General features: G+C 41.4%; 3 protein-coding genes across 3 annotated transcripts; all 3 read left to right on the forward strand.

The window, feature by feature from the left end:
- Window positions 1–6,320: 6,320 nt before the first annotated feature.
- LOC145412117 (endoplasmic reticulum-Golgi intermediate compartment protein 1-like) lies at window positions 6,321–13,132 on the forward strand. The gene is made up of 8 exons (XM_080282039.1): window positions 6,321–6,401; window positions 7,244–7,378; window positions 8,233–8,324; window positions 8,513–8,641; window positions 9,205–9,363; window positions 9,566–9,666; window positions 10,216–10,338; window positions 11,110–13,132. Exons 1-8 carry the CDS (start codon window positions 6,373–6,375, stop codon window positions 11,215–11,217), a joined length of 876 nt encoding a protein of 291 aa, XP_080138165.1. The 5' UTR covers window positions 6,321–6,372; the 3' UTR covers window positions 11,218–13,132.
- Window positions 13,133–17,707: 4,575 nt separating this feature from the next.
- Window positions 17,708–28,854, forward strand: LOC145411129 (kinetochore protein NDC80 homolog). The gene is made up of 12 exons (XM_080281180.1): window positions 17,708–17,787; window positions 18,890–19,069; window positions 19,313–19,508; window positions 20,342–20,462; window positions 21,691–21,893; window positions 22,617–22,766; window positions 23,612–23,737; window positions 23,997–24,143; window positions 24,923–25,171; window positions 27,821–27,928; window positions 28,285–28,400; window positions 28,647–28,854. The coding sequence occupies exons 1-12, from the start codon at window positions 17,708–17,710 to the stop codon at window positions 28,852–28,854; spliced, it is 1,884 nt and encodes a 627-aa protein (XP_080137306.1).
- Window positions 28,855–36,272: 7,418 nt separating this feature from the next.
- LOC145412125 (uncharacterized) lies at window positions 36,273–49,657 on the forward strand. The gene is made up of 15 exons (XM_080282051.1): window positions 36,273–36,383; window positions 39,126–39,258; window positions 39,483–39,667; window positions 40,176–40,249; window positions 40,700–40,883; window positions 41,533–41,624; window positions 42,311–42,392; window positions 42,692–42,849; window positions 43,281–43,426; window positions 43,764–43,906; window positions 45,969–46,145; window positions 46,709–46,870; window positions 47,252–47,417; window positions 48,438–48,533; window positions 49,407–49,657. Exons 2-15 carry the CDS (start codon window positions 39,144–39,146, stop codon window positions 49,655–49,657), a joined length of 2,031 nt encoding a protein of 676 aa, XP_080138177.1. The 5' UTR covers window positions 36,273–36,383; window positions 39,126–39,143.
- The last annotated feature ends 22,432 nt before the right edge of the window (window positions 49,658–72,089 follow it).

Here is a 72,089-nt window from a genome sequence, read left to right on the forward strand (position 1 = left end):
AGAATGAGATAAGGACAGCAAAGAAGAAGGCTCTCCCCCGCCCTCCAAACCCTCCAGCCGAAGCCGGCAGGAAAAAGTCAGAAAGAACACCACGCCGTATAGAAAAACTGGCGTGGACATTTTACAGGAAAGTGTGAAAGGAGAATAGAGACTATCATAGTGTAACCTGAAAAGAAAAATTTTTTGAATTAGTATTGGTTATAATATTTTCTTTATTCTATATCCACCCCTTATTTGTCATATGCTTATCTAGCCTATGCTTGAAACTCTCAATGGAAGAGGCAGCAACTACTTTACTAGGTAGCTTATTCCATTCGTCTACTACTCTATTACCAAACCAATTTCTACCGATTTCCTTTCTGAAACGGAATTTTTCTAGTTTGAAACCATTATTTCTAGTTCTATCCTGTATGCTCACTTTAAGTACCTTGCTAATATCTCCCTTATTTATACCATTCATCCACTTAAACACCTTAATTAAGTCTCCCCTTACTCTACGCCTCTCTAGCGAATGCAGACTTAGTCTTTTCAGTCTGTCTTCATATGACAGGTTCCGGACGTCATGTATCATTTTAGTAAATAATTTAGGTTGTAGCAGAGAATCTTACATGCTCATTGGAGCCGCAAAAATTCAGGAACAATAAATAAAATGGCTGTATATGCCTGATATCCTTACACTGAACCCCTAATGGCTCTAAGATATACTGGTCTATACCTGTCAAAACTGTTACCTGAATTAGCATTCCTATTTCTCCCATCTTTCCTGTCACTTCTTATTGCTTTTCTTTCCTTTAAAGGTGGCTTTACATTGAGTGACAAGCCAAATGGTTTCCTGTAAGCCAAGAAACCATTTACAATGCTGGGTGGTAACCATATAACCAAAACCATACGTGCTCCCTACGCGTCAATAAGTGGGTTGGTGGAGGGTTAGTGCCCCTCCCTGTAAAAACAAATAACTCAAAGTCAAATGGCCACTCCTTACGGGATTATGGCGTCTGGCAATAGACAGATAGATAGATAGATAGCATTCCCTGAACACAACTACCTCCAAAATCGCATTCATGTACTGTGCGTATATAAACACTTCCATAATCGCAAAAATATGGTGGCAAAACACTCATTATAAGTTAGAGTTCACGTTACGACCACCAGTTTACGTCATAGGTAAGAGATATGTTAGGAAGCATCAGAAATACACCAAAAGCAATATAATAACAGCCACTGGCATGCTAAGTCACTGATGATTCTTGAGTGCCACCTCCCACCTTCAGTACCTCTTCAGTATTGCCACCGTAAACCAAGAAACTACTGAAGGCCTACCTAAATCACGTGTGTGTGTGTGTGTGTGTGTGTGTGTGTAGAAAGTGTAATGGGAAGAATAACTTACACATGGTACACACAAAATAATTACTTTTTATTTTTTCATAGTCATGCACACAAGTACCACTCTGAGTAAGTGGTATGATGAATTGATCTGTGAAGTGAAATATGGAATAGTGTGTAAACAAATCGTATGGATATGGAAATGAGAGCATGTCAAATGGATGCGTGGCTAAATGGATCAGCAGCTATAAAAGTGAGCATATCAGATGGATAACTGGATAAAGGTAAATGGATAAAGTGGACATTTGTAAGTGGCCAAAAAAGTGAGTGAATTGTGATAAAATCTTTCCTGTTTCCATGCTAAGTATAATTACTAAGAAGCACATAGTGTTAGGGTTATAGAAGTGGTATTTATCCGTGTGGGTGAAGTGGATGTGGCGGTGCGTGAAGGGCTGGGACTGACGCCAGAGTGTGAGGATGGGGGCGGGGGAGGCTGGTGGTCAGAAGCGACAACGTTCACAGATAGTGTGTGTGTGTGTGTGTGTGTGTGTGTGTGTGTGTGTGTGTGTGTGTGTGTGTGTGTGTGTGTGTGTGTGTCAGAAAAATCGTCTGGACACAACTGCCTGATTTAAAAAAAAAAAAAAAAAGTCATGAGGAATGCTGAATTGCAGCAAGAAAATACACTAGAATATGGCAATAATAATAATAATAATAATAATAATAATAATAATAATAAACCACGAAATAATCCACGCACATACCTCCAACTCTCTCTCTCTCTCTCTCTCTCTCTCTCTCTCTCTCTCTCTCTCTCTCTCCATTGTGCACCCTCCAAGTACTGATGAATTTAGAAACAGTGTGGCAAATGACACGCACAGCCAGGCCGGATACCCTATCTCGAGAGCCCCTGAAATTCTTATAAAATATAAATTGTTGCTCCTGTACGCTAAAGTTTACTGTGACAAGTTAATTGTGGTCTCTCTCTCTCTCTCTCTCTCTCTCTCTCTCTCTCTCTCTCTCTCTCTCTCTCTCTCTCTCTCTCATCACAACATCTTACTTTTCTCCCATATGTCATATAATTCCTTCACAGGCGCCTCGTCCCCTCCTCACCCATTATTCCTGCTGCACCTTTTTCAATCCCTCCCTTCCTTTTCCTGTTCTTTCTCACGGGATCAGTTCCCAGTCACCAACTGCACAAAGAAACTCACGACATTGATCTTCCCTGATCCTAGTGTACATTCTTTTGCACTGTGTAACTGTACCAGCATGTCGGTACGATTGCACGACAATGCTGATCAACAGTCCATGTAGTCATTTCTGTGCTGCTGCAGTTTATTTTGTATGAACATGTGTGTGATAGCAAACTACGTAATTTGTAATCTGTATGTTAACCTATTCATTCATGTATATATCGTGTGTATGTGTGTGCATGTAGCCCCATGCTTGGATGCACCCATCTGTGTGTGCATGTATTTGTGTATGTATAAAGTCAAACATATTTCAGCTATGTCTGTATAAATGTACTGTGTACTGTACGTGTATAATTATTATATAATTATGATGGATGTACATATGTACTGTACTTCTATGTTCATGCATATGTATACATATGTATGGAACTGTAAGTTAGTTTACTGTACATGTATGTGTATTTTTGCGTGAGTGTAATATGAGCATGCATGTATGCATGCGGGTGTGCATGTGCATATATATGTGTAGGTAACATGTCCGTATTTTTGCAAGTGCAGATCTCTGTAACCACTACGAATGTATACCATATTGGTCCATGGAATAATTATGAATACTTATGCTGCTAAGATATAAGCGGTAGTGTAATGCAGCGTACTTACAGAAACGAGGCGTACCAACTATTTGACCTGTATACAGTATACTGCAAGCATACTGTTGTTTTCTCACAGCATGGGGGACACTGCTCAGTAAATCTCTCTCTCTCTCTCTCTCTCTCTCTCTCTCTCTCTCTCTCTCTCTCTCTCTCTCTCTCTCTCTCTCTCTCTCTCAGCCAGATAAGTCCACAGTGTCTCCACTCGTTCTCTTACCCCCTACGGGCCCTACCCTTCCCTGAGCCGCGGTTATCACCTCATTGTCAATGTCTTAACAGGCGCCTCCCTCTGACCCGCTCTCATTTGAGGTATGAGTTTCTGACCCGCCTCTTACTACAGTACACACACACACACACACACACACACACACACACACACACACACACACACACACACACACAGAGATCAGTAATCTGGAATCTTCATCTCAAAAAAACACATAGATAAGATTGAAAAAGCACAAAGGTCAGCTTCGTGATGGGTACCAAGCTTAAAGGGATCTAATCTACGAAGAAAGACTAGAAAAACTTAGAGAAGGAAAAGAGGAGACATGATTATGCTATATATATGCATCTCAAGGAAAGAGAAAATAGAAATAAATGAATATATATACTATGAGGATGCATCAGGAAGAGGTCACTGGAAAAAACATTTAAAAAAAAAAGGCGTTAAAGACTTAAGGAAATTCTGTTTCCCAAATAGGGCAGTTGATCAGTGGAATGCACTACCGAATTAAATAGTGTGTGCCAAAACTATTCATAAATTTAAGGATATGTATGATAAAAATGGTTTAATACACGGGACAGTACGAGCTTGACTCATTCCTGTAAAGATACAATTAGGTAAAAACAATTAAGAACACACACACACACACACACACACACACACACACACACACACACGGTAACAGGCAGATCAGGTGGAGGTGCTTATCAGCTTTGGCTTCACATTGCCTTGGGGGAGTGGGAGGGTGAGGAATACTGGGCCATACACCAGCCATACGCCATGTATTTTTGCTGTTTTATATGAATACCTTATCCAAAACAAAAAATCGCCCAATACACCTCCAATCATCATCACAATCGCCCCCAAAAGTTCAAATTTAAGCGCAGTGTCTTCCAAAGTCGCCCAGGCTGGCGCAAAACGGGCGTACATACGTGGAGAGAGAACACGACTTTTCCATTTACTTATATAGGAAGAGACAGGAGGGGGGCGTGGAAAGGAAGAGGGGGGGAGGGTGAGGGGAGGAGGGAGGGAAGAGGGGATGTTAGAAGAGTGAGGAAGGAAAGAAGGGAGACGATGTGAGAGGAGAAGGCGGTGGGAAAGAGAGAGGAAGGAAGAGGGGATGGAAGAGAGAGAGAGAAAGAAGGAAGGATGTGAGAGGAAAAAGAAAAGGGAAAGAGAGGAGGAAGAAGAGGAGGAGGGGATGAAATAGGGAGAGAGAAGGAAGGATGTGAGAGGAAAAGGAAGAGGGAAAGAGAGGAGGAAGAAGAGAAGGAGGAGGGTATGTTGAGCGATGGAGAAAGGGAAGGAGAGCCAGGGAGAAAATAGGTGTGGGATGGAGAGAGAGAGGGGTTGTAGGAGGGGGAGACTGACGTAAATAAGCGTAATATTAAGTCGTTATATTGACGAGAATCTTACATGAATTTCGTCACATCCCGCCCTCTCAACTCCCACATCCTTTCCCTTCCTTCCTTCCTTCCTCCTCACTTTTCTCAACATCTTTCTCTCTCTTTCCTTCCTCCCTCCCTCTCTCCTTCCCTCCTTCCTTCCTCTCTCTCTCCTTCCCTCTTCCTTTCTCCACATAACACATTTCTTTCTATTTATCTGTGGCCTCGAAATCCTCCATCGGCCGGAAAATATTACCGCAGCGACACAAAATGATCGCAGCCTTTTAGAAGCCAGACAGATCATTAATATACCAGTAAAATTTGACGCGGACATTTCTCAACTCCCATTGATTTAAAAGCATTAATTTGCATGGATTTATGTTAACACCGCAGGGAGATTATTGGTGTTAAGAGGCTAAAAGTTAACATTGGTTATATTCCGTGGCTTTTGAGACGTCGTAAATACTCATTATTAGCGATATATTCCGCACATAACAGCTTAGAATCATGAATGTTTTTGCTGCATGCTATCAGTATTAAAAAGATAGCCTGTGCATAGGAGGGAATGTTAAAGTGGATTACGGTATGCAAAACGAATAGCTAAAGTAGGTGTAAGAGGCCTTATATATTACCGAAAATACAGGTTAATATCAACACCCCCGAGAGAGTGATGTTACTCTTCGATATCATCACGTATGTTATTGATGCAGATTATGTCGACATATAAGCAATAGTGCAAGAGAAGCAGGGCAGCAAGAAGGATAATAAATCGCTCGAGAAAATGAGCTACGAAGCCTAGAAAGATCCTCATTGTGCGGAAATAGTTACCATTATCATTCTAGTTCTTTCCCACGACCAACAAATAGTGAGGCTAATAATATGCATGGAAATTATCAGTGGCCTTGTTAGAATCACACCAGGTGCAACAATAACTTACTGATAAGCGTTACCTTTTATCTTACCAAAACGAAAAATATGGAAGTAGGCTACCCGAGGGAGGTGGTGATGTTTGGGGAAAAGTTACCATTTAGCAAAAGAAGTTATTGTCTTACTGATTATGGCTCAGCATGAAGGCTTATTATGCTTGGAAACATGTTAATAATACTGTTTTGTGAACCATTTCCTGAAGGTACCATGTTTTTCGCTCCAGTTTTGCCCCAGCAGCAAATAGAAATATGTTAATACTCGTAGAAATATAGGTATATGGAGGCAAAAGTTACCATTTAACGATAAGAGTTACGAAAAACTTACCATACAGTAAAAAGAGTTTTATTTATCGCTCTATAGTTCTGCCCCAATGACATCAGCCAATAGGAAGGCGCCGTGACAAAAGTTTGGTTTGTTTGAACACTCCATTTTAATTCAGAGTACTTAAAACACGCTAATTTTCATATATCACAATTAAACCACACGTTTCACCACTATTTAAGCTAATATCGTAGTTTTTGAAAGATATTGGTTGTATTATGAATGTATTTGGGTGTATATTAAACTTATTATTATGTAAACAATAGGGCGCGTGCATGAGTCGGGACACGTGGTGGCCGCGGGAGTGTTGCCGTGGCAGGGGAAGTAAATACAGCTGACAGCCCTTCATCATGGGTTTTTTTAATTTTGACGTCAGGAGGTGAGTCTTGAGGATATAATTTGGTCTGAGAGAGAGTAAGGTGAAGATAAAGACGTGAGGAGGCTGTGAGCTTTGTTAAAATAATTACATCCTTTTACCGGTGTTCCATATAGTGGGACTTTGACAGGTGGTTTCTCAGCATCCTTCATCATGGGATTCTTAGCTTTTGACGTCAGGCGGTGAGTCAGGTGAGTGTATTTTAGCAGAAGATATTTTAGAATGAAGGGGAAAATCTAGGATGGCAGTGGGAGGTGTTTAAATATTGTTCTTCCTTCTACCGGTATGGGATAGGACTCGAAGATAGATTTCTGGCACCTTTCGGTATGGGTTTTTTTCCAGTTTTGATGTTAGGAGGTGAGGTTTAGTGGATATGTTATAGATAAATATACTTTGTGATGAAGATAGGTGTGTATGTACGCTGAATTAGCAGTTAAAGATAGTGTACTTCTTTGTACTGGTGTTTTGTAGGGTCGGGCTCAGCGATATGTTTTTTTTTTCAGGCATTCGACATCTTCAACTTTGACGTGCGAAAGTGAGTAAGGAAGTTATTAAACTGGGTATAGGAGAGAAGAGTCACAATTTCTTTTCAGGTTACACTATGATAGTCTCTTTTCTCCTTTTGCACTTTCCTATCAAATGTCCATGCAAGTTTTTCTATACTGCATGGTGTCCCTTCTTACTTTTTCCTGCCGGCTTTGGCTGGAGGTTTTGGAGGGCAGGGGAGAGCCAACTTCTTTATTATCCTTATCTCCTTCTAATAGGTACAGTACTGGTATTATGCGATAAAGTCAGGATAATAAATAGCACCACAAACAATAAACTGTTACTAATTTCATCCCCAGGTTCGACATCTATAGAAAAGTGCCAAAGGACCTAACCCAGCCCACACTAACAGGCGCCATCATCAGCATCGTCTGTGTGTTGTTTATGCTGCTACTCTTCACATCAGAGCTCATCCACTTCCTCTCTGGCGATGTGTTAGTATAGTTGTATTATTATTATTATTATTATTATTTATTGTTCTTGTTATGTAATAGTACAGTATTTAGTGTATTGAAGGGAGGACACTTCCTGTGGTGGCATCAATACAACAGTGGTACTCCATCACTCATTTATATATCTGCCCCTCATTTCCCATCCCATGAAAGGTGGATGGTAGACAAAGGGGGAATGGCAGCTTCAACCAGCAGTTCACTAGGTATTATTACATTATTATTATTATTATTATTATTATTTATTATTATTAGCTGCTGTCATCTGTTGGGGTGAGTTAACAGTTTCCTCTAAAAGATCACTCAGAGCTCCCCCAGTAGCCATTGGTAGAAGCCAAGGAAAACCACCTGGTGTTATGAGAAGAAGAATACTGTACGGTATTTTTCGAGAATATTAAATTATGGGAATGTCGTGGTTTTAACTCGTCAGTAGGTTTACAAGGTACATACTGTGAGCAGCCGAAGTAGTAGTAGTGGTGGTAGCACAGTAGTTGTAGCCCAAGATTAATCTGAAATGTTAACCCAGTGATCTCTTGGCAACATTTACCTTGTGCAGTCCATCATTCTCCTTTTGGGGGATAGGTAGGGAGTTGAGGGACGTTTGTATAACCGGGTAGTGAAGTCACCTGGTTGTCAGTGTCACCACATGAAGGCATCCCTCTCCAGCTATAAAAAGAGGAAATATTGATTGTTTCAGATGTACCAGTACCAGCATGTGATCAGTTTCATATAAAAAATTTGCACTAACTGCCATATACATTATCATTTTCACTCCTCTACTGAAGTGAACAGATTGGATTAACGGTACACTGTAGTCTAATTTTTTATGTACCTTTCAGTGTGTCGGAGTTGTATGTGGACAACCCTGGGGAATCATCGGAGAGAATTCCAGTGTACATCAAAATAACTCTGCCTCGCATCAAATGTGAATGTAAGTCTTGTGAGAGAGAAAGAGAGGGTGTTTGTAGGAGAAAGGGGGAGGGAGGAGTCAGGGTGATGATGATGATGATAATGATCTCAGATTGTAGTTTGGATGATAATGGTGATGATGATGATGATTATTATTACCATAATTATTTATTTATTTATTATGTATATATTTATTTATACCTTGCACAGATGTTGGGCTGGATATACAGGACGATCTAGGGCGTCACGAGGTGGGCTTTGTGGAGAACACAGTCAAAAATCCCATTGGTGAGGAGGGATGCCTTTTTGAAGCCAACTTCCTTATTAACAAAGTACCAGGTGTGTTCAGAGTTTTGTGTTTTATGTTTTGAATATTTTAAAATGTGGTAGTTGGGGCAGCTGCCATCCACTCAATTAATGTAGTGCTACTGAGTTGTAAGCCAGATAGCGTATTTTAACCTAGGAAGCCATTTACTACGTTGGTTGTTATCCATATGACCAAATGGATGTCTGGTGTTTTAATAGGTCAAGACATTCAAACCAGTTGTGACTCATGGTGGTTAGTTGGGGTTTATTGCTTATATGATGCCATTCAAGGGAGAGTAGCTGATCACCCATGCCATAACTCATGGAGTGCAAGCCACAATCCTGCCACATTCACGAGGAAATGCAAGTCACAGTTCAGGCCGTGCCTATGACAACTGTACGTCATATTTCCCCCTCCACAGCCAAGAGAAATACACACTGGTATCTCATGACAGCAGCTGTCCTCTCATCTCACTGCCAACCAAGTGTAATTTCCGAACTAGGTACCAGTAGCATAGCTGTGACCACTTGTGCTTAGAGGCAGTGCACAGTTGAATCCCGGATGAATAATAAATCACTGCTGTATATATTTTCAGGAAACTTCCATGTATCAACCCATTCAGCAGAGAAACAGCCAGCCAGCATTGACTTTGCCCACATCATCCATGAGGTGCGCTTTGGCAGCAAAATTGATAACCCCGCAGTTCCTGGAACGTTCAACCCTCTGCACGGGCATTCCAAACTGGATGGCAATGGTAAGATGAGTCACCCTCCCTTCTCTCTACTGCCAGGCATCATAGAAGTCACTCTATAGACCTTGTGGAATTACCTATCTGTTCTATCTATCTATCTATTGCCAGACGCCATAATCCCGTACGGTTAGGGCTTTATTTTTGCTTCATATTCGGATTTGGTATGTTATTTTATTTGGTTTTATTATATTTATTATTTTTTCAGCTATGGACTCGCATGACTATGTGATGAAAGTGGTACCAACGGTGTATGAAGAGCGCAGTGGGAAGCAGCTCTTGTCATACCAGTATACCTATGCGTACAGAGTAAGTGATACACAATAAAATGCTCTGAAAAGAATTTTAGCTTACCACATAGTTTCATATTTTTAAAAAATCTCAGGACATGTACTGTACAGTATGAGTTGACACTAGTATTTCTTTATTTCCAGGAATAAATATCAGGTTTTATCACAGGATCAAGGAAAGTTCTGTTAAGTACAGGTAGTATTTAGTTATTTACTTACCAAAATTGTTTGTACATAGCGAAAGCTTAGAATATATGAATTCCTAACCCGTTGACCTTGGGAGGTTTTCTATAAGAGGGTAAAAATGTCTTCTGTTTAGTCTCGGTAAAGTAGACAAGTATTCCCTGAAGTTTATTGGTTTAATGTGTACGAATCTATAGGGTGGGAATTTCATTATCCAGATGTTCTTTGCTCAGCTATATCCCTTTGTGGTAATGTGAATAAATTGGATGTGATGATGTCTATCCATCCATCCATCCATTATCCAGTCCTTTATTGCCACTGTAGGTGCATTGAGGGCCAGGGCTATAATAATCAGTCCAGACTTTAACTTGACATTTCTGCACAGAGCTACATGTCATTCGGTCATGGTGGGCGAGTGATTCCAGCGCTGTGGTTCCGGTATGATCTGACACCCATCACAGTGAAGTACCACGAGAAACGACCCCCCTTCTATACCTTCATCACGACTGTAAGTATCCTGGGCATGTATTTTCATCAGGTAAGAAGACCCCCAAACACCTCTTCCTTAGCTGTTTACATTCCAGACTACCGATTAACATTCTCCTTTTTCTTCTTATATCATATTATTATTGACAGTAATAGACTAGAATCAGAAATAAACTGGTAAGGAAGAGGTGTTTGAAAGCTTCCTAACCACATAAGAATACAGCCCTTTCTGTACTGCCAGTCAATATATCATCACCATTTTTTTTGGGGGGATGTTTGCTATTAACTTTTCAACATAAGGATATCAATTTTGCTTTATCCTTGCCACAGCCAGTTAACCTTGCCTTATTGGAACTTTATTTTACCAGATAATAAACTCTTTGACTGTGTTGATGCCATTTTTAGTGTGTTATTGCAGTCTAGAGATCCTGTCCCTGTCTCGAATTTGGCTCTCTGTTATTTTGTTTTTATTTTTTCTTGGAGGGAGCAATCATATGGGCTTCTGGTCTTTAGTTCCTTCTTCCTGCATTAAAAAAGAAAAAGGTACATGTGTATTTATTATTAACCAGCATGTGAAGGTCCTTTCAACCAGTGGCAGTTTTCCAAGAAGGGGTTACACAGCAACAAGTGGACATAATATTAGTATGTCTTCCACCTTCATGTTTTCTGTGCCACCTAACCCCATTGGTAGGTACAAATAAGGGTCAGGATGATGATGATGGATTATACGTCACCTCATCTCAGAAATTAAGGTTGAGAGGATGAGGATGATTTTTCTTGATATTTCTTCCAGGTGTGCGCCATTGTGGGAGGAACATTCACCGTTGCTGGGATTGTTGACTCATTCATCTTCACAGCTTCAGAATTATTCAAGAAATTTGAGCTGGGAAAACAGAGCTGAGAGATTAGTATAACCTAGATTTTTTTTTTCTTTGACTTGAATGCTTTTAGAATTGTGTGATATGATTTTTAAAAAGATAATTTAATTTTCTACTGTTGCTGTTTTTATTGAGTTTTTCAGAATAACTTAGGCTAGGCTTTTTATATTGTTATTTGCTTTTAATGAAATGTAAAATGTTATTAAGGTGTTTTTACCGTATGCAAGTTTGGTAGTAGTCTCTTGAGAATTTTACATAAAGTACTGTTGATCTATTTCTGTGCTGTCGAGAATTTTAGATAGTGTACATACTATTGATCTTATTTTCCTTTTGCTGTCACTTCCTCAGATATGTCTAATACTGCCTTAATTCCCTTTCCCACTTTACATTTTCACACGCTGAAGAGGGATGCTTTCATGTAGTGGCACTGATATAACCAGGGTCTCCATTGCCTAGCTATACAAACATCCCACAGCTTCATCTCTGTTTGCTGAAAGGATGCTGGTGGCATGCAGTAGAGGGACATTTTCATCCTGCAGTCCACCAGGTTCACAGTCAGATGAGCCTAGGGCCACAAAAGCAACAACACCAACAAACTTTCCTTTCCTCGCCACGCTTACCATACACTTTCTCTCATATTTCACATCTGTCATGCTTTTACATAAGCTTACATACTTGTCACATGCTCCATGCTTGTCATACACTCCCTGGCCTGTCCAACCCTTCTAGACACTTCCCTCTCTCTCTTGTTTCTCCACTTTCAGTCTCCGCCACCTGCCATCCATTATTACACTTTCCCCATACACTCCATACACTTTCTATGCTGTCCCACTCATTTTATATTTTCTTACAGTCCTCATACTTGCCTTACTGTAGCATGTACACTCTTCCACACTCTCCCATTTCCAACACTTATACACATTGATAATCATGCTTGGGATACTTTGGAAACTTGATACTGATTGAACATTCTTACTAAGTGGGCCAAGGAAGAAGTAATTATATATTTAGGGATATAGAACATTACAAGTATTATACAGAATATTAGACAAAATCTCAGTGTTGTGACTTAGGGTATGTTCAGTTTACCCGGTACTGAAAGATAGTATTGGGATAAGTAATGATACAATGGTCTCAAGAAACTATGATCTAAATTCATCATCATTACATTATATAAAATAGAGTAGCATTACAGCAGCAACCAAAGAGATTATTTAGTGTTGCATAGAGGCCTTAATATTTTAGTTACCCTAGAAGATTACTCATCTTAAGTGGTGTTTCAGGTTTCCTGAAGTTTTGAAATTTATATATTCATAAATGAGTTAGGTTAATAGTTGTTTATAAAGATTTACTGTATGTTGGTCACATTATAAAATCAGTCCATACAAAGGTGCCTCTTTGGTACAGTGGTAAAACACTCAGACAAGAGAAAAGCATCTACTAATGCACCATGGTTCAAATTAAGAGGTGGCAGGAAGTTTTTCATCATGAAATGCTGCCAGGGCCCTGGGCCCCCTGACACCACCAAAAGAACATTTACAGTATGAGGGATTGGCTGTTACCATTTTCTACATTTTCTTGCAAGAGTGATGCTTGCATCCCTAATTAAGATTAACATAAAGCAAAACTTCTTAATTTTATTCTGGTCAGGCATTCCATTAAAATGTCTTTCTTGCTATGCTGGTCTTTTGCGAAATGAAATGCCACTTTTTTTCATTCCCCAGTGGTTCTCCTTCCACTTTGGTCTTGTAATATGTTGTCTGCTTTTGTGTCCTCCTGGTTGCGTCTTACCTCATGCATTATTATTTATTAACCATTTGTCAGTTTCATTAGCTAATCAAAGTTGTGTAACTTGGTGTAGAAGATATTTTTTTACACTTGTTGCTCTCAGATATTGTAGTGGATCTGTGAAATGATTATTAAAGTGATGTTCATAGATCTGGAACCATCTTAACCTAGCACACTGATTTCTGGTTGAAAGATCTGGGGCTGTTCCCTTGATGACAGGCTACCATAGTATGTTGGCTGGGGGAATACAGTACTGTACCTGCTGTAGAGGAGCCTACATTTGGTGGAACTGTGCACCCTGGGTGGAGCAGCTGTGGTGTACACATGGGAGCCACACCTCATCATATTTTACTGTTTCTCAATATTGGGAAGGACCTGGATCCAACCCTGGTTAGGTGCTGTGTGCCACAGAGGGGTGCTGATTCTTTGCACAGTGTGTGCACCGTACTGCACCTGTAGGATGGTCCTACAGAAGCAGTTGCTTACATATGGTTGATGGGTCTGCTCAGCCAGACAGAGTGGGGTTAAGCAACAACTTGTAAGTAAGGCCTTGCCTTCCACAAGGTTAAGTCTTCAGTCCAGTGGCATTTGTCATTTCATTCATGCTGTCTTCAAACTAATTAATTCAGCATTGGAGAGAGATTTTGAAGTGGATAGGTTAGATGTAGGCTTCATTTACTATGAGAAATCTACAAAACCTGAATCATACCATCTGTAGATAGCAAAAATAAAACAAACACATCACAGGATTGAAGAGGTTAACAGTTTTTAGAGGATGGGAATTGTCGTACAGCTGAAGAAAACCATCTGACAGTAACCAGAAAATACCTAAGTGAGACTCTGTCCTCAGTGAATAACTTTCACCCCAAGCATGTCTTTTTTTTTTTTTTTTTTTTTTTTTTTTTTTTTTTAGGTGGGAAAAATGATGTTGGTGATGGTAGTGATATTTGTGTTAAAGCCAAATAAATGGCTGTTGGTGTTATAGGAGGTGAGATCAGTATAAGTAGGGACAGAAATAACTATGGGGTTCTTTGTCCTTTGTATATTTGAGTTTGATAGCAGGAACTAATAAGTTTATTTGCACAAGTATCTTACTAAACTTGCCTTCCATGGAACTCTTGGCTAAACAGAATCATCAGGCATGTATTGAAGTTATTCTGACTGTCAAAGGGCTAAGGATGGCCGCCTAATAGAATATCTTAGCCGGTCTTATACAACTCTCTCTTTGCTGAATCAGAATGTCTTGCATTTGCATGAATATGAGAGTTATCCTGACCCTGAGAAGGTTAGTGGTAATAGTATCATCCCTGTCTCTAATGAATATAACTGTCTGGGATTAACTGGAGTAAAATACTGGAGAATATGCAACTGTGAGAGTATTACCCATTTATAATGGATAATGGTTAATTTAAATGGTATTATAAAGAAATTTGAAATTTTTATATTGCAGCCATTATTTTTTCTTTGATGGGTTGAATAATAAATGGTAAAATTCAGTCATTCACACCAGTTAGAAGTAAGTCATATGCATCATAATAAAATCAGTTGGTAGACCGAGGATGAGGTGTAGGGATGGAGTTGAGAGGTATATGAGGGAGGGAGGGTAGTCAAATGGTGGGTGACAGAGCGACTTGGAGGCGTTTTGTCTGTGGCCACCCTTTGTGGGATTAGGGCGTCGGGCTATAGATAGATAGATAGTTGGTATCAGAGGTAGATTATAAGGAGAGGGATGCTTTCATGTAGTGGGCACCGATATGACCGTCAGGTGGAGCTACCAGTTGTACTAAAGTCCCTCAGCTCCTTCCCTGTCCCCCAGAAGGACAGTGGACTGCAGAATGAGGACAACTTAAGCCTGCAGTCCATTGGGTTCATGTTCAAATGTGATGATCCGTCACTGCTAATAGAATAAGTAGAATCAACCAGAGTAATGCACAAGGTTCTTAGTCTCAGCCAAAATTCAGAGTAGTTGAGAAAAAAAACATTAGGCTTCCACACATTTGTGTATGTTACAATGCATATTTTTTTTATTTAATTAACGGGTTTTGGAATATAGTTAAGAAAATCTGCAGCATCGTTTGATACACCGTACTTGTAACTTTATGCCAGTTCAATAAACTGAACTTTGATAGAATATATTTTATTTGTTTATTTAATATACTTTTTGCTCTCTGGCTTGGGTCCTTTGGCCTCTCTGGGACAGGTCTCTGATGTATGAGGGGAGATATCAGGGTAGACTTTTATGCTGTGTATTGGTATAGTGAATTAGCTTTATTCTCCCTTCACACAGTTTTTAAGGTGCCAGGGGTTAGTGAATTAAGGTGCTTCAACCAGGTGTGACCATTAATTTTTTGCTTCTTGGTCAAACTATGTGCTATTTTCTCTGACTTGGCCCAAAACTGCCCTCCCCACATTAAATGCAGAGTTGTAACAATAGATCAAAGTTGAAATATGACAGGCCTACTAGTCATGAAGAGGTGCAATGGAAATGATGTAGTGCCATATTATTGTCTTACTATGCCACTGAGCTAAAGGAAATAACTGCAGAAGGACGAAAATATAGGCCAGTTTAGAGTAAAAACAGTATAGTCACACTCACTTTACACATCTAGAGCTGAGTAGCATAGCCCCAGATTCCAATGCATTTAGTGGTGTAGTGCTGAATTGGATGATGGATGTGTGTGTGTGTGTGTGTGAGGCAATAATATATGTGAGGGTGGATATAGTTGTGATGTGGAGCGAAGATTTTAAAGATTGGATGATGTGTGAATAATTGTGTTGGTCTTTTCACTTGTCAAGTGGGGTTGGTGAAGGATTAGTGCCCCTACCTGTAAAACAATTAACTCTAAGCCCTTGACCACCCCGTTTGGGATACATGAAGTCTGGCAATAAATGAATGAACTACTTTTCACTTGATGTACTGGCTAATAGTTCTTCTCCTGTGTTTTGTCTTGTTTATGGTTCCTGCTCCACCCTATCTCCTAGGTGGGATTTCATGTTGGGATGATGCTGATGGTGAAGAGGATGATAATTATAATAGTTCTCCCATTCGTGTGTGTGTGTGTGTGTGTGTGTGTGAGAGAGAGAGAGAAAGAGAGCTCTACCTCACCCCATCTCTCATTAAGAGTTAATACTGGAAAAAAAATAAAGTTTTTCTTTTGTGCTGCCTTGTTCTGTTTTAGGATCCTATCTCATTCTCTTCTGTGGGAAATGAAGGTTAAGAAGTTGATGATAGTTCTACATTTGTGCTTTCTTGTTCTGTGATTTCTAGGGTTGGGATGTTGATGATGATAGTTTCTCTCTCTCTCTCTCTCTTATTATCATTATCCCCATCATCATAGCCATCATCTCCCTTATATCTTGGTGTTCAGACATTGCTCATTTTGTATTTGTGTCAGATTTTTGCATAGTTACCGCTAAAATTAATAGAAAACCATTCGTTCAGTTAATCCATAGTGAACCCTCTAAATTAGTATTTCTTGCGAATCACTCAAGTGGATTTTATTTTTCTAAACAACATATTTGAAGATGAAATATGGATAGTCTCATAATAAAAGCTGGTGTAAAATTGCGTCGTTTGTGAACGCTGTTTTCAAACAAACACGGGAGGGAGCGTCAGGGCGGTGGATCCAAGCCAGGTTTGATTATTTTTTAACTTTATGGCGTCCGGAGCAACCCTCTCCCTCAAAATTATACATCTTTATCATCTTTAGATTCTGTAGTTTATGGATATTTAGAAATCTGGGACTTTTGGAATAGGGAAACATTGATTTTAGGCACTTAAAAGTTTGGGATGTTTCGAGTGACATTTGTTTGTAAATACGAGTACAAACATGCTTGTTATTATCCATTATATGGCGTACACAGTAGCCCTCAACCCTGACACTTTACATATATGTCATCGTTACAGTTTCTAGTCCCAGTTGTAGTTTAAGGGAATTCTGGAATTAATAATCATGTAAGTTTAGGGAGATTTGAAGTTGGGATGTTGTGAGCGATTTTTGATGACTACGATACCCAAGATGACTTCAACATTCTCCCTTCTGTTATAAGTAATTGAATATCCTGAAGGTTAACTATGACAGTGTATAGTAATGGCCCAGCAACAGGGTAATTCAGTAATGGGATTAACAGACACCATTAACACAGTCCCATTCTTTGAAGTTTAGATGCCGTATGATGTCAAAGCTTTAAATGCAAACCAGTAACTCTTCTAATAACTCTGCAGACAGTTTCAGCATTTTGGATATCACACCAGACATGTAATAAGCAAATTCCTGCCGTGTGACTGGTTGCTAAAGTGGCAGTTGTAACACCAGGATAATTGAACCTGAACAGGCCTACTCCAGATGTGTTTTACTCCTTTATGAAATTTATGTTCAAGATAGAAAAAATAATAGTAAAAATAATAACTAATAAATTTAAAAAGTACCGTTACCTGTTAGAACTGAATAATAATAATAATTTTGTTTTGTTTTGTTGATAAAGGTTCCAACATACATGCATGCATCACCCTTGGTCATTTTATGATGATTCTCCACACTGCTTGATCTCTGGCAGCCTCCCTATTCAGTCTCTTATCCCTGAGGTCACATCCTGTAACTTTGTCTTGGGTCATTTTTGGTTAGCCTCTCACAGCCTTGCTCTCAATGTACACTCTCTGCACTTTCTGCACCCAAGCATCATCTTCAGTCCTCTCAGCGTGTACCTTGTCTGTTTTCAGCCAGGATGAGGAAGTCAGCTTTTGGCAGCGTGCAGCGGCCAGGGGTGCTGAAGCCAAGGAACAGCGATGCCACACCCGGCGGCAGGTTGGTGCCTGAATAGTGGAAACTATTACTCTGGTTGTCATAGAAATAACTAAATAATACTGTACTTATTTATCATTTAAAGTTGATCTGCTGTTTTGCTTGTGATGGTGTTTGTATAATCTGAATAATTTTGTGATGTTAACTTCTATTCATATATTATCTTTTCTCCATCAATACTCTAGGCTTTTGTACATAAGGATGACCACAAGCAAAATCTCTCTCAGGTAGTAAATTTATCATTATTTTTTTATTACTATTATTATTTTTTTCCTTTATTCATTTGATGAATTAACATCAGGTCTTCATTGAACTTAGCTTTTGACTTATTATAAAGTTGTGTTGAAATCAGAAATAAGTTTGTTTTGTGCTTTGAACGTCACAATGGTGATGGAGGAATACTTCATACTTTGGTATTGATATTTTTGGGGTGTGAGTTGGGAGCAGGGCAGTGAAATGGCGGGGGACAGGGTGACTTGGAGGCGACTTGTTTGTGGCCACCCCAAACGGGATTGAGGCGTCTGGCAATAGATAGATAGATAGACTGCCTCTTGTGGCTATTTATATAAACATCCCTCAACTTCCTCCCTGTTCCCCCTGAAACAAGGATGTTAGGCTGCAGGAGAGCAACTTCAGCCTGCAGTCCACCAGGCACACATTGACATAAGGATGGGGCCACAGCAACATCAGCTTTGTTTGCATAGAAATAAGATCTTCGAATTTATCATGCATTTTTGGTATTCCTTCCCTCCTCTCGTTAGATGATTTATTTTACATTGAGAATATAGGCTATTCCATGATGGAGTTAATATAACAAAACTTTTTCTGTATGATATATGACCTGTTTTTATCTTCATTGGTTGCTGTCAGTTTGATGATAGTTGTATATACTTTATTCTAGAGATTTGGAGAGAATGGAGAATGAGATTGTAAGTAGGAGAGCTTATGTTAGTGAGGTGGAGGGAGAAGGGGAGACTGAGGATAAGGTGGGGGAAAGGGGTGGTGAGTTGGAGGAAGGGTAGCCTGATGGCAGATTGACGTGGAGGTTTGGCAACCTCCTCCAGGCTAGATAGATTGTATTGTCATGTACCTGTTGCATTTTCAGGCAGAGTGGTGGATATTCAGCAAGAAAGCCGTACATGTCCAAGTTACCGCAGTACGATGGTGGCAGGATAAAGCGCTTGAGTTCAGAGAGCCTAAGTCGCCTCTCAGCCTCATCCCTGCGCTACACACCAACACGCAACAATGCACTCCTGCCCAGCACACTTGGTGCTCCTTCTGGCAGGTGAGATTTGGGCTTCAGTCTTTTTATGGTTCTGTAGATGCCGTCATGTTGTGGCACCGATCTGACTGCATGGTGGGGTTGCCTAGTTATATAAATGTCCCTCAGCGCCACCCTTACCCGCAAAGAGGAGGATGGTGGACCGCACGAAAAGGGCAACATTAGTCCTCAGTCCACCAGGTTCGTTTTCATATTTTGCATTCTCACACCGTCATTTGCTGCTTACCCACAACTTCCCATTTTCAGTATGTCCTCCGAGAAGCGCAACTCCAGCTTGGGCACCATCAACAGAAAGGAGATCCGGCCCATCACAGATAGTGCCTTCAAGAGTCGCTGCATTGACAAAATACTGGACTTCCTTATCACAAACCAATATGAACATCAGATCCAACGCCGCACCCTGCTGACACCCTCATCTAAGGATTTTGTTAATATATTTCAGGTGAGAGACTAACTAGGCAAGTGCTTGTGAGTGAGTGAGAGGGAGGGAGACACCAAGGATGAAATGTAGGGGTTGAGCGGAGAGATATATGACTGAAGGGAATGTGAGTTGGAGAATGGGCAGCCTGATGGTAGAGGACAGAGTGCCATAAAGGCAATTTGTTTGTGGCTATCCCCTCGGGAATTATAGCATTTGGGTGTAGATGGAGAGAGAGAGAGATTGAAGAGACCAGCAGACAGACTACAGTATCTTGGCACCTCCTAATCTACCCATTTATATGCTGTCATTTACAAGTGTGTTTGCCTCTTGTGCCACCCTTTCATTGCTGGATTGATGTACCGGTATGTGAATGTGAGATACTGGACAGATGCATATTATTACCCACAGATGAATGATAGTGTGCATCTCAGTCCAGTATGTGATGAATCCAGTGTAGAAATAGAGGCTGGAGAGGCAAATGGACTTTAATATTTGTCATTATACATGTGAGTGAGTTTGGAGGTGAGAGGAGGCAAGGTGGGCCTGTGAGAAGGTGGATGGGTATGGTAAGTGAATTTGTGAGAAATCAGAGTATGGTAGATGATTAAGCTGTATTATTTTAACACAAATCTGGCCAAAAATTGCTACCTCCCATCTTGAACGATGAGTTCTAACAAGGGAATAGCATAATAAATGATGCTAGTCAAGAAGAAGCGCTATGGAAAGGATCTACAGCCATAGCATTGCCTTTATTTTGTTACTGGGTCATGTGAAATAAGTTACAAGAGGATGAAAATCTGTGCCAGGTTATGGTGCAGGAACTGTAGTACAGGTATTATGCTTTGTCTTTACAGTTCATCTACCGCCATTTGGACAGCACCTACATACTTCCTAATAGATTTGAAGAGGAGATTCCAAGGCTACTGAAGATGATCCGTTACCCTGTGCAGATACCTAAATCATCTTTCATTACTGGTGAGTGGATATAGCTACACTTGTCCAGTATAGTGCTGTGTAGTAGTATTAAATCAGAGAGAACAACAGGTAATTATGAAGCTTCGTGTGGAAGGTGTACCTGTGAGTTGGAGCCACACCTGCCAGAGCTTGAGTACTGAGAAGGAGTTTGTGTCCCATTTTGTGGGTCATGCCGTGGATTAGTTCTCCCACTGTCACATTAATATTTTTTTTTTTTCCTTTTCCTCACTTTCCTTCCTTTTTGTTCCTTTTGTGTGCCTGGGAAAAAGAGGTTTAAGTGGGATGATGATGATGCGGTAGACAAACCCTTGATATGTGAGCGTTTACATTATTAGAGCGAGGAACTTTATAGTACAGGCAAAGTCCGCTGCTCTTCCCCCTCAAGTAACTCAAAGACAAATGGTAACCCCTTGTGGGATTATGGTATCTGGCTATAGATAGATAGATATGGTAGTCACATCATAGTTGTGGTAGGTGAACTCATATTTCTCTGTGTCTTATCCCATTCTTGTCCGTGGGTGACTGTGATGATTACACTATATATATATATATATTTTTTTTAAATCTGTTAAATAGGCTTGTACCATCTACCCTGGGAGTTATTGCCATGAGTGATTTGTGCTTACAAGTTGTTTTTACTCATGGCCTAATATTGCCATCTCCTCATCTTGAATGCTGAGCTTTTAACAAATTATGAACACTAAGATATTATGCTAGTCATGGAGGGGTGCTGTGGAAAAGCTGTAGAGCCATAATATTGCCTTTTTCTACCACTTAGCCGTGTAAAACAGTTTGCAAAAGGATGACAATCTGGGCCAAGCCAAGGTGAAAGAACTTCTATATTGTTGCACTCCTGTTTTCTCAACATGTTTTCCCATTCATGTTACGCAATTTCTTTCTGTGTATAGCCAGATTCCTTAATTCCAGAGAGGGTGGCCACAAGCACATTGCCTCCATATCACTGTGTTCCTTTCTTTCAGGCTGCCCTCCTTCCAACTCACACCACTTATTCATATATTTCTCCACTTAATCCTCAGCCCCACCATCCCACTCCACCACCCGCACACACACACATCCACCCACATCTTCATTACTAGCACCATATTCTGTTGCTAAGCAGTTGTTACAGCTCAACAATCAAGATGGAGAGATGGCAGTTTTAGGCCAAGTTAAAATGAGTACAGTATACAGACTCTTGTAATTTCTCATGTTTGATATTTTTCTTCAGTTGGTTCACCTCACACCTGGCCATCTGTGCTGGCCATGTTGGCCTGGTTTGTGGACGTCATCAATATGAAGGATTTTGATGCCTTTGCCGTCGCTTTCCCAGTTGATTTTGAGTCAGAAGCGAATTTGGAAAAGCTGAGGTTTGACGCTGCTTCAAAAATATTCAACTGTGACACTGAAGATGAAATGGAGGAGCAGTATGAGGTGAGTACTGTACCGCTGGTGCTGACTCTGTCACGTGGTGGCACTGATATGACTGGGCGGTGGAGCTCCCCAGTTATGAAAACATCCCACAGTTCCCTCCCTGTCCACTGAAATGAGGTCCGTAGTCAACTAGGTTCACATTCAGATGAGTTTGTGGTTGCAACAACTACTAATACTACTATTGCTATTATTACTACAGCTACTACTGCTACTACCACTACTACTGCTTCTATCTCTTCAGTCTGAGTTACATGTTTACACTATTCTTTATGGTACCAGATTATTTTCTTTAGCTTAGGATAGAGTTTTCAACCTTTAGTGATATTCCATGGTAACCCTCCCTCATTTCTGGGATGTTTAATGAGTTCAGTAAAATCATCAGATATCACCAAGAATAAACTGATAAAGAGAGAGAGAGAGAGACCAGCTGAATTCAGATGGTTAAACTGCTACAGTGTGGGAATACCTACTGACTACAGGTAGTTGTCATTATAAGTCAGTGGGAAAAGAGGTCTTGATATATGATGATGGTGATGATTATAATAATGTTGAGAATGATGATGATGATAATGGTGGTGAGAATAGTGATGAATAATGATGATAATGGTGGTGAGAATGTTGATGATAATGGTGGTGAGGATGATGATGATAATTATGATGGTGGTGGTGGTGATGATAATGGTGATTGTATACTTGTGCCTTTCATGGTAATTCTCTTGACAGACTTACCACCAGTTGTTGGAGAAAGCGTGTAGTGTAAGACCACAGGACATGGTGAAACGTCAGGATGAACTGGAGCTACTTGAGAATGAAGAAATGCTCTTGGAAAATCAGCAAGAGAAGATTGATGAACTGAAACATGTGTATAGTCAGGTATAGTATGAAGTCTGTTTTTGTTCCTTGACCTTCAGGATGTGAGGTATACTCCTTTTACTCTAACTTGGCCTAAAATTGTCATATCTCGATCTTTAATACTCAGTTGATGTTTGGCCTAAAATTGTCATCTCTCCATCGTGAATGCAGGGTTGTTAGGGTAGTTTAACACCAAAATATGATGCTAGTTATGAAAATTGTGCTTGGGAAGGTTGTTGAGCCTCAGGCATTGTCTTATTCTGCTCCTGAACTTCATGAAATAAGCTTCAAAAGGACCAAAATGTGGGCCAAGTTACAGAAGTATACTAGATGAGAGATACCTTGAACCCTGAAAGGTACTGCAGCATACGTGTTCTAAATCTGACAAAGATCCCTAACGTCTTTCAGTTCAGTTGATGGCGAAGTGTACAGTAGTTGGAGTGGATGGATATTTTCTTTGTACTGCAAGTTGGCCTTAAATTCTCACCTCTCCATCTTAAATGCTGAAATGTAAGAATAGATTGATAGTAGAATATGATGCTAGTCATGAATGATTGTAATGGAGGGAACGTAGAGCCATAATATTGCCTTTTTCTGCCACTGAGCTCTGAGAAATATGCTGCAAAAGGACAAAAATTTAGGCCAAGTTAAGGTGAAAATTGTATAGTAACTTTGGAGACTCACTCCTGCCTCACAATTAAGTTACAAGATTTCATGTAACCATAAATTAGTGTTCAGGCGGTGGGGGTAGCTTAGGGCAGTAAGGTGGAAACAGACTGACATTAGCTTGAACAAAATGAAGGAGAAGCACAAGATCAATAAAAAGTAACTCGTGATAAAATGCATATGGTATTTCTTTATTTCAGATTGTGAATGACAACGATAAACTGACCATGTATTGCCAAGATTTACAAAGCTACATCTCCAAGAAAAGGGCTGAGCTAGAGAAAGTACAGCAGACTCTCACTGAAGAAACTACGAAAGTACAGCAGGTAAGGAACTCATTGCCAGACGCCTTAATCCTGTAAGGGGTGGCCACAAACAAATCGTTGCCCTGTCCCTTGCCATTTCATTACATTTCACTACATAAGTATTTCCTTTCATATGATTGTGATTTATTTGGTACCGGTACTTATATGAGTGAAGTTAGACATACACAAGCACTCTATTACACAGGGTAAGTTTAAGAAAAATGTATAAACACGGCCGTATAGATAGACAGATTGTGCCCTAATCATTGACTCCTCTCAGGTCCGTGAAAAAGTGACCCGACTGGAGCGTCTAAAGGCAGAACAAGCTCTCTCAGCCACCGAGTTAGCCCACTTCAAGAACCATGCCAATGATGTGGCTGTCCTCAGTCAGCAAATACAACAACAGTGCAAGGATCTCGATTCAAAGGTACAGCCAAGGACAAAAATTAACAGAAATGAAATATTAAGTAACTTTATATTACTTAATATTTCACTTCTGTATCTTATTTTCTTCCAGTGGCTAATGTTCCTTAGGTGTAAGAGGCGTGGTAGGTTTCCTTACCCCTCCGTACTGTAATTTAAATTCCTGATATTTCACTTTTTCTACTTCCCACTTTTCTTTGGCAGCCATCATCCACACACTTCATGTAGTGCAGCCAGCTTCATCTTTTTCATTCTCTTTCTGAATACCCTCTTCTCTTCTTACTTTTCACATCCTGCCTGCCACTTTTTATTACTCTTCTTTCCTTTTCAAGTGACTCAGCATTGAGTGACAAGCTTAACGTTTTCCAGTGATCCATGAAACCACTTAAAACCATAGGTGGTAACCATATACGGTAACCAAATAACAGGGTGGTGTGGAACCTGCCATGGTGCCCCTGTTAGCTGGGTGGAAAGACACACTCTTCCCTGCTCCTTGCTGTGGTGAAACTGTGTCTGCCACAAGGGAACATTGGTTCACTGCACAGGACATATTCCATAGCTGAGAGGTCCAGTATGTTTCACTGTCCATAGGTGATCCTTTTTTATATAATGCATATGGGAGGAAATGAAGAACACCGCTTGTCTATCAGGTGCATAAGTAATAAGTGGTTGGCTATCATGGTCCTTTATCACCCCAGGTTGGAATAAATTAGGTAGATATGACAGTGGTGATGACTACTAAATTGTCACTCATGCACTCATATATTGTACACACTTTAACAGACTTGGGAGATGGAGATGAACATAGGAAAAACGCGGACGAGTCTAACCGAGAGTGTGGGCACATACAATGGGTTGGTGAGTCAACTGGAACTGCCGTGTGATTATGAAGCCGAGATCATGAGTGGCGACAACAGTGGCACCTGGCAGAAGTCATTGGTCCAGCTGCTGCGGATGAAGAAGAAAGACACCAAACACAATGCTTTCGAAATGCAAACTTTGGTGAGGCAGAAGGAGAACGAAGTGTATATGGTAAGCATTTTTTTTTTTTTTTTCCTCATTGTGATTATATTGGTATGGCATAAGGTGAGAATGGAGGTAGACAGGGTGGTTGTATTTTGTTGCTCCAGGTTCATCTGGATGTGAACCTGTTGGACTGGAAGCTGAAGGGTGAGTAGCTGGTTACCCTTGCTTTAACCCCTACACCGCGGGCTTGTTTACCAATAACTTGCGTGTGCCGCGGGGTTATTTGGGCTCCGACAGACTCTCAAAAAATATTTGCCAAAAATCAGTTATTAGTCCTAGAATAATAAAATTACATATGCTTATGGCACATACCTTCAGCTTTCTCCTGGAATGATTGTTGAGCCTTCGTCGGTTACCGTAGGACTTGTGGAGACCTCTGAAGTAGGGTAACGAAGTCTCCACTTTACACTTCCCGACAACCCGTAATATGATTACCACAACCAGATACAAACACTATAAACACTATTCTACAATTTTCAAGTAGTTTGGGATCCATACTAAAAAAAAAAAACACTGTGAAAGCAATGGAAATTACGAGCGCGTCTGATCGTCGCACTGGCACTAGTTCGCTCATGGTAGCCTGTCATTTATTATTCATAAAACCCCTCACACTTTATATTTCTATTACTATATAACACTTATATATATCTACAGTCTTTATCCATAAGTTTCCTTCAGTAGTATTAGTTTATTGTCACTGTAGGGATTCAATTTCTTTCAGTAAAATACGTAGCATTCACTTTCTCGTCCTGTATACTGGCATTGAGAGTGAATGTCACTTTCATCTTCACTCTCATAACTCATAGCATTCAGACATGCTAGAGTGAAACTTTCACTTTCATTACTCCTAGGGTATATACTCATAATCTTATAATACTACTCATTTACATTTCTATTTACGTTCTGTATTTTATTTACGTTATTTACATTTCTATTTTATTTACACTGTGTTGTGCACTGTCACTTGAAATAACTTATAAAACTATTTTCCATTGTTCACGTATATTTACATTCATTACTTTCACTTGCTGTTTACACATTATTTACACATTATTTACAATTCCACTTGCACTGTTTTACTCAATAGAAAGATCATAGTCACTCTTTTATCAATTGTCAGCCCTTTACCTCTTTCCACACGAGGTTTAGTAGGGGGTAAAGGTCACAGAGCCATTTGCATGGGGGTGAAAAAAAGGCCTTGAAGTCAGCAAGATGAAACGTACGTCCTCTCACTTCGGAAGATGAGAGTACACTGATAACGCAGGGGCAGCCTAGAGGCCTGCTTTAGGGGTTATTCAGAGTTACCAATATTACTTCTTGAAACAGCTAAGTCTAGCACTGATATGATTGGCAGGAAATCTAGACAATACATTATAAATCTGGTAGTTCCAGGTGAATGTAAATATTCTCCCTTCCCTCCTTACATGTATATTTATTACGAAAATAGATTAGAGGCCTACTTAGGAGATATATAATCAGAGCTACCAATGTTAAATCTTGAAACAGCTTTGTGTAGCACTGATATGATTGGCAGGAAATCTAGACAATACATTATAAATTAGGTAGTTCCAGGTGAATGTAAATATCATTTAGGCTTCTCCCTTCTCTCCTTACATGTATATTTATTACGAAAATAGATTATACGGCATATTTCAAGGGGAAAAAAACAGCGAAAATTAGCGAACGAGTGCACGTGAGGTGTTGTCAGGTGATAATTAGCCAATTCCAGGTGTATGGCACTCTCACTTACCTGATTTCTTACTTGTATATATTATTTGGTATAAGAATACGACATAGGGCTTATTTCAATGGATGAAATCAGTGAAAAATTCCAGGGAAGATTTACTTAGCGTAGCATGGCCGGGCAGGCGAGAGCATAGGGTAATGGAGGGGGGGTAGGGAGGGGAGTCAAGAACGGGGAGAAATGGCTAAATTGTCAACAATGGATGGGAGTACAGATGAGATTAGGAGTGCTGACTAGTGTTGGACATTGTCAGTACTGATAGATGATACAAGCCCCCACTGGAAAGCCCGGGTGAATTCAAAATAACACAGAATCACAAAAGCGACGCCCCGCGGTATGATCCCTTGCTCCCAAGCGTCACGAAAGTGACGCCCCGCGGTTAAGGGGTTAAATGTCTGGACTGAGTAGCCAAAGTCTGGTCCCCCTACACTACAGATGAGGCAGTAATGAATGGAATAGTGGATGGTTGGGTGAATGATAGCCAGGCTGACTTGTATTCTCGTCAGTTAAGGTCCCTAATGCCTCTTCCATACTTATTTATTTTTTGAATTCGGCTGGCCTATATCGTTTGGTATTTTGTTAATGGAGAGTATGGCGATAAGTGATTTATGTAATACAGAAGAGAGCAGCATGGTGTAATTGGTGAAATAAATTGTTTGGGAAGAAGTGTTAGGGAGCTTCCATTACTGACAAGGTACCAGCCTTTATCTTTTATGTCTTCGTTTGAAGACAAGCATCCCTCTAGTCCCTCCCTATCCCCCAAAAGGAGAATGGTAGACTGCAGGAGAAGGCTAACTTCACTCTATGGTCTACTGGGTTCCCATCAGATGAGTCTGGAGTTGTATCTACTACCATTACTGTACTACTGTGACTTTGTACTGACATTTTCTGTAATTTTGATGTTTTTTCAGGCAAAGGAGATGCTCCAGGAAAAAAATGTTGCTGTCTCTAAACTGGAGAGCAAACTGCATCGATTGGAGGATGATCTCACTATCAGCAAGAATGAAATAGATGCTGAGGTTTGTTTGCATTGTTCTCTGCAGTATTCCTTTAGTGTGCTTTTTCTAACTTGACAGAAATCTGTAACCCATTTTCAGCCTGGTTGATGGCCAGGTGTTGTCAGATTGGAGGGTAGATTTGAGTAGTAACCAAGGAGACTCATTTCTACCTTATACCTAAAGCTTAATGAATTTCACAGAACAATAGCATAGTGTTCAAGGTGTGGGAGTGGCTCAGTTCTTTTGAATGAATACAAACTACTTGTGATTACAGCAAGTCCTTGTTTTATCCCCCCCCCCCTTTTCTTTCTTTTTTCCAGCCATAGGTGAGAAAGGAAGTTGGGATGTAGATGATGATGATAATATTTAATCCACAGAAAAAAGAGATGCTGCAGGAGAATGAGCGTCTACTGGAGCAAATCAAGGAAGAACGCAAGGCCAGCAAAACTTCCCTCTACCAGAAGCAGTGTGCCATCGACCAGCATAGAGAAGAGTATGTTTTATCCATTTATGTACCGTATTTGGTCATCATGTGCTCTAGTCAAGTATACTTCTTTCACCTTAACTTTGCTCAGATTATCGTCCATTTGTTGCCCATTTCACATATCTCACTGGCAGAAAAAGACAGTATTGTAGCACTCTATCATTCCTATTGTACATACTCATGAATAGCATTATATTCTGGAGGTCAGGATAATGATAACATTTTGGGAACTAACATTGAACTTTTTACCCCCAGGCTCGAGAATACGAAATCCCACGTGAAAGAGCGGGCGAAAAAGGGAGCCGAGTTTCTGGCTAATGTGTGTAATGCTGCCTTGGATCACCTCAACTCCATCACAAAGGAGTGTGTACAGTTTAAGGGTGCGATAGATGAGTTGTGTAAGGATGTAAAGAAGGTAATAGAAGACAAAGGTGAAGATAAAAATGTGTCTGGAGCTGTGTAAAGATGTTGAGAAGTGAAGGTAAAGAAAGAAGAATGTGTTGGTTTGTGTAAGAATGTTGAGCAAGTAACACAAGGGCAAGATGAAGATAACATTGCATCTTGAGTTGTATAATGATGTTAAGAGGTCTGGGTAAAAAACAAATGACATATAAGGATGGTGTGAGAGAACCTTACCATAAGAGCAAGGTATAAGTGTGTAGCGTTGTGTAAAGATGTGAAAAACTGAGTCTGCAACTTAATTGTTTGTCTAAGGATGTTGGAAAAATATTACGAGACTGCTGTGAAGATAAGCACTGGGTAAGAGTTGTACCGTAGGTGGTATTGGAGGCTTTGTTACATGTTTCCTGTTGTGATTTAGTATGCAAATAATACCTTAACATTTTCTCGTATGTTGTAGACGTTGTTTTAACATCGATAGCTGCAGGAATACATAAGAGGATGTCAAAGTTTAGTGGGCTTAATAAACCACTAAGGGAAAGTTGTTATGAAATCTCAACAGTCACTTAGAATATGGTACATTTTGGCTAGAATTTAAATGCTTTTTGGTTCAGATGTTAGAAAGCAGATGACAAAGACTGGTTGGTTGTAAAAATATTAGTACTCTTACTAAGCACTGAAATGACATACTGTATTACATTGCTCCTTTTTTTATTTAAGAAGCTCATTTGCAGGTACTTTGCTGCAGGTTTCTTCATCCTTTCCTTTGTACTTTCAATAGAAATTATATTTCATTTATCACTTTCCTTTACAACAGCATTATTAAGTTTTCCTTCCCTCAGGTTCTGTCTACATTTATCCCCTTCAGAGTTTTTTCTTTCTTTATTCTTGGTACCATCAGATGATTTTATTTTCAAAAGCCATAATAAAAAAAGTCTCTTCTGAAGAGGTGAAAATTTTGTATATAAGTATGATTTTGACCCCCCTCCCCCCCACAAAAAAAACATTCTTGTCTCATTGCCTTAATAAAAGAATTTATGTAGTTTACTAACCATTATTTTTAAGTTTTGTGCAACTGTTGTTATGCAATAGAATTCCATATGTATGACTTCATATATGCCATGTTTTGAATGAAGAAGGATTAACAGATGTATATTATTTTATTGGTATGTCCTGGAGAGGGATACCTTCATGTGGTGGAGCCAACATAGTCAGGTAGATCAGCCCCCAGTTATATAGATGTTCCTCAGCTCCTTCCCTGTCTTGCATAAGGGGGATGGTGGACAAGGGCAGCTTCATCCTGCAGTCAGTCAGGTTCATATTCAAATGATCCTGGGACCACAACAACAGTAATTTGGCATTTACTGCACAGGATAGCTATGTTGCACCGTTAGCATAGTGGGTTTGAGAATGCCAATAGCTCGTTGTCTGCAGTGATTGCTGCTAGATATTTTATTCAGGCAAACACACATGAGTTTGTTCGACTGAAAGAAGACTTATCAGTGTAAGAAGTAAATCTACTGCAATCTGTTATCCTTCTTGCTGCCTTAGGTAACTGGAGGTGGGTAGTGTATGCATGCTAACACCTGGTGATTTTAATTAGTTGAGAGATGTCTTAGCAATTAGTCAACCCTTTCACTACTCTGGAAGGTGCAAGAGGGAGATGCCTTCATGTGATGACACTGATATGCCTTGTTGGCTCAACTGCTTGGTTAAAACAATACAAACTTCCCCCAACTCCCTGCCTTTTCCCCAGGAGGAGGATGGTGTAATGTGGGGCTAGGCAACTTAAGCCTACAGTCCACCAGGTTCACATTGTGATGAACCAGTGGTTGTAACAACAGCTGGTCTGAAAATACCTAGGTAGTATATTCAAGCTAATTAAAGATGTTTTGCTCAGCTGAGAGCATTCCTAGCAGTCTAAATGTTATTAAAAAAATACATATATATATCATTAACATAGCAGTAGCTTGATGCCTCCTTCAGATGCTGTCTATTTTATATTTATCAAGTGATTGAGCATTATATTGAGTCCTTGTTATATGTTGTATGTTTTATATATAGATGTTTTTTGCTATTTAGCTAATAAAATTACAGCAGAATTGCCTATCAAAGTACCATTGTCTGTAAAGGTGATTTCCAAGTTTTCCCCAGTTTACAAGCACAGTGCCTGTTGTATGGAAAATGATGTGGTATTTACATGTCCCCAACATATAACGAGGACTTATGTGTGTTCATTCTATGCCAAAACCTCAACTATGCAGACAGAATGGTTATATTGAATTATCTTTGAATGTGAGATTGTCAGTAATGCTGAAAGACAAAGACAGTATGTACTTTAGAGAAAAAGCTGTGAGATGCGGTAGTGTGTGCTATGGCGGTGTGAGGTGTGGTGAGAGTGTGAGGTAAGTGCTTATGGCAGTGTGAAGTGTAGTGATAGTGTGGTGTGGCAGTTTTATACTTCATCTACATTCTGAACGTCTGTAATAGCCATATTGCACAGTCATTTGAATCCAAAATACGCAGTAAATGAGGTCTGGACAGTTGAGGTTTGCTATATATTTTTGTTTTTATTGTGCAGGTATTATGTTTGCAATGTAGTTATGTAATTGTGGCATGCAGATCTTATAAGGTAAATAACTTTTTATAGTTATATGTTTATATAGACTTGTACCTGTATTGTATATTAAGAAGGTAAGATTTATACAAGGATACATAATAAACCCATGTACTGTAGCTCTTCCAGTACTGTATTATTTGTACTGACCTTGTTACATACTCTCTACCTGGGAAAGAATACATTGTCATCATCGTTATCATATATTTTTCACAAGTGAATGCAGTGAGTTGGGGGAGGGGGAAGCCCCTATATCCATTCATAAACCGAATAAAACTCACCACCCAAAAGGTAATGGGGAAAGAGAGGAAAAAAACTTCAGTAGGAACCTTCTCTGTCATACGTTATTTTGTGAGACAGTCCTCTGATGCACGCAGAGAGGTCAATGGTGGATCTTTGAACTGTGTAGTCTGCTGATGTTATACTGTAACCCTGTTCCCCTTGTAGAATTTTAAAGCATCTGGTGGTCTAGTGAGAAGGTGGACCAACAGGCTGTGGCCAACAAGGATCTACTGTACTTCTGATGGTCGGTTCAGGTTTATAGGTGACAGTGACGCTAAGGGATCACCAACTGGACATTCACCTTAAATATCTAGATTGCTATGCTCTGACTGGGGTAATTAAAGACTGGATAATGGATGGAGAGAAAGTAGTCATTTCATAGTTGCTACTGTATTGGTATTAGGGAGAAGTTACAGTACACCATTTTCACTTTATCATGGCCAAAAACTACCTTCTCCATCTTAAATGCTGAGTTGCAGCAATAGATTAACACTAGAGTGTGATGCTACTGTTGAAGAAATGCTGAGGAAAGGATGTAGAGCTGTAACATTACCTTGCTTTGCCACAGAGTTGTATGAAATAAGCTAGAAAAGGATGAAAGTATGGGCTAAATCAAAGTGGAAGAACTACAGTGTACTTCATGTGAGTTAGCTTTGTTGGTTATATGCTGGAGTTAGGTCACACATAGCTCTGCTACTGGTACCATGTAAACCAGTACTACCTGTTTCATGTCCCCCTGGGGAAGGGGGGAAAGAATACTTCCCCAGTATCCCTGCTTGTCGTAAGAGGCGACTAAAAGGGGCCTTTTTGTCTCCAGTCTTTCTCTCTCTACTGTCCTCTTCTGCTCTTCTATCCTATCTCTCTTCTTGATATTTATGTGTTTCTTCTGGCCTTTATTTACACTCTACTCCTATAGTGCCATAATACCATATTATGGCTTGGTGCTAATTCTTCAGTATTCCTTCCCTCCTACTTGTTTCATGGTCGCATCATCTACGATGGAATTGGCATTCCCATTTTGTTCAGTAAGGAGGATGACTAGACACTAAGAAGGATGAAAACACCACCTGTCAAGGGACTGATGAGCTTCGGAAGCCATTGGCCATGTAGTGCGGTAAGTCATATAATTTATTATTATCAAATTTGTGGAACACTTGTAATTGTTAGGGATGGTTAGCCTGCATCCCACATTATAGGGTGTAGTTAGCAAGTGCAGAAAGATCAGACATGCCATATCATCATATTTGTGGATTACGTGTAATTGTTAATCAGTCTTCATCCCACATTACAGCTTGATTGTGGTGGTGGTGGTAATCCCAGGCTCATCTGGACATGAACCCAGTGGACTGCAGGATGAAGTTGTCCCATTCCTGCAGTCCTTTATCCTTTTTGTGGGTGATAGAGAGGGAGAAAATGGGGCGTTTCTCTCGCTGGGAAGTTCTACAGCACAGTTATGCCAGTGCCACCACATGAAGGCATCCCTCTCCAGCATTACTGAACATCATTGAATTGAAATAGGTGACTCTATTGCTGCAGTTAATAGTCAGGGACAAGAGTTGGCTGACTGTTCCCCTGTTTCACACTTAAGGCATGTTCGTCACTTCCTTCCCTAACATATCAGAGAGGCATCAAAAGGCAGAGAAACATACCAAACCTTTTTCAGCCTAGGATTATTAGGCACCAGAGGAAAGTGGCATTTGGAAGAGGTGAAATATTAGGCGAACTTTTGTCCCTATCTGTACACCAACTAAATTTTGTTCTGATAGTTCTTAGCAGTCTTTGTTTAATGTCTAATTATACATGCTGTCTGTTTATGTCTTTATTTATCTTGTCTAACGATCTGTCAATCACTGGGCATATCTGGTTATGTGATTACCAGTTGCAATAAGTGGTTTCCTGGGCTGCAAGGACCCTTTTAGTCCTTGGCTAAATTAAAATAGCCTCAAAACAGGAACCCAGTGGACAACAAGCTGAAGTTCTGCAGTCCACCATCCTCTTTTGGGAGGAAGCGGGCAGGGTGGCGCAGTGGTAGAGCATTGGACTCAGGACCGGGGGGTTGAGTCTGAGCCACGCCCAGTTGCTGCCATGCTGGGAAGGGTAGCGCCCTCCAGTAACCTAGCAGGGCCGTATGATCTAATAAGGTCTAGCTCTTGGGAACATTTCACATTCCCCTTTCCTAACCTTTCCTTTTGGAGGATAGGGAGGGATTTGAGCGGCGTTTTTATGACCTGGTGAAGCCAACATTTGGGGAACTAATGGCAAATGAATTTATGAACAGTAGTTATAATGCTGATTAGTTCTCTTACCATCCATTCATCCATCATCCAATCCTTCGTTGCCCCATGAGGAGCGTAGGAGCCCGGAGCTAGGCAGTTGGTCCGACATGTAAGATACTTGACCAGAGAGACCGAATAGGAGATGGAAGGCATATGAGTAGGGGAATTGTGAGTCAGAGGGCAGCCTGATGGCGGTCAAAATGACATGGGGCGATTCATTTGTGCCACTCCATCACATCATACATTCAAAATAATTATTTCCCCAGCTTCCCTGTGCTTACGTAGTAATAACCATATTACAGCTTGGTGCCAGTTCGTTATTTCTTCCTTCCACCCCTTCAAGGTGTCTAGACTCACCGAGTGAATAGGACAGCCCTAAAGATTGCTATATTTCCTCAAAAAAATAAATAAATAGATAAATAAAACGAGATTGACGCTGAATACTAAACCCTCCAAGATCTAAAATATCGTCAGTTCTTTGACAAAAATTTAATATATAAATTTAAGAATTACCACTAAATAAAGGCAGCATCTCTACAACTAACGAACTGCTAAATTGGCAACACTATCACCACAATTATTCATCGCTGCAAGTAATGTTTTTGCATTGTTATAGCAAGTAAAGAATACAGCAATAGACGACTTCAATAAAAGCCGATGCTGTTGGTTTTAAGAGATCTAAAGGGTGCTGGAACCTCATATTTGTCTTTATTTACTTTTTGCGGGTTTGATGGAGTGAAGGGTAATGATGGGTGAGATAGGGTAGGACATGAAAGGGTTGGGTAGGTTGGAAACGGTGAAGGTGAGAGAGCGTTGAGTGTGGGGTTTGGATGGATTCAGTGAGGTAATGTCGGGGATGGTTGGAGTAGGGTAATAGTGGGGTTGGGTAATGTGAAGTGAGGTAGGAGGGTATGGCGTGGATGAGAGGGATGGAGTGGGATAATTATTGTGGGATGGAGTGAGGTGGAATAGGGTAATGGCAGGGTTGATTAGGGTGGAGTAGGGTAAAGGTCGAAAGGTAGTGTGGGGTAGGGTAACAGTAGGGTTTGGTGGGGTGGAGATGGGTAAAACTGACAGGTGAGGTTGGGTAGATTATTGCGACATAATTACGGACGGACCCCCACTTGAAATTTCGGATCATTTATCGTCAGAACAATGTGTAGCACTTTACCCCCCAAATTAGAGCTTGACCCCATCTTGTGTGTGTATTTGTGAGGTGGATGCGTCTTGTAGGTCAGTCTGTCTATCTATCTATCCATCTATCTGTCAAACCATAGCCAGACGCCTAAATCTCGCAAGGGGTGGCCACAAACAAATTTCGTCTTCATGTCGCCCCGTCCTCTGCCTTTTCTTTGCCTTGCCCCCAACTCACACATCCTTCTCTTATATACCTGCACCTCTCTGCTTCATCCCTCGTTCTCTCCCTCCCTCTCCCCCCCCCTCCACCTCACTCACACTCTTCTAGTCAGTCTCTCATCCCTCTCTGGAAATACCCCAGCACAGCATGACCCCTTCTCTCTAGTCCACTTTTCACCACCACCCTCAACATGTTTCTCCACCTCCCTAGTCCTCAAACGACATGACTTCAACTCAGTCGTGTGCAGACTGATTTATAACCCTCCCCCCCCCCTTCTTTTAACAGTAGGGTAATAATCTCGATCACAATGCGAAGTTAAATTTGACCTCTTCCCATAACCTTGACGTTTGGCCTATTGCTGTCAAACCTGGAATAGTTTGTCGTGTGCTGTTCAGTTTTGGTGGAAGTCGGAGAAAAGCTCATCGTTTTATGGCCGGGACTACTCTGCTGCTCTCACTGCAAGTGGGAGAAGTGGAAATGAGTTATATGAGAGGAACATGTGGAGTGACGTGGGGAGACACTGACTAATGAGAAGTGAAAGAGCGTTTGGTGTGGCTGTGTATGTCAGAAAACGTTAGGAGAAATATACTGTTGTGGGCTGGCCATGTGGAGAGGATGAAGAGTGAGATTCTAACGAGGAGAGTGTATGTGAGGTAGGTGGAAGGGGGGAGAGGCAAGGGCCGGGAGACCGAAGATGAGATGGAGGGATGGAATAGAGGGGTATATGTGAGGGCGAAATGGCAGGAGACAGGGCAACATGATGGCGAACTGTTTGTGGCCATCTTTGAAAAATGTGGCCAACCCCTTGCGGAATTAGGGCGTCTGGCTATAGACAGGGTTAGTGTTAGTTGGAGATTTTAAAACTTAGCAATATCGTGGCGGTGATTGAGCGCAAGTTTAGCTGTTGTTGTGAATGAAGGCGTTGGCAACCCTGATCCGGCCTGGTGTGTTTACTAAGCTGTGTCCGGATGTACTCGCTGCCACAATCCCTTATCATGAGGCTATACACGAGCTAGAAGTGGCCTGGGGTGCAACATAAGGCTTCCCGTGCAACACTGAAGGTACGTGGGGATAATACGAGGGTTAAATAAGTGTAAATGTAGCTGGGAGAAGTGAGCTGCCTTCCATCTCACCAGCTCCCCAGCCTCGCTTTAACCCTATGTTACTTATTTTAAAATTTCAGATGCTGTTAATAACCTTCCATGGACAGAATCATTAGTTCTTTGACAGAATTTAATACCTGAAAGCGTCCATAGCTGCTAAAAGAAAGTGAATTAGTTTTTAAGAAGTGTTATGAGATGTTTACCAGCTTTTCTCGGAACAATATATTCTTTGCCTTCTCTGTATTAAGACTCAAGTGCATCTTACTAGGAAAGGAATTACACATTACCTCATAGACTTTTGTGTGACTTTGAATCAGGCAAAATGTGTTGTTGGAATAAAGTAGGTTTTTAAGCATAGAGTTACATTGTGTTTCGTTAGAGTTATTGTGGGTAGTATTTTGGATTTACACCCATCTGATGGACATAAATTAATATGTTCCCTAATTAAGTTTATGCAGTTTCAAGCAGTTACTCTTCTTTACACACTTGTCACAAATACACTTTCATTCATACATAGTAAATAAAGAAGGAGGGTGGTGTTGTGTTTCCTAAGACAGCCTATGTGTGTACTGGTTGAATATGAATGTTTAAATATCAGGCCCGTTACTGATCACTAACTGGGCAATATATGCTATTTATCTTTAGCCAGATGCCATAATCTCGTACAAGGTGGCCGTTTGGCTTTGGGTTAGTTATTTTACGGGGAGGGGCATGAACCTTCTGCCAACCCACTTGTTGACACGTAAACAACACGTATGGGTAGGCTATATGGTTACCACCCAGCATTGTAACTGGTTTCCTGACAAAGGAAACCATTATGCTTGTCACTCAATGTAAAGCCACCTGAAAAGGAAAGAAGTTATAGAAAGTGACAGGAAAGATGGGAGAAATAGGAAGAGAGGAGGGAGGCCTAGAAAAAGAATGATAAAGGTGAAAAAAGAATATTGCGACAACGGATAATTGAGAGTTTACTGTATTAATTTTAGTGTCTGTTAGTCGCGTGGGTACAATTTTAACTTATAGGCGTCACCAGAAGAAGATTTTTTTTTTTTTTTTTTTACGAGAAAATTATTTCCTATAATAATTGTACCTGACCATTCTTATCATGGTTTGGCCCTAACCTTTGTAACATGAGAGGAATGAATCTGTTATCTCTCTCTCTCTCTCTCTCTCTCTCTGTTTCTCTCATACTGTACTGTAATGGTGGTGTGAAATTCAGTGAGCTTTAGTCATGAGGCACGATCCAGTCTCCTTGGTTGCTAGTCATTTTATCCTCTAGTATGACTGCATCTGACCATTAACTAAGCTTTAAAGGGGTTATGGGTAGTCAGATGAAAATAGACAAACTTTAATGGCAGGAAGACTAAAGTTTAATAAGGTGTTTAAGAGTGAAGTGAAGATAAGTAATTAGTGTAGTGTTATATAGCCGTGTATGTTGTAATGATCTCATGGCTGATAAGATAAACCCTGACCTTGAATTCACTGATAAATCACCCGAGAATAAGAGAATATCACCTCGTCTTTCTATGTCTCCTGTGCTGGTCAGTTATTGTGGCAGGTTTTAAGATTTCAAGTCATGTTGTGGTGTTTGAGCATGAAGAGTGTTTATTTGTGGTTCCTGATGTGTTTGTCGTTACCCCATGCAGCGAAACGATTTGTTTTGTTGATGGAATTAGCCGATGTTTCTTTATCTGATAACCCAATCCCGGAAGTTGCGAAGGGAAAGTGACAAGCCTTCAGTAAGAGGCGGGCTTGTGTCGTTACCCTTTTACAGTTCCAGGAAACCGGTAAATTATTCAGCATAGCACCAGACTTGGATGTGATAAATGAGTGTTTGGGAAAGTAATGAGTGGAAGGGGACATAGAGGCATTGAAATAGATGGATGAAGTGTGTTTACCCAGATTTATGTAACCTCTTCCCCTCCCCCTTGTTTTTCATATTGTTTTTACCTGACATAGATCCCAAATTCCCTTTCAGCTCCTTGATGGCCTGGCTGGCATATTGGAGGATAAATTTGACTAGTAACCAGGGAGACCCATTTCTACCTCATAACTAAGGCTTATAGAATTTCTTGCAACCATGACTTTATATTGACGTTGTGAGAGTGGCCCAGTTCAGCCAGATGAAAACAAACCAGGTATAGAAATGATTGGTAGAATGACTGGATCCCACTGTTGTATGTGAAGTACCTTTATACTCACGTGAAAGTATCCAGGCTCAAAAAACATCATGCATTTCAAAATATACGTCTGAAGAGTCTGCAAACAGCTCTACTTGTGCATGTATTACTAATGGTTACCACACCTTGCATCATTGTAAAGGTATCTAAGCATTTCTCCATTGTTAGGCACACTGACCGATGAACTGATCTTGAATTTGTCCCTCTGTTGTCTTGTTTTTTGTTTTTTCCTGGAGGGAACAATCATATGGGTTTCTGGCCTCTGGTTCCTTCTTTCTTGCAGGATGTTATGCTCCAATTAAGCTAGTGGCAGATTTCAGTACAAAAACTTTCATACAGCACCGAGAACGTGGGCTTATCGGAGTGGAGCACCTTCATTACACCGAAGATATAAAATATTTGGAGGTGCTTTTGCCTGTGAGATGCAGTCAGGATTTTTGAAGAATTGGATGGAATGTCTGAGTGTGTAGTTCGTTTTTGGGGTGTCATTAAACACAATTTTCCTTGTCATTTTCTTCAGGTTGGTTGGAGCAGCAGGATGCGTGTGGTGGGGTTGGTGTCGGGTGGTAAGGACAGCTGCTACAACCTGCTGCAATGTGTTGCCGCTGGACACCAGATTGTTGCCCTCGCTAACTTGGCACCCAGTCGTGTCGGTCAGTATTACAGAGACAAAGAAGAATCCAGAGAGTGAGAGAGAGAGAGAGCCTACTTAGCCCTTGGACATTTGTACTAGTACTGTATGGCATTGTATTAACACATGTAAGTTAAAGTTGACAGTTTGGATGCTTCCCCTGTTGGTCATGCTTATGTCTTGCTTTGCCATGTGTTGTCATAGTGAAAGGGTTATAGATATTTCTTATTATATGTGTGTTTTCAGATGAACTTGACAGTTACATGTACCAGAGTGTTGGTCACATGGGAGTGTCAGTCTACGCAGAAGCCGTTGGTGTGCCTCTATATCGGCGGGTCATCCAGGGTACCTCACGTAACACCACCATCACATATAAACCCACTGAGGGGGATGAAGTGGAGGACCTATATCTTCTACTTAAGGAAGTTAAGGTGGGTTGGGATCACCCCAGAATAAAGTACTAGTTGTAGCCTAAGGTTCATCAGTGTGAACCTGGTGGACTGCCGGCAGCAGTTGCTCTTGTTGCAGTCCCCCATTTTAGGGGATTGGGAGGGAGCTGAATGATGTTATTACCACTAGGCAGCTGTGCATCATATTTATATCACTGTCACCATGTGAAGGTGTTCTCCAGCACTCAAAATGCAGTAAGCCGTCTTTATTAAGTCTTGATCTTTTATTTTAACATTGGTTGCACTTCAGAATACAATCATGCCCTGTTAAGATTTTTCAGGTTCACCACACATTATAGACAAAAACTGTTATAGTTCCATTGCTACCTATATAGCAAGCTGATTTACCAGTTTCTCCCAATATACTGTACAGTACCAAGCACATGGAAATAAATTGTTTTTTGGAACACATGCCAGACTGTCTTTACTTCCACTTTATTTTTTTTTATTTACTTTATTTAGTACTGATATAACCTACTGTACTTGACAGGAGAAGTGCTGTATTGATGCTGTGAGTGTCGGTGCCATTCTCTCTGACTACCAGAGGATCAGAGTAGAGAATGTGTAAGTTGCTCTTTGGAGATAAAATTGATTGCCTGAGATATGTACTGCATGTAAGATCACATGACAGAGAAGTGGCATATTTTTTTCTAGCTTTTTAGTTGGTGCTTTGATTATATGCTTTTTACCTGAATGCCAAGTTATAACACTAGATTAATACAGTTCTAGAATATGACTATATGATGTTAGGCATGAAGTGCTATGGGACGGATGTAGAGCCATAGCATTGTCTTTTTCTGTAACTGAGCCATGAGAAATAAGTTGCAAAAGACCAAAATGTAGACCAACGTAAGATGAAAAAACAATACCTAGCAGGATTATTGTTTTCTCAACCTGCCCCACCCCATCCTTAGGTGGGGGCATGGGTCAGGATGAAGTACATGAAGTAGGATTATGAAGATGGAAGTTTTCTGTGCATTATGGAAAAATATGTGCGTTTGTGTGCACTTCCAGGTGTAGTCGACTGGAGCTGGTGTGTTTGGCGTACATGTGGCGACGTGATCAGTCAGAGCTGCTTAGAGAAATGGTGGAGTGTGGGCTGGAGGCCATTATAATTAAGGTTGCGTGTATTGGACTTGAGCCAAAGAAACACCTCGGTAAATCCATCTCACAAATGATCTCGTATCTAGAAACAATGGTAAGTTTTCAATTGTTTTATTATTTTTGTTTATTATCATGTATTTTTATTATTTTCCTATGTGTCAATAAATGGGTTGGTGGAGGGTTAGTGTCCCTCCCTATAAAACAACAAATTCAGACGGCCACCCCTTTTGGGATTATGGCAACTGGTTATAGATAGATAGATAGATTATTATTATTATTATTGTTTTCTTATGGAATTGGATGATTACCATTCAAGATGGTGCTTTCTCTTTAGTTTTATCATAATTTCCCACTTTCAGAATCTGTGTACAAACGTGCTTAGTAACCACACAGATAAACAGTAACCATTTTTAGCTGTGATATTATTTTCGCTGAACTGGTGGCCATACAGCACTGTGTGTCAGTAAAACTTCACTATGTTTTTATGAGTGAGAGGCAGTAGGTACTTCCACAATCACATTTTCCTTTGACAGCCTGTATCTTGCTCACCCCTTTGTAACAATCAGTTCTTTGCTATAATATGATGGTGTTGATGATGATGGTGGTGGTGGTGGTGATTATTTTAATGACTAATGATAGTGTTAATGTCAGAAACGAAAATGATGGTGATTGTAATGATAACCAGTGGTAATTATAATGCCATAATTGTATTGATGTTAATTTTGGTGGTTCCTCCATGCCAGAAAGAGAAATACCGAGTGAATGTGTGTGGAGAGGGTGGAGAGTACGAAACCTTTACCCTCGACTGTCCTGTCTTCAGAAAGCGGATTGTTATGTGAGTTGATGGTACTGAGATTTTTCCTTGCCTATTCTTTCTCTTTTCTTTCTTCCTTCCTTCTTTCCTTCCTTCCTTCCTTCTGCCCTTCCATTTTTCTACCTCCCTCCCTTCTTTTTCTTTCTGCAGCCACTCATCCATTTCTTGCCTTCTTTCCAGCTTTCCTTCCTCTCTTATGTTTTCCTTTCCTTCTGTCTGTTTATCCTTTCTCCATATTTGCTTTCCTCCTTCCTCCCTCTCCCTTCTTGTTCATTTCCTCTCCTTTTCTTTACTTTCTTTTCCTTTCCTTTCCTTTTCCCTTACCATTCTTCCTCTTTAGCCTGGATTGGGGAGCTTCAGCAAGTAGACTATTATCAATGATACCGATTTTGTCTTCCTCCTTGTTCCTCTCAGCCCTACCTTCCTCCCTCAGTTTGTCTTTCTTCCTTCTTTTTTTCTATCTATCTTCCCTCCATTCATCCTCCTTCCTTCCTATTATTTCATTCCTCCCTCCAGCCATCCAAACACTTTTATTACTGTATTATCTAACATACAATAGTGTGTGAATAGCATCAACACTAAACATAAACAATTCATTACCAAGTGTGCTATAACCTAATCTTAATTCTCCATTCAGACAGTAATAAGTCATCTTCAGTAGCCATACAATCCGCATATCAGTAAAAAATAAAACATCTATTTTTCAGACGAGAAACCGAACTAGTGGAAACTTCGGGAGATGTTGGCTACTTAAATCTGAACTCTTTAGAACTAGTAGATAAAGAGATTGTAAGTATGACTGGATTTTTATTTTTTGTATGTAATTTATGGTGTACTATGGATTATTATTATTATTTTATTATTGGTGATAGTGGTAGTAGTAGTAGTTAGTATTATGTGGATTTTATTGTACAGTATTTTATTTATTTTTTGATGCACTGTGCAGGATTACTATTATTATTAGTACAAGTATTAGTATTAGTAATAGTTCTTTATTTTATTTTATTTTTTGAAGCACAATGTACTGGTATAATATGCATTTCTTTTTACTGATGATGGTTACTGGTATTGATCTGTTCTTTTCCTAGCCTGAGAATGTGAGTCAGTATGATCTAGTGAAGGCAAGTGGTCTGCGTGGCCCCGAGGACTTCCTCTTGGACCTGAAACTAACGGAGGAGGAGCAACAGGCAGAGGACCAGGCCAAGGAGCTCCACATTGTACATGACTGTGATAACTCACAACACAGGTGAGGGGTGTGTTGGCTGATTCCAAACATATGTATGCATTCCCACTCTTATTCTGCTACTGGAGAGGGACTTAGCTTGTGCCAAATATACCGTAGTACACTAGTCTATTTATCTGTTTCTCTGTCTATGTATTTATAGCCAGATGCCTTAATCCTTTAAGGGGTGGCCACAAACAAATAGCCTCCATGTTGCCCTGTCCCATGCCATTTCGCTGCCCTATCCTCAACTTACACCCCCTTCTTTCATATACCTCTACTCCATCCCTCCATCTCATCCTTAGACTCCCCCTCCCTGTCCCCCCCTCCACCTCACTTATACCGGTACTGTACATGTTGTATTTATGTTCTTCCAAATAAAGTACTGTACAGGTATATCAGAAGCAGGATAGAAATATTTGTGATCTTTCTTTCTTTTTTTTCCCCCTCCGTAGCTGTGGTCCATTTGACGATGATCTAGTGACATCGCCAGAGGTTCCAGATGACCTTCACTGTGGTGTTGTGCGCACTACCACGGGCTTCACCTTTGCTGGCAGCGTGTCCGGCAATACAGCAGATGAAGCTATCGTTAAATTGAAAGGTAAAGATGTATGAGAATTGTGTGATTATTTTCTTTATTATCTTGATATTAAATTTTTGAGTTATTTGAGACTTAGATGTTTATTTTCTAGATGTGTAGATTTATTTTAAACTTTGATATATTCTTGCAATATAGGAGATGAAGCAGTTGTTAAGTTAAAAGATCTGAGATGTGTGAGAATTGTGTGTTTATATTCTTTTGTATCTTGATGCTTCTTTTTATTTCAAACTTGTAATTCTATATATTTTGTGTGTGAGAACTGTAAGTTTATTTTTTAATCCCCATCACTGAGGTGTGAAAGAGAACTGGGTGAACAGTGTCTCTCCCCTTCTTACAGAATACCTCTTGGGTGAAGAGATGGAACTACGCCACTTAGTGTGCGTGAAGATGTACGTACAGGACCTGACTGAGTATGTCCAGCTCAATAACCAGTATATCAAACACTTCTCTGTCAATCCCCCCGTTAGAGTTTGTGTAGAGGTAGGTAGCAGCCACACCCCACCATTTTGTATGCTAGTTCAGCCTTCAGTACAGTAGCAGTAGTAGATGTGACCTCAGGATCATTTGGATGTGAACCGAGGGGACTGCTGGCTGATTTGGCCTTTCTCGTGCATCCACCATCCCCTTTTGGGAGATAGGGGGGGCGCGGTAGCACAGTGGTAGCGCGCCGGACTCGTAATCGGGGGATTGCGAGTTCGAGCCTCGCCCGGGCTGCCGTGCCGGGAGTGGTAGCTCGCTCCTGTAACCCTAGCGGGGCTATATAGTCCAATACAGGGCTTAGCTCGGGGGAACTCCATTTCTCCCATTTTTTGGGAGATAGGATGGGAGTTGAGGGATGTTTGTATAACTTGGCTATATCAGTGCCAGCACATAATGTCCCTTTCCAACACCCTGGTATAAAGTACACACCCTCAGTACTTGTTGTTGTTGTACAGTAAGTCCTCGTTATAAATCACAGATCAGATCGGATATAGCCAATTTGTATCACGTTTCATCTCGGCATTCCCCATAGTCAGATCAGCCATGGTGGAACAGATATTTTCTGTTGTATTGTTTATAAAGACTCCAACATGCTTCCATGCATCAGCCTTTGTCACCTAATGGTGACTCTTGACACTGCTTCATCTCTGGCAGCCTCCCTCTTGAGTCCCTGATCACTGAGGGCACACTCTATCACCTTGTCCAGGGCCTTTTTAAGTCTGCCTCGTGAGGCTTTACCCTCGACGTTCACACTTCTTGCCTGGACTGGATTATTACTTCCCAACAATTGCTGAAAAGTGCTGGGAAAAAATTCATCTGATATGTATACTGTAGTAAGATTTGTAACAACGTATTCCAAATTATCATAACTACAAATGTGGGAAACCAGCATATCAGCTAATAGTAACAGTGGAGCTTTGATATGCAATTTTTCTGAAATATGTGATGTACTTAATAACACAAATAAGGTAAAAAGAAAAATAAAATAAAAATAAAAAGGACTTGCTGTACCATATTGTACCTATTATATTTTTTGCATAGATAATTTTGTGGTCCATATCACTGGGTGGCAGTGTTGATAGTTCACATTTTATATTTTATTTTCCCTCTTGATAGTATCCACCAGTGTGTAAGTCTAATCAGTTTTGTTTTGACATATTGTTGGCGTATGAATGAATTTTGCTGGCTATTCTTGTTACCTCCATTTAGTCTGGGTTTAGTCTGCTTAAAATACTGATTTGCATTGCTGGTAGTGAAAGGATTTATGTCTGCAGTAATAACTAATTTTGGACATTTATATTTAGCAGGTAGTAGGTGGTTGGCTACCATCGACCCTGGGAGGTACTACCATGAGAGTGGTGTGTGGCTGCAAACCTGGTAGCTATCCACACAGTCATCACTCTCAGGCAGGGAACTCAGCCACAAGTACACGAGAGTCAAAGTCCAGGCTGAGACTCTCAGACTAGTACAATTCTTACTAAACGTCTCTTATTTTCTCTTTCCCAATATTTCAACAGCTGTTATGAAGCAGTCACTTGGTTTTGGCACTCAGTAAGAACCCTGAGGTAAAATGATGTCTCTCATCAATGTGAGGCAGATCAACTGTTGTACTGAGAATTGCATAGGTGTACAGTGCATTTATTTTTTCCTTTGTCTTTTCTGAGACGTTCTGTCATGATTTTATTTTGTATAGTGTTTACTGGTTAGTGGTAGGTGAGGGCAGCCATTATCCACTTACTCAGTGTAGTGTTACATACAGGTGACTACAGTGAGAAACAGTCCAGATGATTTCCTATATTCCAGGACACCATTTACATTGGGGGATAGCCATGTAATGAAGAAAGGGGCATCCAGTGGTCTAGTGATGTACTGCATTTGGAAGGGGGATAGTTGAGCTTTATTGCTCACATAATGCCACTTAAGGGTCAGTGACTGGACACCCATGCCTTAGTCTAGATTTAGTAGCCAAGCTGTAGGGTGCAATTCAGATCAAAATAAACAGTAAAGGTTTAGATGATCAATGGATTGATAGTTAATGATTACCTTTGTTCATGTATGTCAGGTTCCACTGCCCAGTGATGTGCGTGTACAGCTTGACGTGTGTGGGTGGAAACAGAGCCACGTGACCACCGAGGATGATAATGACCAGATCCACCCCACCTCACGCACCACCATGCACGTCCAAGGCATCTCTCACTGGGCACCCGCTAATATTGGACCATACAGTCAAGCCGTCAAGGTAGCTACTCTTTCTTAATAGAGGAGACCCCAATTTACACTGGACTGATTTGCACTAAACACCTTTGGATGAAAAGATAAGCCCTGACCTGGCCCAGTAAACATTGGGGGGTGGCGAATTCTGCACATTACTTTTTATAATGTACATCTTCATATTATTTAAATAGATTGCATCAGTAATATACAAGAGGATGTTGTGATGTCTGTGAGAGTGGGGGCAGTGTTGGAAGAGACAGTCCTTATGTGTTATGGAAGAAGAGAGTGGATCAGTGTATTGTTGAAAGAGAAAGGGAGGAGTGTGTGAGAGAGGTGTGTAAGGATTAGGTAGCATGGTGTTTCTGTCATGGCCATCATCTGTATAGGGGTTGCCAGGAAGGAGCAAGAATTTGGAGATGATGTGTGGAAGAAATTAGTAAGCAGATGTTTTAATGTGTCACTTCAAATATGGGTCAGAGTAGATGATCCATTACAACAAGTGAAAATATTGGATGGGAGAGAGCTGTAACCTGTCTCTCTCTCCCACCCAGCATTTCCACATGGCTCAAAGTATATTTCTCACATCAGGTTGGTAGTGTGGTGATGGTGGCAGGTATGATCGGACTGGTGCCTGGTACACTGCAGGTGGTGAGTGGTGGTGTGGAAGTAGAGGCTCGGCTGTCTCTACGGCACGTCTCCAGAGTCATCACAGCAGTGGCGCCATCAGCGGATATCAGGGCAGTTGTGCAGGTGGGTAGGGGTGCCAAGTACGGTACTGCCTCATTCACACACAAACAGCTAATTTTTCCCCACCCACAGGCATTTTCTTTCCTTTTATTTATCTGTTTCATGCATTCATTCAGTGTAAGGAAAAGGTAATACTGTGGCTGCATCCTTTTCATAACACTTCTTTGTGACTATCAGTATATTTTGGTGTTAATTTATTGTTACAGTTCAACATTTGTGATGGAGAGATGCAATTTTAGGCCCTTTCAATAAAAAAGAGTTTAATTTTCTCATAGTTTTTTGTATATTTTCATTGTGATGATGGTGAGGAGAAGGGTGATGAGGATGGTGATGATGAACCAAGTTTGTATCATTTGTATTTGTGATTTAGTGTGATGTGTACAGGGTGTATGTTTTGTGACTCGGCTGTGTGATGTTGGCCTAGCCCGGAGAATGATGGCGCGTTTGAGTGAGTCACAGATCTCCACTTATGTTGTGGTGCCAGCTCTTCCACGAGGTGCCTTGGTGGAGTGGCAGACGTGGGGATGCGTCGAGAACAGTAAATTTGAATGTAAGTATGAGGGTCAAGTTTATATGGCCCCCTGGGATCATTTTGTTTCGTTTATAAAGGTTCCAGTGTGCGTGCATGAGTCTGCCTTGGTCACCTAATGGCGGCTTTCCATGCTACACGATCTCTGGCAGCCTCCCTGTATAGTCCCTTATCCCTGAGGTCACACTCTTTGACCACATCCCAGGTCTTTTTTCTGTTCTACCTCTCGCAACCCTATCAATATTCACACTTCTCACTTTCTGCACCCAGCTGTCATCCCCCATCTTCTCCACATGCTCAGACCATCCCCTTTTTTATCATATTTTTGCAATCTTTTGACATTTATATTCAGCTTTGCCTAGACTTTAAAACTGGAGGGGTTAGATGTAGCCCAAATAATCCTCTTCAGTACCTGTGGAATTTCATAAGTGGAATCAAACTTGGGAATGCATTAAAAACAGTAAATTTGAATGTAAGTATGAGTAAAGGTGGTTGTTTGTTTAAGTAAGGTGTGTTTTACAAATTGTCATTATTATTATTTTTTTTATTTATTTATTTATTTTTTTTCAAATCTTGGTTTGGTACTGAAGAGGGATGCCTTCACCTGGTGGCACTGATATAAATGGGCAGTGGTGCTGCCTGGTTATACAAACATTCATCATCTCTCTCCTTCCCCCTTGAAAGGAGGATAACGGACTGCAAGAAGAGGGTAACTTGAGTGTGCATTCCATTGAACGTTTGTTCAGTCAAGCCTGGGGCAACGACTGCAGTTTCCAGTTAGGTTTATGTCCTAGTAGCGTAGTTTGTATTTGATATAGAAATAATTTTTCCTCTGAAAAGGTAGATTTCTGTTACCGGTACCTTACCAAGATAGTTTAACATGATTATCTCTTAGTCTCTTTGCCCTAAATGCACAGGAATATATTAAGGGAGCAGAATCAGAAATAACCCAGTAAGGAAGAGGTGTCAGTAAGCATCCTAATTGCACAAGAATACTGCTCGAAGACTTAGTTAACCTGTCCCCTCTCTTCTCTGCTTCAGACGAGGAGAAGGGTTACACGAGAGGAAATGTCAGTGTGAGGTTACGACGTCGATGGTACCATGACAATTCCATGGTTGCTGTCAACACCACTGCAAGTGAGTTTGGTGGTTGTCAGTTGAGTTTCTTAGCAGTTCTGTTCATGAGAAGATTAGCCCAGTTCTTAGGTTATTATTACAGCATTTTGTTAGCAATGAAACATTTAAGTCTGGATTTTTATGTCTGGGTGTTGGAGCTGGGATTTAGGGGGCCTGAATGGTGAGTGAATGAAAGTGTCACCTATGTATTTATTTGGGAAGAATTTTGGTTAAGTTCTTCTCAGCTTTCATGCTCACTAGACCATACCTAAACCCATCCTTACATAGGAAAAGAGGTCTGGATTATGATGATGATGATATTTGATTTTTTGTATTAATACGCATTTTATGATCTTCAAAGGTCGCATTTCATCTAGTGACTTGAGTACTTCAGTAATATCTTTATCACTTATCATTTAACAGGTTGTACTTCTTTTGACTAATAGATTTCTCATGTACAGTATATTCTTCATCTTGTTTGTAATTATGTTATCTGTATATGTGGTAGTCTTAAGTTCCTTCATCTAGTTATACAAGTGTAAGATTTGTATTTTTTAGTTTCATTTTATAATTACATTACTTATCCATTGTCTCCTGTCCCACTTTTTTTTTTTTTTTAGGTGGGATTGATTGTTATGATAATGATGTTACCGTACTTAGCTTTCGAGTGAATTGAGTACTTAAATACAACCTTCATATCCCTCATGGTACTGGAGAGGGACTTGAATTAATGCCGTAGGTATAACCAGACAGTTCTGATGCTTGGTCACACAGATGTCCCAAAGGAAGATGGTTGACAACAGGAGAGAGAGGCCAGGTTCAAGTTTTAAATAAGCCCAGGGCCAGACCACATCAACATTTACTTATTAATCAAATGCTTTATCTCCTCTACAGGCTGCGTTTCCTCGGATGACTTGAATTCCGAGATGCTGGAAGAAATACTCCAATACACGTTAACCAAGGCCGACGACACCATGCCCCTTGGCCTTACGTGTTACTACCGTAGTGGAGGCCTTTCGAGGACATTGCTCCACCAGGCCATCTCTCAGGCCATACCGCACCACTTAGCCTCGGTATCCCTGGTTCCCGTCCTTGCCGTCGAAGATAAACAAACGCTCTTGGCGGTCACGGCAACGCGGCATTGATCCTTCACACGCTTAGTAGATTTTTTCATGAAACCATTTTTATTGTGCTAGTGGCCACACCCGGTCTTTTTTAGGGTGTAAGAGTTTATGATGATGATGAACTAGTCCCAGATTTTTGAGGTTGTGATGATGCTGATGGGGTAAGGGATGATGATGGTGATGAGAATTAGGAAAAAGATGGTGATGATGATGATGATGACGATGATGATGATGGTGGTGGTGGTGGTGGTGGCAAAGAAGAACTAGTCCCAGATTTTTGAGATTGTGATGTTGGTGAGATAGGGACAGTGATGGTAATGAGGGTAAGGGATTAGATGATGATTATGATGACCTGCTGTTACTGCAATGGTAGTCTGTTGAGGACTTCGCTTCACCAGGCATTACCGCACCATGTAGCTTCGGTATAACTGGTTCCCGTCCTTGCCGTTGAAGGTAAACAAACTTTCTTCATGATTACGGCAACGCGGCATTGGTTCTTTACACGCTTAGTAGAATTTTTTGCTGAGATTTACTTTCTTGGAACTTTTTACTGCAGCAGTTACCACATATGAGATGAAGACATAGTCCTGTCCTTTTTTTTGGTTTGAATGAGGGTTTTAGTGATGATGGTGGGAGTGAGGGATGGTGATGATGGTGAGAGTGAGGGATGGTGATGATCATGGTGATAATAAGGGGTGGTGATAGGATGATGGTGGTGGTGTTGAGATTATGGGGTGAGATAACAATGATGTTGGTGAGTGAGGGTGATATGATGATGGTGGTGGTGTTGCAAGTACAGGGCAAGATGACAGTAATGATGATGATGAAATAATTGTGTGTTTTTAGGAGAGAATAACAGTTGTGATGATGGTGGTGGTGAGAATAAGAGGCAAAATGATGTTGATAACCTACATATGACCACAGTGAAGGTCTTTTGAGGATTTTGGTACATTAGCCTATCACTCAAACCACACTGCACAAGTTAGCCTCAGTGTCTGGTTCCTGTCTTTGCTGTTGAAGATTAACAAACATTCTTATACTGTTTTTACTCTAACTTGGCCTGGATTCGTGTCCTTTTGCAGCTTATATCGTGCAGGTCATTGGCACAAAAAGGCAATGCTACTGCTCTACTTCCTTTCCATAGCACTTCTTGGTGACTAGCATCATATTCTAGTGTTAATCTCCACTGGCATCATATTCTAGTGTTAATCTCTACTATCATCGTATTCTAATGTTAATCCCTTGTTACAGCCCAGTATTGAAAATGGAATGAGTGCAGTTTTAGGCTTAGTTAGAGTAAAAAGGGTATAGTTGTTATAGCAGTGCAGCTTTGATCATTAGGATGCCTTAGATGACTTTCATTGAGGGTTGTTGTCTTGGAATTTATTAAAACTATTGTCGCCATTGTCTTTTGAGTGGGTATAAGAGATGAACAAATAACATCTCCCCATCTTTGAAGTGGGAATGAGGCTTGGGATGATGATGAATAGTCTTGCATCATCATTTTAGCCACAGGTTAGGGTGTGAACTGATGACCATGAGGAAGAGAGGGTCCCATTTTATAGGTGCAAGTAAGGGTTCTGTGTATAATGATGAAACCAGTCCCAGTATTTTATGTGGGGTAAGCATCATGATGATGATGAGCATCTGATAAGTCTCACCTCATTTTTGTATGTGGGAGTTAGGGGTGGGATGACGAGAATGACGATCATTGTTGCGAGGATGATGAATAGTCAGTCTCAGTGTTATCTCTTGTGAGGTATAAGGCCCTGAGGTTAGGCTGCTGTTGTCCAAAACTTACATGCCAGTTTCATGTGAGGCTTTTGCAGTCATAGTGGCCAGTTTACCAGGGGATCAGAATTCTGTTGTAGTAGTAGTAGATCAGCCCTGGTCTGTCGAGCATCAACCGCAGGCAAGCAATCACCCCTGCAGGGCTAGCTAGTGCCGTTAGCCAATTTTCCCTTGCAGTGGACAGTACCTCACTGTGGTGAAGTGCAGGAAAGATATGGAGGTTTGGTTTACAGATGGACATTGCATTGTGTCTCTCCATCAGTTAGCAGAGGCACCATAGTAGCCTCCACATCACCCCATTATTTGGTTATATGGTTACCACCCAGTGTTGTAAATGGCTTCCTGGATATTCTACACTGAGTGACAAGCCATTAGGCTTGTCACTCAGTGTTGAATATCCTAAGGAAGAAATAGGCAGCATACATCAAGTGAGTGGATGATGGTCACCATCACCTACCACTTCAAAATTCTGGTTTGGCTTTATGTGACTGGAAAACCTCCAGTCACTCATATGGAGTCTATAATCAGTGTGCACAGCATGTAACTGTCACCCTGAATGATGCCTTAGCCCACTAGACCACCAGGTATCCCAAGCATCCATTTACACTGTGTATAAACTCAACACTGCCAGAGGGAGTGTGTGGCTCCCAGACTATTCTTCTGTTTTTGGTTGATCTGGGTGGGTTAGATGTTGCCTTCACTAACCCATTGAATCCTGGTAATGTCCTCATCAGTTTCTCCTGTTACTAGGTGATTTTACTCAGCTTAAGTCTGGCCTCTGTATGGAAGGACTTTTAATAATTCATGGCGTTTGACTTCTCTTGTGTGAGTCGAGTTTTTGACAACATACCGTGAAATTTTTCGTAGTAGCAGAGTAACACGTTTTATAAGATATAAGGCAGTCTGTCTTCTCTCATCTCCACCTGCAAAGTTAAGCCACAAAGAAAGCCATAGTGAGCTTTTACCAAGGCAATATGACCTGAGGAACACTCAGATGTGGCCAGAAATATCAGTTCTTGTACAAAGCAAATGCAAGACTGGCAGCGGCTAAAGGAAGAAGGACACAGATGAAATAGATTATCAGAAGTAATATGTTACACTCAAGTTTTTGTGTATTGGAATAAGGGCAACTCACTCAAGCTTTGACAGGAGTGTAGTTGCCCTTTTCTCACAAACTGGGAAATTAATGGCCACAGTAAATTTATAACTACAGATGATTAAAAAAAAAAAAAAGTCACCAAATTCAAGTTGTTAATGGAAGTGATCTTAATACAGGTCTTTCTTTCATAAATTGTTTGAGAGTTAGTAATATGCTGTAGGGGAAGGGGTGTACATGTGCATGGTATCAGCTGTGCTATACGTTATCCATCCATTCATTATTTATTGTTCCATCAGGAGGGTAGGGGACTGAGGATAGATTACTTATTCTCGGCTTTTGATATGAGAATGACGGTTGTTTAAAATCGGTGTCACTGATTTGTGGTGTATGATGATGATGGCGCAGCTTCAGTATTTAGTAGTTGATAAGGTAGGCTTTTGTAGTGCATTATTATTATTATTTTTTTTATAACAAAGCAGTTACAGTATTTAGTAGTTGATGAGATAGTTGCATTATTATTAATAATAATATTAATAATATTATTATAGGCAGTATTATTATTATTATTATTACAGTATCATTATTATTATTATTATTACTATTATTATTATTATCATTATTATTATTATTATTATTATTATTTTTATTATTATTTCCTACGCTGCTCATTGGGACGACGGGATTGGATGATGATGGATTATTATTATTATAATATATTATTAATATAATTATATTAATTATATATTATTAATATGGAATGATTTTAGAATTCATGCAGTTTTAGTGTTTAGTAGTTGATGAGGTAGTCTGCAGTATTATTATTATTATTATTATTATTATTAGCTTGATTCTTTCCCTAATTTATATACCTGTTGAATCTAGTGATGTTTGTTTGTGCTGACTATTTCCAGATGCCAAATTTTTTTTCTTCTTGTTGTTTCCAGCATAAGAGATACTTTATAAACTGAAAGACTTAAGCACAGCCTTCATTAACCCCTTCATGGCAAAATTTCTCCCTAAGTTTAATTAAATTAATCTAACAGTTGCAGGAATAGTACAGTATAAGAGTAGTAGTAGTAGTGGTGGTGGTGGTGGTAGTAGCACTGTAGTAGCAGTAGTTGTACTCGTAGACACTTGTTCGTCTGTAACTTGAACCTACTATTGCTACTACTACCACTTCACTACTGTTACTACTGCCACTCCGTGTTATGACATTTTTCACTTGATACTACTTACAGACAGTTATATTCAGCATAGGACAGAGTGCTTTTAGTGAAGGCGTTAACGAAGGCTGTATCTAACCTTGCTGATCTGAAAAGTCTGTGTTGAGCTGAGTAAAACCATATCGCAACAGGAAGGAAATGTAAATGACGTTCTCAGATTCACTGTTAATATGAGAGCTGTTCCTTGAGTGGGATAAAGTTGTCTGAAGTTAGGATAAAAACAGATGAGGTACTATGTCAGAAATGGTACCCCCTACACGCCGGGGGTTTTCTGATGTCGCAGGCTCCTCCCTATGGGGGATTTCGTGATTTTGGAAAAAAATACCCTTACTTCAAACCGTAATATCTGCCAAACTATAACAGCTAGAGAAAAAATTAAAGAAAAGACTCACCAACACTTCCACTTTCAAAAGAAATTATCCCCAAGTCTCCAGGTGGTCCCGTCGATGAGTAAGGATAAGTTAAAGTTCAAAAAGGGGTGGGAATACGCTTGTGGCTATACACATCAGCTGGCATTGCTCCGTGCCCAAAATCGTGACAGGTATACATGTCAGTCAGCGCGTTGGGATTAAAGAGAGTAGGCCAGCAGAGTCTTATAAATCTCTTCCTCCAGCTGTCCACACCACACTACATACACACCTTTTGTTTTCATCCCCCTTATTTTTATGAATGGAGGACACCCGTAATTTTGTGTGTGAATTATTTTTTTATATTTATGCTTCCTTCCTAAACTAGGCTCATTTTTTAAAGATAGCTTAACTGAAACTTTGATATTTTTAATCGTATTGGTAGATCATGAGATGATTGGGGAGACTGAGGATGAGGTGGAGGTATGGAGTGCAGAGGTATATGAGGGAAGTGGGTGTGAGTTGGGGGAAGGACAGCATAATGGCAGGGAACAGGGCAACGTGACGCTGATTGTTTGTGGCCACCTCCTACGGGATTAATGCGTCAGGCTGTAGATAAATTGACAGATAGATCATGAATGTGTATGAAAACCCACTGTTGCTGGAGAGTTATTTTGTGAGCATTGAATGTGTATGGAAGTCCTTAATTTTTGAAGAGTATAAGAGTATTTTGTGAGCATTGAGTATGGTTAGAGAGTAGATGGCAGGAGAACAATTAGGATAATGAGGTAATTTGCAGGAGAATACTTAATAGCTTGGTGTGGTGTGAGTTTATAGCTTAACAGAGAAGAATTGAGAATAGTTGACGGCAGTGCAGAGAGTCTTGGGTCTGTAATCTCATAAGCTTAAGAGGCTTTCTGATACATCTTCCTAATTGTACTGTTTATCAAGGCTCCAACATGAGTGCATCTGCCTTGGTCATCTAATGGCGGCTGTCCGTGCAGATTTTACTGTAATTAGCCTAAAATTGCCTTATCCCTCTTGTGAATGCTGAGCTGCAACAATAGATTAACCTCTACGCGCATGGGGTTTTCCGATGTTGTACGCTCCTCCCTACAGGGAATATCCGTGACGGAAAAAATACCCTTACTTCAAACCCAAACATCTGTCAAACTATCACAGCCAGAGAAAAAATAAAAGATACATAAGGCTCACCAACTCTTCTCTTTCAAATGACAGTACTGTATCCCCATGTCTCCAGGTGATCCTGTCGATAAGTAAGGATATGCTAAAGTTCAAAGGGTGACAGGAAGACACTTGCGGCTATGCACGTCAACCGGCATTGCTCCGCTCCCAAAATCGTGATGGTTGTACACGTCAGCTGCCGGTTGGGGGTTAACAGTTGAATATGATCCTAATCATGAAGAAGTGCTGTAGAAAGAATGTAGAGGTGTAGCACTGTCTTTTTCTGCCTCAGAGCTACATGAACTATGCTGCAGTAGGGCAAAGATATAGGCCAAGTTAGAGTAAATGGAGTATAGCACAGTAATGGTAAAGGTTTTGAAGTGTTTGGAAAGCAAAGCAAGTGAAATAGTGTAAATATGCAAACTAACTTGCTGGTGTGGGATGAGTTTCATGCATTTCAGAAGAGAATTTCAAACACCAGATATGTTCATTGACAGGAAGTTGTAGTAGTTAGGAATTGTTTGATAATGAAGTAAAGGAACTGGTGTGGAAATTTGGAGTGGCTCATTGATTTGGACTGAGCTTGAAGCATTTTAGTGGAGAATTTTAAGTAGAAAGAGAGAGAGTATCTTTTGAGTTGCAGTGAATAGCAAAGCAAGAAACTGCCTTGACAGTAAAGCCATTTGGGGTTGTTCTGAATAATATAACAGAACTAGTATGAGTATTGTTACCAGATATTAGTTTAGATTGAATTTATGCATAATAATTAACAGGAAGAGAGTGAGAGACTAATGAGGAGAGTGTATGAGTGAGGTGGAGGAGAGGAGAGGGAGGGAGAGACAGGATGAGATGGAGGGATGGAGTGGAGGGGTATGTGAGGGAGGGGGATGTGAGTGGGGGGAATGGCTGGGGACAGGACAACATCGAGGCGATTTGTTTGTGGCCACCCATTACAGTATTAAGGCATCTGGCTATACATAGATAGATATAACAAAGAGTTGTTTTCAGTGAATGACATGAGAGAACTAGTGTGGAAATAGAGGCTAGTTTGCCCGTGTTAATTAAAGTTAGATATGATAATTGAAAGGAAGGTAGTAGTGACCTGGGGTTGTTTTTAATTCTTGAATTGAGAGAACGAGTGAAAGTTGTTTTTAATTAATGAAAGAGGGAAGAGGGAGGGAGAGACTGAGTATGAGGTGGAGTGGAGAGGTATATGAGAGAGGGAGATGTGAGCTGGGGGGAAGGCAGTGCAATGGCAGGGGACAGGGTGAGAGGCGATTCGTTTGTGGCCACCCCTTATGGGATTAAGGCGTCAGGCCATAGATAGATTGGTAGAATTAGTGCCTGTTGTTTTTAATTAATCAACTGAGAGATCATGCACAGGAGCTGAGGCTAGCTTCTTGGTGGTAATTTAAACATGACAATTAAAATGAGGATTGGATGACTAAGTTGTGTTTTAATTTAATGAAATGACATGACTAACTTGACACAGCTTGTTGGTGTTAATGTGATAATTTAAAGAATAGATTGAGTTTTTATTTATTTATTTTTATAACGAGCTGAGACAACTAGCACAAAAATTGACTCTAGTTTGTCAGTGTTAAATATAAATATGATAATTAAAAGGGACGAATGACATGTTTTTAAATTAATAAATGAGAGACCCAGTGCAAAAATTGGTACTAGTTTGTTGGTGTTAATTAAATTAACTATGATAAGATCAGGATCAAATGAATTGTTTTTATTGAGGATATGAGAGAAGTGGTGTGAAAGTTGATACAGTACTAGCTTGTTGGTGTGTGGTGATGGCTTGCAAAACTTCACTTTCTGTCGGCCCATGCCAGCGCTCAGGTCATCATACTTAATACACATATACACACACACACACACACACACACACACACCATATGTGTAATTCAGTATATGTACAGGTAGTCCTCACATACAATACAGTCCGAATGCTGTGTTAGGTGAAATGACAGTGAGATACGCTTTGATATATGACTGAGCAGTTGGATCAGTATTATTTTTAAGTGCATAGAAAAAGCCATTGATTCAACGAAAACCTAATTGAGTGTTAATTGTACCAGTAGAGCGGTATATGAGAGAGGGGTGTGTGAGTTGGGGGGATGGAGTGTGAGAGACTGACTAGGAGAGTGTACTTGAGTGAGGTGAAAGGGGAGACTGAAATAGAGAGGTATATGAGAGGAGAGTGTAAGTTGGGGGGAGGGCAGCAAAATGTCAGAGGACAGGGTGACATGGAGGAGATTTGTTTGTGGCCCCCCTAGCGGGATTAAGGCGTCTGGCAATAGATAGATAGAATATTAAGAGTTTTCACAGCCATATAATGGTTTCTTGAGGACTTCCTGTACAGTATTTATAGTTTTGCCTGGGAAAGTGATTGTTCAAAGTGCCTGTATGTCAAAGCTAAATACTTGAACTTGATTTGGTTACCACATGTATTGCTAGGAAAAGATGAGGAGGAGGAGGACTGGTTGGAAGAAATGGTGGTGGTGATAAGGAGGAGGAAGAGGCAGGTGGTGATGGTGATGAGAGGGAAGAGGAGGAGGATGGTGATGATGATGTTGATGGTTGTAATGTTGAGGATGGTGATGACGATTTGGTTTTAGGCATCAACCCCATGTTGTAGTGGATCTTTCCTATGCTGGATAGAATTGTGTGGCAGTGACAGTGGGGTTGTGATGATGATGATGATGATGGTAATGGTGATGATGATTCTCCTATTTTTTTGCTTCTCATTATTGGTGCATCCTCTTTCACTACACCTGTTTAAATGGGAGAAGGATTGGGATGATGATGATGATGATTCTTCCACTCTTGTGCTGACTCCCTCATCGTTTTTGTCGGGTATTACGGTTGGGATGATGATTACGATGACAGTATTCCTACTTACGTGTGTTCACTTTGTTTCTGAGTCCTACCTCACCCCATCTTTTTGAGGTGGGAATGATGTCCAGATGATGATGATGGTAATGATGGTATTTCTTTGTTTTTACATCTTACCTCTGTATGTCTTTTGAGGTGAGCATAAGGAGTGTGAAGGTGATGATGGTGATGATTTTGGTAATTTTATGATCCTACATTGTTTTTACTTAATACCTCAGTCTGTCTTTTGAGAGGTGAGAGTAAGAGGTGCGATGTAGATGGTGATGGTGGTGATGATGATGCTGGTGGTGGTGGGGGTGGTGGTGATGTTATCGTGCATATTTCAGATTAGAGTTGTATGGACAGTAAATCAATATTTTAAAGTAGTTTTTAATGTGAAGATCGAAAGTTTGGCTCAGTTTCCACTTTTGAGATGCAAGAAGACGAAATTCCCTGTCCCATGTTACCCCCTTGTGATCTTAGGGGTCGAGGTTAAGCTGTCACAGTAAAGGAAGCTCCCTAACACCTTTTCCTACGTGATTTATTTTTTTGGTTTATTTTTTATGCAAGGAAAAGGGAACCAAAAGCCAGGAGCCTGCAAATTGTTCCCTCCAAGAAAAAACAAAAACACAATAACATAGAGCCAAATTCAAGACCAATTCCGTTTATTACATCTTACTGTCCTCATCTGTGTTACATAAATCCTTAAGCATCGCCATACGCTTCATAAATGACGTACAGGAGGATATTAACCATCCACCCTAACACCTTTTTCAAAGTGATTTATTTGGTTTATTTCACCTTACTGTCCTCTTCTGTGTTTATAGCATCCTTCATACATTGCCATACTCTGCGTAAATGACATACAGAAGGGTATTAACCAGCCATATCCAAAAGTAACTCTTTCTTAGTGATTTATTCTTGGATTCAACCGGTTAATATCCTGTTTGTATGTTGTTTATGGTGAGTATGACGATGTTTGAAGGATTATTTAACAGATGAGACAGTACGGTGTATAACGCAAAATAAATTGCCTAGGAAAAGGTGTTAGTGGGCCTTGGTGTACTGAATTAGGTAATGGAGATAGTCCCTAACTCCACTGTGACATATCTTCCAGCAGCTGAGTAAAATAATCTCTAGTGGTTTGTTTTCATCTGATAGAACTGACCCAGTCCTGCGGCTTCAATACTGAGTTGTGGTTTCATGAAATTCAAATAGCCTTAGTAATGAGCTAGACGAGTCTCCTTGGTTACTAGTCAGATGTGCCCTCCAGTCTGACTACTGGCCATGAACGGAACTGAAAGGGGTTATGGGTCTTTGTCAGATGAACACAAACCAGTTATAGTGGAAGGAAGGATACAGTATAAAGGTATTGTATGGAGGTCCTTTAGGGGTAGGTGACAGGTGTACTCCCCTGGTGACATTGGGGTTAGAAATATCCATCCACCGCCGCAACATTCAGCCCAGCTTGTGGCGCCCTTGGACCTAAACTCCTCATCAACATTATCTCAAGCTTTGACATACAGTTGCTTTCAACACACGTACACATTGCCATAATTTCACATGCGAACGATAAATCATTGTGTTCATTTTCATACTGTGTAATATAGTGACCTAGCAATTTTTATGAAGCTTTCATATACATGCATTTTTAGTAAAATTGTTGTATATTTATTTAAGATGCCAAATTATATAAGTATACTGATAATTCCTGCGTTTGTATACCCTACCTCATCCAGCCTCGGTGCTGTAGGGGGATGCGTCATGCGATGGCACCGATAAAATCAGGTAGTGGAGCTGCCTGATAATGTAAAGCGAAGATGGGGGGAGGGAAGGGGAGGTGAGGAGGAGGCAGGAGAGGTGAGGCGAAGCAGGAAAGGTGAGGGAAACAGGAGAGTTGAGGGCGAAGTAGAGGAGGGGAGGGGGAGGCAGGAGAGGGGAGGGGAAGTAGAGAGGGGAGGGGGAGGCAGAAGAGGTGAAGGGAAAGTAGAGGAGGGGAGGGGAGGGGAAACAGGAGAGGTGAAGGGGAATTAGAGGAGCGAAGGGGGAAGCAGAAGAGGTGAGGGGAAACAGGAGAGGTGAGGGGGAGGCAAGGGAGATGAGGGGAAGGCAGGAGAGATGAGGGGGAAGGAGGGGAGGGGAGTGGAATGGGGAGAGGTGAGGGGGAGGCAGGAGAGGTGAGGAGGAAGTAAAGGAAGAGAGGGGGAGGCAGGAGAGGTATTGAGGGGGTGAAGGTAGAGTAGGTTTGGGAGAGGTGAAGGGGAGGCAGGAGAGGTGAGGGGGAGGTGTGAAGGGGGTGAGGGTAGAGGGATTATACACATGCTTGAAGACACATGACTTAGGCGATGTGGTGTGGGATACATCAATGCAGACTTCTGAAAATCACTTGTTAGTCATAACAACTATCACCTAAATCGCCTGGAGTCAAAATATTCATTGTTTTAGCACGAGATGAGGCGATGTGTGTGTGTGTGCGCGTGTGCGTGCGTGTGTGCGTGCGTGCGTGTGTGTGTGTGTGTGTGTTGCAGAAGTGGAAGGAAACACAAAAAGGTAATAATCGTAGACACAACATCCGACGTGAAAATATCTTGGTATGAATATTAATTCTCTCTCTCTCTCTCTCTCTCTCTCTCTCTCTCTCTCTCTCTCTCTCTCTCTCTCTCTCTCTCTCCAAGCAACATACATATCGTCTGCTTGGACAAACTTGACTAGTAACCAAGGAGTCTCATTACCACATAAGTAAGACACCAAATTTAATACATTGAGGACAACATACTTGATTTTTTTAGTAACCCAGTTCAATTAGGTGAAAACAAAGCTGCTGTAAATCACTGGCCTCTCATACCTTCCCCAGTACGGCGGGCATGCAGCTAGTCCACACACTCTCCCCTCTTTTCTTTCCTTCATATTCGCAACTTTCCCATTACAGAGGGCATGCAGCGCCCGTCTGACTACACACAGTCGCCCTTTATCTCTCTATTTAAGCTACAGGTCAGCTCTGGTACTGTTTTCTTACAGTCTGTCTTTCCCTCTGCCTATGACCTCCAGTTTCTTAAATGTCATGTGTCCAGACGTATCCAAACCAAAGATCTTGAGTCTGTCTATCTACTCTGACATTTGATAGATAGATAGATAGGTAGGTAGGTAGGTAGGTATAGTTGGACAGGCTTTAGAATTCTTTGTGTGTGTGTGTGTGCGTGTGTACTAACGTCTAACATTTTGAACTTCATCTCACGGCCCAGCAATCCAAAATCCTTACCAGGAGAGAGAGGGAGGGAGGGAGGGGGAGAGAGAGAGAGAGAGAGAGAGAATAAAGGTTGACCAATAATACAATATAATCGAGATATATATTTATTTATACATATTTTACTCTAATATACGAAAATACATCAAACTGTTAAGAGCATGAAGTACAGAATTATACAGGGTGGTCCATATATTACGCCTCTCTCTCTCTCTCTCTCTCTCTCTCTCTCTCTCTCTCTCTCTCTCTCAGCAGCAGACAGTCAGCATTACCAGTGTCTGTCCTGCATTATTTATTCATTTCCTACTCCCACTCCCACGCCCATGCCAGCAGACTGAGCCAAACCTTAGGAGTATCAAGTGTAGCGCTATTAAAGGATCACCCTGTACAAGACGATGCAACGGCTCTACATCCTTTCCATAGCACTTCTTCGTGACAAGCATCATATTCTATACCTCTGTTCACCTTAACTTGGCCTAATTTTTCTTCCCTTTGCAAGTTATTTCACGTAGCTCGTAGAAAAAGACAATGTTTGGCTCTACATCCTCTCCATATAGCACTTCTTCGTGACTAGCACCATATTGTAGTGCTAATCTCATGCTATAGCTCAGTGTCATAGATTACACAGCTCTGCATCATTTCCCTAGCACTTCTTCGTGACTAGCACCATATTGTAGTGCAAATCTCATGCTATAGCTCAGTGTCATAGATTACACACAGCTCTGCATCATTTCCCTAGCACTTCTTCGTGACTAGCAGCATATTCCGGTGTTAATTTCAAGTTCTTGTTTAATATGCAAAATTTCTCGTAACTCGGTGGCAGGACAAGATAAAACTCTACCGCTACATCCCTTCCCTAGCACTTCTTCGTGACTAGCACCGTATTGAGGTGTCAGGGTCGTGTTAATGGCTTAGAATACAAGATAGGTGGTATTTTTAGGCCAAGTTAAAGTGAAGAGAGTTTTTGAAGCGGCCGAGAGAGTTTATGAAGCGGCCGAGAGTTTTTGAAGCGGCCGAGAGAGTTTTTGAAGCGGCCAAGAGTTTATGAAGGGGCCGAGAGAGTTTTTGAAGCGGCCGAGAGAGTTTTTGAAGCGGCCGAGAGTTTATGAATGGCCGAGAGTTTTTGAAGAGGCCGAGAGAGTTTATAAAGCGGCCGAGAGTTTATGAAGAGGCCGAGAGAGTTTATGAAGCGGCCGAGAGAGTTTTTGAAGCGGCCGAGAGGTTTTGAAGCGGCCGAGAGAGTTTATATAGCTTGACAGAAGACAGGATTCAGTATTATGTGGGTCCTAGCACCTCTTCCTTAGCGATTTATTTGGCATGCGACACCTTCCTGTATTCTTGTATCGGATGCACGGTGGGGACATGTGTATATTTCAGCTGCGTAGATACAACATGCGATTATCATACTGTATTAAATGTAGAAATACACACTAGGAGACACAGCTCAGTATATACTGTAAACCGTGTAGGGACCGCGCACCCCCTTGTGGTCTCCAGTCTTTGAAACGCAGTGTGTCCAGGCATTTCGAATTGAACGGATCGTGAATTTGTCTCTCTGATATCGTGTTTTTGTTTTTTCTTGGAGGGAACAGCTTGCGGGGTGGCCTTTGGTTCCTTCTTCCTTGCATATTGGTTGCTGTATCGTCTTAAAAACTCAGTCCCTTAAATCGAATGACATCGTTTTACATATACTCTTTGTCTCCAAACTATTGTAGTCACTATTAGGGGAAAACGAACTGCTGAGGCTTTGAAAAGAACAAGAGAATAGGTACAGGTAGTGACAGTGGATGAAATATTTGGCACGAACATTAAAAAAGAAAAAATATTACAATCAAGCATCTTATATACAGCCAAACCTCACGAGCATTAACGTATGTGCACCCAGCTCTGTTCTCAAATTCGGTTCTCACAGGCGTTTTCTAAGATAATTGTGGTAGGCGTGTTATTCTCATTTTCTTGTTATTTTTTTCCAGTCTTTTAAGTATGATGATATCCTGCTGTTATATTCGTGCAACCTCCAGACGATTTTATTCAGCTTAGGACTTTACGAGATGAAGGGTTTTTGCTTTCACTAACTCATACACCTTTTGTTAGCGAGAGACTAACTAGGGGAGTGTATGTGAGTGAGGTAGAGGAGGGGAGAGGGAGGGGGAGACCGAGGATGAGATGAAGGGATGGAGTGGGGAGGTATATGGGAGTTGGAAGTGTAAGTTGGGAGGATGGGGAGTGAGAGACAGACGAGGAGAGTGTATGTGAGTGAGGTGGAAGAGGGGATGGAGGAATGATGTGGAGAGGTATATGAGAGAGGGGTGTGTGAGCTGGGGGGAGGGCAGCAAAATGGCAGGGGACAGGGTGACATGGAGGCAATTTGTTCGTGGCCACCCTTTACGTGATTAAGGCCTCTGGCTATAGATAGATTGTCTTCCCAGTGTGGAGGGATCAGATGTAGGCTTCATTAACCCTTTCAGTACTAAGGGACTCTGCTAAGCTGTATCAAACCATCTGGCAGCAGCAAAAATAAACAGAGATGTCGTGATATCAAAGAGGTTATCGGAGCTAGATTGGCAGCTTGCTAAATCAGCCGTGTTGTTGGCGTCTTTGGTGAGGCCACTTACGAAGGGACTGTGACGCTAATGCAGTGAATATAAACATTCAGTAAAATAACTACCTAAATGCCATCCAACTGTTAACTATTAATCCATTACAAGATATGGAGTCCGCCCGAGAAGTCAATGACCCTGTTCCACCTGTCGGGCAGGTTACGGACTGACGTGGCCATCTCGTTCTCGGTGAAACTGTTGCAGTGGTGGCTGATGGCCGACCACGTGCTGGACCGGTCCTTGAAAGACGAACCCTGGATCTGGTCCCTCAGGTGTCGGTAGAACCAGTACTCTGCCGGGAGGAGGTCTGGGGAGTCTGGAGGGTGAGGGAGAGTCTCGATGTTGAGGTCTTTGAGGGCCAGCTGGGTCACCTTAGCTGCGTGCATGGCTGTGTTGTCGTGCAGGAGCAGGATCTCGCGGTCTTTCACCCCCGCACAGCGACGTTTGCGCTTGATTGCAGGCAGGAGCAGGTCTCGCAGCAGGTAGGCGTAATATTCAGCCGTCATTTGGGTTTGATCGGGTACAGGGTGGGCCAGGAGTAACCCCTGCATGTCGTAGAAGATGGCGTACAGGACACGGAACTTGTGCTGCATCATCTTATTCTTCTCTGCAGTGGTGCCCGGCTTGAAGGTGTTTGATGAGCGACGTTCAGGAAGATAGTATGTCACGAAGGTCTCATCTCCAGTCACGATCCTTGTCAGAAACTCGTCCCCCTCTGCTTCAAACCTGTCAGCAAGTTCATGGCAGGTTGCAATTCTGCCCTGACGCTGCTCGGGGGTTAGCAGACGAGGCACCCAACGCTTGCACACGCGCTTGAGCCCCAGAACGTTGGTTATGATCATCTGGGCGGCGTGCTGCGTCACCCCCACCATCTCCGCAGCCGTCTCCAGTCCAATGCGACGGTCGCAGTTGATCAGCTCCTCCAGGCGCACCACCATGGCCGGGTCAGTGGGTGCCACGGCGCCGTTATTGAGGCTGATGGACCCGATACAGTTGGCACATTGGTCCATCAGGTCCTCCCGCCCCTCTTGAAGGTCCTGCATCCAGTCCCTGATGACCTTGTAGGAAGCAGTGCCCTCACCGCACACCGCCGACAGCTGTTTGTGGATCTCAGTGGGGTCCGTCTTCTTTAGGTACAGATACTTTACCACCGCACGCTGGTCACGCAGAGAAAGCATTGTGGTTGCCATGGTGGAGGATTTCTGACTCCTCTGGTGTGAATGACGTCTTCCTCCTATGATGTCGATGATTCCTTTCTCCTCTGATGTGGATGTGTTCTTTCTCCTCGGATGTGGAAGGCTTCTCCTCTGATGGCAGTCTCAGTGGCAGCTCAAATCCGTATGGGAGTTTCAGTGATGGCACAAGCCTAGTTGGACTTTCTCCTTTGATGGTAGTCTCAGCAAGGAATGACACACTTCCTTTGATGACACTCCTATCGTACCACTTTGTATCGTTTGATGTCGCTTTCTCCTCTGATGTCAGTCTCAGCGATGTCAATCGTTGGCACTCATTCTTCCAGTGGCAGTGTCTCAGCAGCAACGAATTACTCCTTTGCTGGCAGTCTGTCTGAAGCAGAAAGACTCTCCTCTGATTCCAGTCTCAACAAATAGCACTCTTCTCTGTGGCAGTCGTGGAATTAGTCTCTCAATCCTCTCCTCTGATGATGGCACTCTTTATCACAGACGCCACTTTCTCCTTTGATGCCAGTCCCACTTCTCTTCACCTCTCACGAAAGATTATGAAGTTTTGTTTGAGTATCACCGTTAGAGCGTTCTTAATTCATACACTTATTGTCCACTTTTAAAATGATCCTTTGGGAGAATTGGGATGTGTACCGGTAGAGACTGGTTACCGGGAAAGAGAGAGGATGAATCTTAAGGATATAGGTTACCGGTTGGGGAAGGGGTGAGAAAGACTTATACCGGTAACACAGTACAGGTTAGGTCTCTGTACTGGGATAGAGTACTGGTGAGGATGGTATTAGGGAAGACTACCGGTTGAGACAGCTGCCAGTAGAGCTTGTGTACCGGGAGAGGGAGTACCGGGATCAGGTGTTACCGGTACGAGAGACTGGGTGTAAGTGTGGCTCTCCGTCACCCCTCCCTCCCTTATATACCGCCCCCACATCACACCTGTCTCAGTTTACCTGCCTCGCCCTCACCACCCCCCCCTGCCACACATCCTCCTGCCTTACCACTCCATCTCCCTGCCTCGCCCCCTACTCTGCCTCACCACCACCTCATTTCTCTGCCTTACCTCAAAGTCTCCTTGCACCACCTTTACCTTACCTCACGCCTCCTGCCTACCCCTACTCTGCCTCACCTCCTCCTGCCTTACCCCTTCTCATCTCCCTGCCTCGCCACCACCGCACTTCCTGCCTCACCCTTTTCCTTCCTTAAAATTACCATGTCTTTCCTTCCTAACCCCCTTCCTAACCTCAGCCACACCCCCTGCCACAACGAGAGAGAGAGAGAGAGAGAGAGAATATTCCGTAAAGTTAGTTCACTGTCTTCAACCTTTATTTCTTGCTCTCTGAAAAAGTCGTAAGTCTTTTTATAATATATTCTCATAATATTTGTCTTCCTTTGCATATAACAATGTGGCGAAGAATATTACTGTGTCTTTTGTCTTGGCTGTATGCACATAATAAACACACACACACACACACACACACACAGGTAGACGTACATTCATACATACGGTACATACATGAACAACTTATTCAGCCACTAAACACACACACACACACACACACACACACAGGTAGACGTACATTCATACATACGGTACACACATGAACAACTTATTCAGCCACTAAACACACACACACACACACACACACACACACACACACACACACACACACACACACACACACACACACACACACACACACACACACACACACAAGATCCATCTAGATACAGGAGCACATTTTTTTTCTTTCTCATTTAGTAGAGCGAAAGAAATTGAGAGACTACGCTAAAAAAAGAGATAGCTTAATTTGTCGTGTGTCAGAGAGAGAGAGAGAGAGAGAGAGAGAGAGAGAGAATAAAGAAAGGGGTAAGAGAGAAAGAGGGGAGGGAGGAAGAGGAGAAGATGGAAGAATGTAGTAACCATTAAAGGAGATAATATAACTATAAACTATTCTCTCTCTCTCTCTCTCTCACACACACACACACACACACACACACACACACAGTTAGGCAGGATGTTTTGGTGTGCGTCTTCTCCACAAAATCAGCATATATTAATAATGTTCCTCTTGGTGCGCTTAAGACAAATAGGAAACGCTTCTCCACACACCTTGTCAGTACCCAGGCGCTAGTCACGAAGAAGTGCTGTGTGTATGATGCAAAAAGGTTATGAACTGGCCGGGTAAGGAGACTCCCTGACACCTCTTCCTTAACGATTTATTTTCCAAACTGTTCATTAATATTCACTGGTTTGCTTCCTGTGTCTTTCCAGTTGCGACACAGATGGCATGAATAGCACAAGAATATAGTAACCGGGCAGAATCAGGAATAAATCGGCAAGGAAGAGGCGTTAGTAAGCTTCCTAACCATACTAGATTGCATGAATAACACTGAAGAATTAGTAACGGAGCAGAATCAGGAATAAATCGGCAAGGAAGAGGTGTTAGTAAGCTTCCAAGCCGTATAGAGTAGTGAATAGCGTTTGGAAAGCCCCAGAAATGTAACTTGGGTATTTGACAATTAATTATATAGTATGGAGCCTCCTAAGTCCAAGAGTATGTGGCCCTGACAATGAAGTATTACGGTGATTGTTGTACGTCAGCAAGGCAGTACCATAGCTCACCACGAGAGAGAGAGAGAGAGAGAGAGAGAGAGAGAGAGAGTTAATGTTTATCTTGTGTGACATTGCACCTTCTCGTCCACCGTGAAGGCAAATGGTCGTCTCTTGCAATTATACGGTTTTATATGATCGAATTTGTGTATATCTGCGAAAATAATGTGCTCGGGAGGGTTAAGTGATGGGAAGCAGTTAGTGCCAGAGTCTTTGAAGGTAGATATAGGGGAGTAGTCAAGTATTCACCGGGCAACCTTAACTTTGTCGCGGTGCTATCGTCAAGGCTGTACAGTTGTAAATAATAGATGGTACCTGCACCAGCTTCCCTTGTTGTTTTCCTGTTTACCATATTCATTAAAACTTCACACATCCCTGAGGCAGGTTTTATTAGTCTTGTCAGTGTCATTATTTGTTTTAAAACTGCGAATATCAAAGGCTATTTGGCCTGGAGCCTTCAAACTTAGGTGGTTAGCTTAGTCGGACAGCTGTTTGCTTCTTGTGGCCAAATATGCTGACAATCCGTCAACCGGATCTCCGGATATCCGCAACACAGAACAGTGAGTCAGCCACGCTATCTCAACAACCGCTTAAGCCAGCAAGCTGAAATTTTACAACAATGTAAAAATAGCCTTAACGCGGACGCAGTGCGGAAAGGAGTGTGGTTCCGATCTGTAGATTATTCTCTGAGATCGCCTGGGGTAAAAAATTGGGACTTTTCCGAATATTCCTGAAGTCAGCTAATTTCCCATGAAGGATTATAGCTAGAGCCACCAAACTTGCTGGACTTTAGGCTGTGATGACCTAAGGTGACATGCACAAGATCAGTCACCTTGACCTCAAGGTCCCTTTATAGCTCGGCGTCTGGTGGGCAATGGCTGTGGCAAGTTCTAGTTTACTTTGGTCTCGTATTATCGTCGGGTAAGGATCCAGACCCCCTAACACCTCTTCCTTAGCAATTTAATTTTGGATATGGCCGGTTGATATCCGTGTGTGCGTGACTGAAGCAGTGTATGGCGGTATTGGAAGGATTTATGTAACACAGAATAGGACAGTAAGGTGTAATAAAGAAATAAATCGCGTAGGAAAAGGTGTTAGGGAGCACTGGTCTTACCTGTACCATTTTCCTTTTGCATCTTATTTTACGTAACTGCAGGAAAAGACATTGCTACGGCTCTGCATCCTTTCCATAGCACTTCTTTATGACTAGCATCTTATTCTGGTGTTAATCGGTTCACACACACACACACACACACACACACACACACACACACACACACACACACACACACACACACACACTTTTCAGCAGATTTATCACTTCACATTCACACTCACTGTACCTCGCTTGTTTTCACCTGAGTCTCCTTGGTTACTAGTCAGACTTAACCACACACACACCCTCAATACTAAGTTGAAAGTGTGTGAAATTTGATGAGTTTTAGGTATGTGGTAGGATAGGATTGAGTCTCCTTGGTTACTAGTCAAAGCAGCCTTCCTATTTGACTACACCTGCCCATCAACTGAGCTGTAAGAGGTTATAGGGATCTTTGTTAGGTTAGAGTAAATGAGTCTCCTTGGTTACTAGTCAAAACAACCCTCCAATCTGACTACACCTGGCCATCAACTGAGCTGAAAGGGGTTAGGGAACTTTGTTAGATTAGGGTAAATCAGTCTCCTTGGTTACTAGTCAAATCCACCCTCCTATCTGACAACACTTGGCCATCAACCGCGCTGAAAGGGGTTAGGGATCTTTGTGAGGTTAGAGCAAATACGCTATAATATGCTTCTTTTGAGAGAGAGAAAGAGAGAGAGAGAAAAAAAAAAGGGAGGGGAGGGGAGAGTAACAGACAAGCCTAATTAAGGGTGAAATTTGTAGACTCAGAGCTGAAAAAGCGTACTTAGTGTGTGAAGAAGGAGGTGGTGGAGGAAGGGGAGGAAGAAGAGGAGGAGGAGAGGAAGGAAAGTTTGGAGGGGAGCAGGAGGGAAGGAGGGGAGAGTCAAGGCTGGGGAAATGGGGAAAGAGTTTTTAGGTGAGAGGAGGGGAAGTACTGGGAGAGAGAGAGAGAGAGAGAGAGAGAGAGAGAGAGAGAGAGAGAATCTTTGGGAGGGAGGGAGGGGCACGAAGGAAAAATATGAGAAAAATAACTTCAGAATATTAAGATATTTACCCTGGGAGGTTGGCAGTGAGGAAGACGAATAGGGACATGAGATGGAGTGAGAGGAGGAGGAAGGGAGTATTAGATGAGGGAAAGAAGGGGAAAATGAAGAGGAGGAAGGAAAACAGGAAGAAAAGGGAGAAGGAAGAGGAGGAAGACAAGGAGAGAGACGGTAAAGAATGGGAGAAGGAAGAGGAGAGGAGAAGGGAAGGAGGAATGAAACTCACTCCAGTCACTCCACAACACCCGTTCATAAATTTAAACTCTTGGGCTCGTAATGGCTACTTTCACGCCAATATCAGGTCGGTTAGGTGACGGTAGCAGTCCTTACGTACCTGTTGCCACTTAATTTGTCTCCTAACCACTTTTATTTGTTGTTTAGGGAAGATTTAGGGATTCTATTAGGTGTTACGTCTATTGTTATACGTTGTTTGATGAGGTTTTACCGAGAGTGTATAAGAATGTAAACAAAAACGGTGCTACAAAGTGATATACCTCCGCTTTGAATTTAAAATACGATATGTAGCCGACTTTAGCGTCACTTAAATGGCCTAATATAAGTTTAATTCGTGAGTTAAAAGGATTTAGTGCAAGTAGTTACTTTAAGGTCTATTTTTATTCGTAGGGGGATAAGTTTGAATGCCTTTCGTGGCCTCAGCATCGTGTGAAACGTGAACCCAGTGAACTATAAACTGAAGTTGCTCTTACGCAGTCCACCATTTTCCTTTCGGGGAATAGGGAGGAAGGTGAGGGATGCTTGGATAACAGGGCAACGGAGCCGCCGGGTTATATCAGTGCCACCACGTGAAGGTCCCCTCTGTAGCGCTGCGTTTAGAGGGAATTATTAAAAAGAATAAATGATGAGGAGAAGCTGGTAACATCTGCTTCGAGATGAAAATGATAAATAAAATAAATGGCGGTTTTTAGGAATGTGCCAGATTTTTGCTTCCCCCCTCTCCTCTTTTTTTTTCTCTCTTTTTTCTTTTCTTTTTTTAGAATTGGGGTTTATGGATCTTAATGGAGTACATGGAGGGGTGATTGACGAGGACAGTGCGGGGGAGAAGATGGTCCAGATTGCCCTACATTTTAAATCAACTTTATTTTTAACTGTGAGTCCGCTGTGGTGGTGATTGGTGCTAGGATGCTAGGAGGACTTTAATGGTTTGGTCGTGTGGATGAAATTGAGTGAGAGACTGACTAGGAGAGTATGGAGATGAGAGACTGCCAAGGAGAGTATGTGAGTGAGGTGGAAAGGGAGACCGAGTGTGTGACGGAGATCTCATCCTCTTGGGGGCTATACCTCCTCCGTTTTACCTGCACTTTGCCATGTGGAAGCACCCTGTTCCCACCCTGGCCACGCGCTGCAATCCACAGCAAGGCACCTCTTTGCATGTGCTCGATGGGTCTGCTGTCACACACATACCGGGTACAACAGCAACAAAAACAGACGTAATCATTACTTAAATCTTTGCTGGTTCTGGGAGTGTGGCTATAGCACTTGGATGGGGTAATTGGTGGGGACAGAACGAAGCAAGTCCGTACCAGCTGCTGGGAAGTAACATCTGACGGGTTGTTAATGAGACCAGACGTGTTTACCACCAATAGTTAACACAAACTACTGTAGCAGCTTTTTTATCGCTACACTCTTCCCACAGTTTATAATGGGTAGCGACAAAGAATCTTCCATAGCAATAGTAGGCAGTTTTGTTTACTAAGATTTGGCGATATTTAGATATTTTGCTGAGAATTAATTATTATTATTATTATTATTTTACAGTGCAGTTCCCCCCCCCCCCAGAATATGTCTTGGTCCCAACTTGTATAAATCTCTCTCTCTTTCTCTCTCTCTCTCTCTCTCTCTCTCTCTCTCTTTCTCTCTCTCTCTCTCTCTCTCTCTCATCCCAGTATATTGACCTTTAAGATAAATTGCCCTCCCAGGCTCCCTGTCTTTCCTGCAAATCGCAATCACAGTTTTTGGCGGCAGTTTCTCGATAAATTTCCCTTTTTACGTTCCTCATCTTTCCTGCAAATCGCAAAACGCAGCCACAGTTCTCTCATGGGTTTGTTTATGCTTGAATATTTGAGTTTTTGAATGGGCGCCATCTTGTTCTC

This window comes from Coenobita brevimanus, chromosome 11, assembly GCF_032717465.1.
Source record: "Coenobita brevimanus isolate Jiangsu-jjx chromosome 11, ASM3271746v2, whole genome shotgun sequence".
Lineage (NCBI taxonomy): Eukaryota > Metazoa > Arthropoda > Malacostraca > Decapoda > Coenobitidae > Coenobita > Coenobita brevimanus.

What these genes read in the sequence shown, in the direction of transcription:
- LOC145411129 (XM_080281180.1), top strand. Translation starts at nt 17,708, where the DNA reads ATGAGGAAGTCAGCTTTTGGCAGCGTGCAGCGGCCAGGGGTGCTGAAG. An exon ending in CTTGGTGCTCCTTCTGGCAG is followed by an intron (nt 19,070 to 19,312) that starts GTGAGATTTGGG and finishes TCCCATTTTCAG; the next exon opens with TATGTCCTCCGAGAAGCGCA. An exon ending in AAACTACGAAAGTACAGCAG is followed by an intron (nt 23,738 to 23,996) that starts GTAAGGAACTCA and finishes GACTCCTCTCAG; the next exon opens with GTCCGTGAAAAAGTGACCCG.
- LOC145412125 (XM_080282051.1), top strand. Translation starts at nt 39,144, where the DNA reads ATGCGTGTGGTGGGGTTGGTGTCGGGTGGTAAGGACAGCTGCTACAAC. An exon ending in AGGATCAGAGTAGAGAATGT is followed by an intron (nt 40,250 to 40,699) that starts GTAAGTTGCTCT and finishes GTGCACTTCCAG; the next exon opens with GTGTAGTCGACTGGAGCTGG. An exon ending in ATATCAGGGCAGTTGTGCAG is followed by an intron (nt 46,871 to 47,251) that starts GTGGGTAGGGGT and finishes TGATGTGTACAG; the next exon opens with GGTGTATGTTTTGTGACTCG.
- LOC145412117 (XM_080282039.1), top strand. Translation starts at nt 6,373, where the DNA reads ATGGGTTTTTTTAATTTTGACGTCAGGAG. An exon ending in CACTTCCTCTCTGGCGATGT is followed by an intron (nt 7,379 to 8,232) that starts GTTAGTATAGTT and finishes TGTACCTTTCAG; the next exon opens with TGTGTCGGAGTTGTATGTGG. An exon ending in TTCCAAACTGGATGGCAATG is followed by an intron (nt 9,364 to 9,565) that starts GTAAGATGAGTC and finishes TTATTTTTTCAG; the next exon opens with CTATGGACTCGCATGACTAT.